At 44.2% G+C, this 71,117-nt stretch overlaps 2 protein-coding genes across 3 annotated transcripts; one reads left to right on the top strand and one right to left on the bottom strand.

Annotated features, from left to right (window-relative positions):
• Positions 1 to 2,168: 2,168 nt before the first annotated feature.
• On the top strand, positions 2,169 to 40,105 carry MCM9 (minichromosome maintenance 9 homologous recombination repair factor). Of its 2 annotated transcripts, none has more exons than XM_009906060.2 (12): positions 2,169 to 2,481; positions 3,681 to 3,997; positions 5,297 to 5,378; positions 6,302 to 6,502; positions 6,852 to 6,977; positions 8,217 to 8,336; positions 27,752 to 27,926; positions 30,240 to 30,442; positions 31,464 to 31,667; positions 32,688 to 32,770; positions 36,594 to 36,739; positions 38,450 to 40,105. In XM_009906060.2, exons 1-12 carry the CDS (start codon positions 2,172 to 2,174, stop codon positions 40,002 to 40,004), a joined length of 3,522 nt encoding a protein of 1,173 aa, XP_009904362.2. In that variant the 5' UTR covers positions 2,169 to 2,171; the 3' UTR covers positions 40,005 to 40,105. The 2 variants fall into 2 exon arrangements, with proteins under 2 accessions (XP_009904362.2, XP_054030041.1); XM_054174066.1 differs by having other exon boundaries at positions 38,457 to 38,711.
• ASF1A (anti-silencing function 1A histone chaperone) lies at positions 14,223 to 25,521 on the bottom strand. The gene is made up of 4 exons (XM_054174067.1): positions 25,130 to 25,521; positions 21,360 to 21,475; positions 16,789 to 16,965; positions 14,223 to 14,633 (listed from the first exon to the last, which is right to left on the bottom strand). The coding sequence occupies exons 1-4, from the start codon at positions 25,236 to 25,238 to the stop codon at positions 14,421 to 14,423; spliced, it is 615 nt and encodes a 204-aa protein (XP_054030042.1). The 5' UTR covers positions 25,239 to 25,521; the 3' UTR covers positions 14,223 to 14,420.
• Positions 40,106 to 71,117: the final 31,012 nt, after the last annotated feature.

Below are 71,117 nucleotides of genomic sequence, written 5' to 3' on the forward strand. Positions count from 1 at the left end.
GCTCTGCTGGCCGAATGTTTCTTTTATCAATCCATGGGTGCTGAGATACTCAACAGAGGTGCAGTAACTGCTCTACTTGTCTTATTCTTTAATATCACATATTTAAATGTGACTGGGAGGGGAAAAAAATAAAACATATTGAAATTCATGACCTTAGTTTAATTAAGGCAGTTACTTTTCATACTGAAGCAGTGTATCATAACTTGAAAGTAAGGGATTAAAAGGATGGGGGTTTTTATTAGAACAACATTGATACTTCCCTCCACCAACTCTAAAAATGTGTATTCAAATACAAGGTTTATACATTTCTTCTGATACCTGTATATTGTAGAACAATTGGCACAGTTCTGATAGGGCAGTGACAGCCCCAGTACCTTTTCCTTACACGGGCAGTGAGTTTTGAGATTGATTGCATTGCAGTACTTCATCTTTGATACAAGCCCACACTGCGAGGGAGGAGCTCATTAAGTTTGAAAATCCTTCAAACACTTCAAGGGAGCATTAAGTTACTCTCTGTGTTATCATGAGAGTTGAGTGGTTATATGATACTCAAATACTTTATATCAGAGGTACTGAGAAATCCCGTGTGGTAATGCAGAAGACAGTCCACCTGCCCTGAACTCGGCAGGGACAGAATTCACAGGATTTGGCAGAGGGGCTCACACATGCTGCAAGAATACCTGAAGAGGAAACAAAAGGGCATACTGCTGGAAACACGGATTCAGCGTCACTCCTGGAGCTCAATTTGGAAACATAAGTAACTAAAAGATAAACTGTTTCAAGGCCACAGGAAGCAGCAGCAAATACGAGCTTCAGCTGCCTCGGGGCTAACCCTGAGCGCAGCACCCCATCCCTTAACCCCTGAGCTGTACCCAGGTGCAGCGTCTCTTTGGAACGGGAGAACAGTGACAGAAGCATTGAGGCAAACAACGGCGTCCGGCACCCTTTAAAAAACAACCCGCGGACGAGAGGCAGAACAGCTGGGACACCCCTGTACCCACGGCGCATCCCCCTGTCCCCGCAGGGCCCCGGGAGCCCGCACTGCTCGGCGGGGAGCTGGGCCTGTCGCCCCGCAGGACGTCCCGGGAGCACCGGCTCTCCAGTAGCCGCGGCGCCTCTCTCCTGTGCCGCCCGGGCCAGGCCCCATCGGTTGGCGCTTCCGCAGCCGCCCTCCGCCCCACCGCCCTGCGCAGCTCGAGGGCCACCAGGCCCGGGCGTGCAGCAGCGCGGAGGGGGCGTGGACGGAGTCGCTTCTCCTGCCGGGTGAGGGAGCTGCGGCGGCCGCGGCGGGAACCCGGGCGGAAGGGAGGCGGCGTCAGCGGCCCGCGCTGCAGGTATCGAGCGACGGCGGAGCGGCCGCAGAGCGCTCTTGCGGCAGCCACCGGCTGGTGGGGACGGGAGAGGCTCTTCACACGAGCTCCGGCGGGGCCGCCGCTGTGGGCGCTGGGAGCACACCCGCGGCCCGCGCTGTCTGGAGGAGAGGCAGGACGAGCTGGGGCAGCCGAGGCAGGCGGGTAGCCGGAGCAACGCGCTCCGGATACGGTGATAGGCGCTTTATATATGTAAGCACATATATTTATGTACGGCGGCGGGAGCGGGAGGCCTGGCTCCATGCTGCCGGCACCCCCGCTTCTGCTGCCACCGCCGCTTGGGGCGAGGCAAGGCAGGGTGGTCTTGCCTTCCCTTACCCCTCTCCGAGAGAGTGGGCTGCGGGGAGGGGGTTCCACTTTCTGGTACTAACGGACAGCCACATCCCGCCCGAACGGGCGCGAAGAGCGCGGCGCCGCAGGTGACTGACGGGAAGCGAGACAGTGCTGATTGGCTGACTGACTGGAGGCAGGGCGGTGCTGATTAGCTTCCCGGTGGGAGGTGAGGCGAAGCTGATTGGCTGACTAAGGCGAAGCAGGGCGGTGCTAATTGGCCGGCCGGGGCGGGGCGGGGCGGTTGGTTGGCGGGAGCCGTCGGTGGGAGGTGGCGAGCGGCGCGTGGCCGGCAGCTGTCGCGAGCGCCGCGCGCGGTGAGGCGGTGCCGTCCCCGGGCTCTTTCCCGCCGCGCTCCTGCCCGGCTGCGCCGCGGGCTTTTCCGCGTCAAAAAACACCTTCCCGGCTGGATCCCGGGCTTACCGGGAATCCGCCATGTGAGCGCCTCATCCCCCTGCCCGCAGGCGCAACATGGTGCTGAGCGCGGAGCAGGTGACCCTCATCGGGCAGGTGTTCGAGTCCTACGTGCTGGAGCACCACAGGGACGACATCCTGGGCATCCTGAGGGAGGCCGATGACGAGGCGCACTATCCTGTCGTCGTCGATGCCATGACGCTCTTTGAGGCCAACATGGAGATCGGGGAGTATTTCAACGCCTTCCCTAGCGAGGTGCTGCCGATTTTCGACAGCGCGCTGCGCCGGGCTGCCCTGGCAGCGCTGCAGGCTGCCCCGGCCGCCCCGCAGCTCAGAGTGAAGCACAACCTCCACGCCAGGGTCTCGGGTGAGTGCTGGGGCAAAGCTAGCGGTGACGTGCCCCAGGGCCACCTCCAGCATTCCTTACTCTGTAGCAAGCTGTTGTGGCATCATGGTGTAATTAATTTAACTAAGACCACACCTGCAGTATTGTGTGCAGCTCCGGAGTCCTCAGCACAAGAAAGATGTGGACCTGTTGCAGTGGGTCCAGAGGAGATCATGAAAGGGCTTGTGACCGTTTGAGGCTGGGCCTTTAAGGAAGGGAGGGAGAGCTAGGCCCTCTCTCAACCCACCACAGGGCTGGAGCATCTCTCCTCTGAGGCCAGGCTGAGAAAGTTGGGGTTCATCCTGGAGAAGAGCAGGCTTCAGGGAGACCTTATTGCAGCTTTTCAATACTTAATAAGGGGCCACTAAGAAAGATGAGGACAATCTTTTGGCCTCTTGTGCTTGGACAAGGGGTAATGGTTTGAAACTAAAAGTGGTTAGATTTAGACCAGCTATACGGAAGATGATTTTTACAGTGAGGATGGTGAGATACTGGAGAAGGTTGCCCAGAGAGGTGGGTAGATGCTTCATCTCTGAAAACATCCAGGTCAGGTTGGATGAGGCTCTGAGCAGCCTGCTGTAGTTAAAGATGTCCCTGTGCACTGCAGTGGGTTGGATTAGATGGAATCCTTTCCAAGACAAAACATTCTATGATTCTTTGAATCTAAGTCTTGCAGTTTGAAGCACTAGGGAATGGCTGGTGTTTATTAAACAGAAACAAACACATGCAAACACATGGAAATTGTGTAGACCAACCTTAAAAAAATCAATGGCCATCCCTAATGGCATGTAGGACTGGCACCAGTGTAACGCTTTTCCCCCAGTGTTCTAGGATCCATTTGCATCAGTTACAGCTTCAGCATGAGAGCAGAGTTATTGTTCACTTCAAGTAATTTATAAGCTACCAGGAAGTATTGTAGCAGTAAAGTAAGGGGCAGATGTTTGCTGCATGAGTAGCTGTATCTGTAAGATGTCCTGGTTGTATTATCAGACTGTTGCTGGAGCTGACCATGACTGGAAACTGTTCATGACCATCCAGCCACGGGCAGAAGCAGAAGAGTAAAATAGCAACATTTTCTGTTAGTGCTCAGCACCTTGACGATTTTCACTGTCTGAGGCCAGTTAGTGAGTTTTATGGTACAACAGGAGAATTGAAGAATCACACTTTTGTGTGTTTAACAGGTTTGCCTGTTTGCCCAGAGCTGACTCGAGAGCACATCCCCAGAACCAGGGACGTGGGTCACTTTTTGTCTGTCACTGGGACTGTCGTACGGACCAGCTTGGTGAAGGTTTTGGAGTTTGAGAGGAGTTACATCTGCAACAAGTGCAAGAATGTGTTTACTGTCAAGGCTGACTTTGAACAGTACTACGCCTTCTGTCGTCCATCGGCCTGTCGGAATGAAGAAGGCTGCAACTCAACCAAGTTCACCTGTCTCTCTGGAACAGCCTCTTCTCCTACCTGCTGCAAAGACTATCAGGAAATCAAAATTCAGGAACAGGTAAATAAAAAGGAGGAAAGTATTAAGGTCTAGATTTCTCAAGTACAAAAATATTTAACTTACTAAAGAAAGCATTAAGGGACTTAATTTGCTGTTGGAATAAGGTAGCCTCTAATTTCAGTGATATTGTTCATGCTTATCTCAGAATTAACTTCATCCCATTTTTCACTGCTAAGTTTTATGTGCTAAGATAAGTGGCTGGATGTTAGGAAGAAGTTCTTCATAGAAAGATTGATTGGCCATTGGAATGTGCTGCCCAGGGAGGTGGTGGAGTCACCATCACTGGAGGTGTTTAGGAAGAGACTGGATGGGGTGCTTGGTGCCATGGCTTAGTTGATTAGATGGTGTTGGATGATAGGTTGGACACGATGATCTCTGGTTAATTCTATTCTATTCTAAGTCCAAAAGTTTTACAGATTCTGCTGCCATGGTCTAGTCATGAGGTCTGTGGTGACAGGTTGGACTCGATGATCTTTGATGTCTCTTCCAACCTTGGTGATACTGTGTTGTTTAAAACAAACTCCTAAGAAAACTGAAAGAGGCCAGGCAGCCTGTTGGTCAGAGACTGCCAGTCAAAGAGTTAAAAATTTAAGCACATCATAGAGTCATCATAGAATTGTTTCTGGATGGAAAAAGAGCTCTAAGATCAAGTCCAACCATTGACCCAACACCACCATGGCCATTAAACGCAGAGTGCCATGTCCACACACTTCTTGAACACCTTCAGAGACAGTGACTCCACCACCTCCCTGTGCAGCCTGTTCCAGTGCCTTTCAGGAAAGAAATTTCCTAATATCCAACTAAACAAGCTTGTTGGCTAGACATACATTATTAGGTAACCTGGTGTGGTCTGGTTCTTATTCTATTCTATTCTATTCTATTCTATTCTATTCTATTCTATTCTATTCTATTCTATTCTATTCTATTCTAATTGTTTTTCTTGTACAGTGGATAGTCTATAAACTATTACAAGCTTGAAGTGTAAATGGAAAGATTGCTGGTTGGGAACAGACTGTGACAAGATTGCACAGACTTTTCAACAAGATACTGAAATCATACTGCACCTCCCAGGACTCAGCACCTTCAGCTAATTTAGTACCCAAGCCCGTTCCCATTAATACTGAGCATTACACTTCCATTATGAAGTTCATGGCAGCAGAGGCATCTGTACTGTGTAAATTTTGTGACAAAAAGCAAGGACTGACCTCAGCTCCAGCAAAGGAATGTAGGTCCCTATGCCAGAGCAGCTAGAAATGGCTTTTGAAAGGTACTGAAGTGTTTTTCTTCCCTGTCTCCTAGGTTCAAAGACTGTCTGTTGGAAGCATCCCTCGTTGCATGATGGTTGTTCTAGAGGATGACTTGGTGGACAGTTGCAAGTCTGGTGAGGATACAGCACATATTGCATGTGTTTGTACTACAGACATTCTTTTATTTTTCCATTTGAGATGAATCTTTGCCAAGTAGGCTGCCAGTGCTGAGGGCTTGTGGAATGAGATATGTTCATCTGCCACGTGTTTCAGCTAGGACATTGGCACGGCAGTTGAAGACTATTCCAGAAAATGCCATAGATCCCCATGTTCTGTCATGTTTGACAGACCAGTTTCAATAAGTAATGTGTTATGATGTACAGAAGGTATTTTAACTCTGGTTAGTGTGGAAACACTAAACCTCTGGAGGAAACTGGGCCACACCATCACACACAGAGGTGCACCTCTGTAGGTTCAGAGAGCTCAGTAACCTGACTTATCTGAGGAGTGCTTCAGGTGGAAAAAAACTATCTGACATTCAAAAAGGAAGTTTACTGGCAGGAGGGTGTATGAAGAATGGACCAAAAAAAATCCTCAGATACACACATCCTTGCAAGGGATTAATTTATGTTTGCACTGTATCAGAAGAACCCTGTGTTAACGAATGATTCTGGAATTCATCACAAAAGTTGCCAGAAATCAAGTTTTGGCTAAGTTTTTTACATAGCAAATCAAGCTGATAGAAGAGCTTTCATAGTTTCCATGAATTTGCACTTCTGGGTTTCCATGAATCCCTCTTTCATAAAAGAAACCTTTAAGAATTAACCTACCTTACCCAGAATTAGAAAGACACAGCAACTTCCTGCCAGAGATACAAGCAATCTGCCTAATGTTTGCTTTTGACTGCCAGTAACTGCAGGAGGTTTGCTGTTTGTTGGTGATCTTTTTCATCCCTATTAACTGTAACACAGAGTCTGTCATTACACATTGCAGCTAATTACACATCTGCATATCTCAAGTCTGATGTTGTTCTCCTAATTTTTGTTGTTACCTCCAGGAGATGACATCACAGTTTACGGAGTGGTAATGCAGCGGTGGAAACCTTTCCGTGAGGATGCACGCTGTGACTTGGAGCTTGTTCTGAAAGCCAACTACATTAAAGTAAACAATGAGCAGCTAGCAGGGGTTGTCATTGATGAAGAAGTCCGCAAGGAGTTTGAAGACTTCTGGGAAAAGCATAGGGATGATCCCTTAGCAGGTGAGTAGCTGAAAGCTTCTAAAGAGGACACGTTTGGATATAGATGAAATCAGGACTGACAACGCAGTGACTCAACACATTTTTCCCCCCATTATCCTATCCCACTGTTCACTCCTCCCAAAACATTTTTTCCAGTGCAGGGATATGAAATGCCTCAATATTACTGGGGGGGAAAAAAAAAGTACCAAACCTACTGCATTAATCTTCCTTTTTGGATATGTTAGTGTGCATAGGATAACCATTTGTGGGTGAACACAGGACTTTAAGTGTGCATAAAAGTCCATGGGAAAGCAAGCTTTACTCTCAGGGCAGTGCTGAGTGCCATTTGTTTTGTGTGCTCCTGTCCTAGGGAGGAATGAAATTTTGGCAAGCTTATGCCCTCAAGTGTTTGGATTGTACCTGGTGAAGCTGGCTGTAGCCATGGTGCTTGCAGGTGGTGTACAGAGGACTGATGCTACTGGAACTCGAATCAGAGGTTGGTATAGTTTCTAACAGTACCACACCCTTCCTGACACTTGTTCCCATCCCTGTCTTCACCCACATCCTTCCCCACCCCAAAATCAACCCAGTAAGGTTTTGGAGCTACAAGCATCCCATTTTCTTGAGTGAGAGAAATTTCTGATTACTGCCAAGTATTAACTGCAGAATATTAGACAAATAATAGTGAGTATCTAGACTACCTCTTTTTAATAACTCCAAACCCCACCAAACCAGTAAAAGCAGGTGTTGAGGAGTCCATTAGGTAGAATATTAAAGGCAGCTGGTTTAGATGTAGCATAAACTCACTTTTCATTGTATAAGTGACATTTTGAAATGATTTCTAGTAGAATATTCCCAGCGGTATTTGCCATCAAAGGATGGAATATTAATGTCTCTTTAAAGCTGGAGTGTGGAAATTCACTGGCTGTTTTTCACAAGATCACTATAGAATGTTGAAAAGAAAAATGAAAGAATTCATTTTACTCCTAATGCCAGACTTTTCCATCTGTGATTGTCAGCACATCTCACTTAGTTCAGTTACTGTAAGTTATCTGCCTGCTGATCCTCCTTCTGTTGTTATTAGATGGCAAATATGCCATGTGCCAGGTGGTATGCAGGTCATAATCTATGTAGGTCATAATAACTCTAAAATAGTATGTCTCTATGTACAGATACTTAATGCTTCAGCAGCTAAATAAAGCTACAGACTTTATATTTGAAGTTGCATTAATGTTTTGTAGAAGACAAGAGAGCAATTACTGTTCTGAAATTACTGAGTTGCAGAACTGGTGGCAGTGTAACAGAATTAGTTAAGAACAACAACCTGCTGATTTTATCAGTCCTTTTTGCAAGCATTTTAAGCCAGTGAACAGTGGAGTGATAGTTAATCTGGGGATCCTTTTGTTTCATGTTCAAGAGTTGTCTGGGAAATGAGTGTTCTACAGTGTAAGAACTCCCATTATGAGAGCTACTTCAAATATCTGCTAATGCTTTTAAAACATTTCCTTTGGTTCATTTCATTCAGCAATGTGACTCGATGTTTTCATTAAACAATATATTCATCACACCCCATAAGCAGTGCAGTTTTCAACAGAAGTGCATCTTGCACTGTGTATGTAGTGCTAAATGTTAGGTGAATAATGAGAGGTGCAATTTAAACTTAAACCTGAGCATTTTGTATCTTACCTTTCTCTGTATGTGAACCATCTCCTCCTACACCAATGTTTTTCCCAAGGTGAATCCCATCTTCTGTTGGTTGGAGACCCAGGTACAGGGAAATCTCAGTTCCTGAAGTATGCAGTAAAGATTATGCCACGCTCTGTGCTCACTGCAGGAATTGGATCTACAAGTGCAGGTATGTGCTTCTGCAGCTGGACACTTGACTGTTTTCACTCCAGGATGTGTATGTAAAGGCCTTCCACATACATGAACAGATGTGCTCAGGTTGTATGAGCCCAATGAAGCAAAGAACTGCTGGGGAGGCATAGGAGGTTTGGCATGACTGTGGAAGGGCAGTCCTGCTCCTTTTTCTCTGTCAGTGGAGCAGTTTGATGAGCTTCTAACAGGGAATCTTACAAGCCTCGCCTCGAGGCACCTCTCACAGTTTTGCTGTAATTTTAGTGTTCTTCTCAGCTATGACAAATATGAAATCTTTCCAAAGCTCACACTGTGTAATGGACTAGCATAGTTGGGTTTCTCCTGAACAGGTACTCCCCTATTTTCTTTTTTATGTTTGGTTTCTGCTTTCTTTCTGGAAATTCATGCCTGTTCTAAGGACATATTTCTGACTCTTTAAGATGGTTTCAGAAAGGAAGGGTTTTGTTGTTGTGCTGGTTAAATTTAGATACGTCTCAGCTGGCTCTGAGTGCCAGGTATCTTTACAAACTCTTCTGGGAGCACTGTGCAGTGTCAGATTACCTCTGCAAATTACTTCAGTTGAGCAAATGACTGTATTGCTAGTACATTCAAAATCACAAGATAGTTAGGGACAAACCCCAGTGCCTCAGCTGGCACGTGTAGCTTGAGTGTTCCTCACATCATGCTGCTTTCCATTTTATGTCTGGGAAAAGGCATTATTTATACATAGGAAAACCAGAGAATAAAATCTTTTCCAGTTGAATGGCTATGTGTACTCATGTATACTGGGTTTCCTGTTCTGTGGAAGTGGAACATGATGCTGAACTTGTTATGAGACGCATGTCTCTGGTTTTCCATTCAAACTGTTGACAAATAGGTCTGGAGAGAAGCCAGAGAGAACATTCTGGCTCAGCATAACCTTTTCTCCACCTTTTGCCCTGTGTTAAGGAGTGAGAACAGGCTGGATAATTGTAAATTTGTGCTAGAGGACTGACAGTGACCTGGAGTGAAATTTTGCCATCCATTTCAATGTGACTTTGCCTGCTTCTGTCAGTAGTAATCTCCCAGTGTCAGCTGCTCTTGGCCTCTGAAATTGCTGTTGCCATCTTCACCACATCTCCCTCTTGTGCTTCATTTTCCATATGATATGGTCTCCAGTTCAGACATGATAGCAAGGTTCAAAGATATTTCCCTGGAAACCAACGTTGCAGTCTACAAGCTTACTGTATACCAACTTCATCAAAGGTATGCCACATCTGTAACAATGTCTCATCTCTTGATTCCCTTAACTTCCTCTCATTAATGCCTTTGTCCTCTGACAGTTTACCTTGGCTGTCTGCATGCAATGATTATTTAGCCAAGTAGATACCTGCCTTCAGAAATTCTGGTCTGTTCATACATCTGTATCTGAAGACCTGTAGTTAGGATGAACAGGAAATACTGCAGGAGAGGCATCTTTGTCATGTTGGCTGGAGGTTTCAGGTCCTACACACTTCTGGCATATAGCTCCAGGCAGATCTTCATCAGGCTTCTGGCATCCTGCTGTTGAAATGGCATTTCAAGCAGTTGATTTTTTTGATAGAATTCACATGTCTTCAGGATTTCCTTTGCCTTACCATAAAGCCCCTGCTTCTTCCCAGTTTGTATCAGTGCAGGTCTGCCACACCTTGCTCATGAGATGGGACAAACTGTAGGATCCCCATATGTTGAAAGGCAGGCCTCCTTACTCATGCAAGTTTTTCAAGGAGACCTGAGAACCCCTTGAAAGCTCCTGATGTTTCAGTCAGTTCTTAACACTGCTGTTAAGGTGTAGCTATTGTCTTAAAACTGGTGCAGCCCTTTTGCAGCACACACCCCTCTTCCCTCCAGTTTCCTTTGGGCAGGGAGGCCAGTCACATCCTCATGCCATGGACAATGAGTACACCCAGCCATGCCTCCAAACCAGCATTACCAAAATGCTGAAGTGTATTCTTCTTCCATGCCCTCCTGAAAGGGTTTTTACTTTGCAAGTTCCAGACAGAAACCTGGGGTTTGCCTTTAACATTAGAATAGAATAGCATAGAATAGAATAGCATAGAATAGAATAGCATAGAATAGAATAGCATAGAATAGAATAGAATAGAATAGAATAGAATAGAATAGAATAGAATAGAATAGAATAGAGTAGAATAGAATTAACCAGGTTGGAAGAGACCTTCGAGATCATCAAGTCCAACCTATCACCCAACACCATCTAATCAACTAAACCATGGCACCAAGCGCCCCATCCAGTCTCCTCCTAAACACCCCCAGTGATGCCTCCCTAGTGACTCCATCTGGCTCTTCTTTCTTAGAAATTCTTCATCTAAACCAAAAATCAAGCAAAATCCCTCCACTGCTCTTCTACAACCCAGCTCTCATATTGCACTTTACAAGACCAGCTCTTAAGAATCAGAACCTTAAGTGGAAACATAAACACAAATGAGAAGGCTTAGCATGAACAGTCCCATGCACACTGCTAGCCCCTAGAGGTAGTGGTCAGTTTTGTTCCATCTTCCACAAGGCACAGAGCAGAACCCTCCAGCTAGGAACAGCAGGAACAATTAACCCATCATCTCCAGACCAAAGTTTTGTGGCTCTCAAAAAAACAAGAGAGTCTCAAGACTGCAAACTACTGTGCCATGGGTAAGGGGTAGGGTAGTTAAGTATGTGAAGGTGCCCAGGCAGAAAAGCCACAAGACAATGCTAGCTTTGCCCTTTGCCTATCTCTGGGACACGAGGATTTACTAGGAGTGTACATGCTTGGTTTGGGCTTTTTCCCTTTTTTCTTCCCTGACACCCTTTTCACATGGCAGTGGACAGTCTTTGTCCAGCTGCAGGTGGCTTGCCTCCAGTCTGAGCTGACATCCAGAAAATCAGCATTTGAGTGCCTATGACAAAAATAACGGACTGAGACCATCAGATTGTCTTTGGGGCTTTTGTCACTCACATCTCACCAACAGAGATCGTCTAGTGAGCTACAAACTGAGTTACTGTGGTTACTGCAGCAGAGTTCTGAGTTCCTGCAGTCTTTGAAACCTCCATTAAGGTGAAGCTGGTGCATTTTTGCCCCCTTCAAACAGTGTCAGTCATTCAGGCTGAAGGCAGTGCACAATGCAGCACAAGTGTAAGGTGAAGGGTCAAGTATTTTCAAGCTAGACATAAGAAACTCAACCCATGTTTTTCACTTGCCACAGTCTCTGGTCTGATGCATTTACTTCTTTGTACAGTATTCTCTTGATAAGCATTATCACAATTGTCTAATGCCATTGAGTCTATCCTGCAGTGAGATTGCAGGACCAGCCCTGTCAAGACTATCTGCAACATTCCCTCACATCTTGGTGGACTCAGCAAGGGGATGCTTGTGGGAAGGTGAACTCCTCTCGAGCCATGAAATTGTGATGCTGTGCTGTCTGCACTGAATGCCATTTGCACAGCCTGTTTCAACACTTGCAGAGATCAGGGACAGGTCTTTACAGGGGTGTCTTCTATGCTGTATGCAAGCACTAATTTGTGCTGTGATGTTGCCTGATTAGCCTCTGGAGTACTGCAATTTGTTTTCTCAAATTCTGTGTCTCTGGAATGTGATTATGACAGGAAATGTAACAGTCATTAGACAGTCTGTATGGACTGCCAAGATCTGGACAAAGTTATGTAAGAGCTGAGAGTCATCCTATCTCTCACAAAACACAGAAAGACCCTTCCTCTTGCAAACATCATATGGTAGGGTTGTTCTCCATTTTTTTTCAAGCACAGCAGGGGCATTCCTGTTCCTGTAGTTAGTGGATCAGCTAGATCTAGCATCTGTGAGTGTATCAGGCAGGTGGTACTAAATTCTACTGCAGCATCACCTCACCCATTCTAACTTGAGGCTTATTGTGCCCCAGTTCACATATGCAGTTGACTTTTTTCCTCCTAAATGGATCTTCACTTTCTGATTTCTCTAACTTCCCAGGTTTGCTGGGTCACATAGCTTTGCTGACTGTATTTTGTAGTTGTTTCTACAGTAGTTTGTTGCTTCAATCACTTGGAAGCCTTCCTGCTACTGGTGGATGGATTCAGGTCACACCTTGTGTACTTGATGACATTTCCATTCCAATCTTCAATAGGTGCAAGGGTTTCAAATACCACTACACTGGCCTTAGCTCAAGGCAGGCTTCATTAGTCTGCCACCCTTCCAGCAGATGACTTATTTACATGATTACATTGAAGAGATACATTAATTAGATTTGTAAACACAACAAAATGCATTAAAAAAAATCTCAGTGTCAGTGTGGACCTTAACTTTGCAGTGCAATTGAAAAACCAAAAAATCCTTCTTGAAAGCTCACAGAATTTCAGCCCTCAAATGAAGCAGCTGCTGGTTTTGGGGGGGGACGACCAGTTCTGTGTGTGAAATCCCAGCAGTATTAGAATGTTAGTATTTTTAAATTGCTAAGCATTACTTCAAACAATTACAGAGTTGTTGGGTTTTTTGGGCACACATTAGAATTAGGGTTCCAAATGCTAATAATTCCATTAATCCAGCTACCATAGGCACTGCTGAGTTTCCATACAAGAAAAAATGTGTGTGTACATTCAGATCAAGTTATTCCTTTCTGATTTAAAAAATATACATGTTAGAAATGAAGGGAATCTCACTAATGATGTGGAAAGACACAAGTGCTAACTGCTTGGGACATCTTCATCCCTATTAGAGAATGCAGAAAGAGAAGAGAAAATATTCTATTTTTATTCAGAGCTATACTGTCAGTCATCATGAATATGTCTTTTCCTTTTAAGGGCCTGGAACCTACAAGGACTCAGTTTGGGCAGTTACTAGTAACTATCAGAACTATATTCCTGTAATCTGACATGACAGATTACAGCTTTAAATGCACATACAGTCACAGTAAACATATAAGGCTAATGAGGACTGGAAGGCATAACTAAATTGTTAGTGTCCTAATAATGTCTTCAGTCTTCACCATTCACTGCTTAGTTCTTTCTATCTTTAAGGATGCCTCAGGTAATAGATGTCTCAGGGCAAGCAATATATTCCTGAGTGTCATGCCTACCACAACAGGGCCTGAATCTTGATTTATACTAGTGCACAGGATTGCTTAGAAAGGTACAGAGAAAAGTTTTAAATTCCAGATGTCTCAAAGCTGAAAAAGAGCATCTAAACTCCTTACTACTGGTGCAGAAGACTCCAAGAATATAAAGCACACCTGAAAACAAAGGTACCAGTAAGCAGTTGTACATCATCTTGCACAAGAACATTTGTTGGATACTCATACTATTCCTTGTGATGTTTACAGTTCCTAAACATTGCTTGAATGTTTCCAACCATATGTGCTATTAGAGTGGCTGAAAAAGTTCTCTTCCTGAGGAACACACCTAAATCCATAAGAAACATTGTTCCTAACAAACCACAGTTTGACTAAACAGCAGCAGCAGATTAAAAAAAAGAAGTCCTGAAATCCAAGGTAGCAGATGGTACAGCTCAAACTGCGTGTTTTAAGTAACAAGTATGTGCCTTGAAAGGAAAAAGCTTGCACCTAAAATTACACTGAGCTGTCTGCTTTCACAGCAAGAGGACGTTTTTGGACATTTTTAAAGAGTTACTCCTTTCTTTGCACTTCATCTAATGACAGTTTTCTTAGGCTGCTATTAAAGGGCACTTTATATTTGGCAATCTGGGTATCAGCGATGAGGACATGGCATTATTTCTTCCTTCTGCCTGAACATTTTGACTTTTTGAGTTTTTAATAGTGCTTACAAAGTGAAGGGGGAGGGGGAGAACACGTACGCTTTAATCAGGTTTGGTTTAGACCACATAGAATAACATTAGAGAGAAAAATAAAGGCAATTACTTAAAAATAGCTGTATTTATATTCCACAATTTGCTCAAATACTGTTTGTTTGGTTTTGGTTTTTTTATAAACTTTCTACAGGATGTTTCAAAACAAGTTCTTCACATTGCTTGTCAACTATGTACTTATGGAATTTGAGGGAGATAGTTCTGTAGTTCTGGTTGGTTTACAGTTTAACACATGTACAGTACCAAAATGAGGGTGGTTAGTCACATGCAGTCCATATGAGATTCTAACATGACATTTAATGAATTTTCTGATGTTGACCACCCCTTTGATGCTGAAGGTAATGCATCTGTAGAAAGCAGTGACTGTAGATTGGGGTTACTGCTCTCTACATCTTCCAGTTTTTCAGTGTTGTCCTCCCAATTAATGTGAAATCTCGTGACTCTGGGATTAGATGCCAAAATATTCCTTTGAAGCTGGCAGAGAAAAACAAACAAAACAGAACATGCATCATGTAGTAAATGCATCTGAAACTGGAGTCCACATGCAGATAGGTATTTTTTCCTTTTACTCCCCATAGCCTTGTACATATAAATGTGAATCTATAGCTACTATCTGCAGGTCAGAAACTTGCTTACAGAAACAAACCACTTGTTCATTCATCCAATAGCCTACCCCACAAAATAGCTGCTTTCTTGAGAGGGTATTTTTAACTGTTAGGTGAGTTCAAGGCTGTATGAATACTCTGCAAGTGAAGGGCAGTAAAAGCCAGCTTTTACTCAAACAAATGACTACCCACACAAAGATCTTTGCAAACCACAGTACTTCATAAAATTTTCCGTCAACTTTATGGTGTTTGTAATAATTGTATCCATTCCATCCATTGTCTCTCTTCATCTGAGAGTACAACCCATCCTTAAACACCACGCATAGATTGATTTCATTCACTGAATTTCCCATTTGTCTACTGCTGTTTTCAAGTAAAAACATAGAACTTAGATTTGGAAGATAGTAATATTGAGGAAGAGAACATGCCTAGTCATTATGCTTTATTCTCACAGCTGGCCTTCATTTTCCTTTGAAAACATGGTGCATTTGTTTATGTATGCAGCAAAGGGAAACAGTTACTTTATCTTGACCCTTCACCACTTAAGATAGCATGAAGTTAACTGGAGAATGGCAACTTACAGCCATTGGTCACTCAGTATAAAAGTTAAGGACAGGAAGTTTTGCTTTGGTAGTGATGCTTTTATTCTCCAAGGAAGTGCATTCTTAAGTATTTCCTGACCCCTTCTGCAAACTGAGACTTGTTTTCCCTTTTAACTTAGTAGAATCTATTACTCATCAACTAATTAACTTAATAAACTTCTATTGGTATGTTTAAATCCTGTCTCCAAGTTGAACTAAGGACTTTTTATACAAATGCATGCTATTCTTCACAGAAGCAGAGCTAGCTTTTTATATAAGCAAAGAGTTAAGAAGTTCTAGACATGTCCAAATTCAAGTGCTTAAAGGAAGTCAACATTCTGGCATTCACACCCAAAACAACAACCAATTAAATGATTTAAGTGAAACAAAGGAACAAGTAAGTGTAAAAAAAAACCTTCAAAATTAAACAGAATTTTGAGAACATATTGAGCATCTGATCCCTGAAAATGAAGGAAATAATTAGCAACTCTTTTAAACCATTTTACATACCAGTTCAGTTTAGTTACAGTTTCAGGGACTTAGAGAGTAACTGGTGCACTTGCCATTCCAGTACAAGCTTTATCTCATTATCTCTTAGATAATTATGTAATTCACACACACTTGAGAAATACAATTTTCACCATCATATGACTTTGGAATGTAATGTGTGTCTGTACACACATCAGCCTTAAGAAAGGGAAAACCCAACTCCACAACATTTTCCCTGAAAACAAGCCTGGATGTTGTGTAGAACCTTGCTTGTCTGTACGGTCTACCTGGGTAGAGTATTTCACAGGATTTCTTACTAGTTTATGTTTAATTGATCCTTCTCCTCAAGGTATTAGCTTCCAAATAATTCTATTTCACATCTTTTAATTCTAGTCTGGACTTAATTTTTACCATGAAAGATATATATACTTCCAACTTTGTCTGTATACTTGCTTAGTCAAATTGTTTATTCAAGTCATTCAACCTGCTCTTAACACGTTGCCCATCTCTCATTTTACACCTCAATTGTGCAGAGCAGTAACAAACAAACTCAAGAACAAACTGCAGCTTTAACACTAGAAAGCTGCACAAGTGTGTTAAATTAACACTTCAAATTTAGTTCCAGCTTTACTGTTCAAGAAGAAACCCATTATTCTATTTTCCTGGGGAACAGAGCCACTTTGTCAACAGTGGCACAGGAGAAGGAACCCAATCGTTTACTTCACTCAATGTAAAATACTAAGTCCAGCCAAGGCTTCAAGCTGTTGAAAACTGTTGCAGGTTTCTCAAATTTTTGGCAACTGCTTGGTACTTGTAGTTTATCCCCCCAGGTCTTTTTCATTGATATCTTGTTCCATGCACTTCACAGAATCACTTGGAGTGTGGTTTTGTTCCTTCAACATGTCTTTCTATAAGCATACCTTTGATAAGAGAGTAGAATAAAACATGCCTTACCTTAGAAAAGTCTGGCTTTACTGGTGGATTCTCTCTCAGTTCTGTCTCAGTGTATTCATTGTTTACATAGTAACCAACTCTAATAAATTCTTGACCTCGATAGGTGCATGTAATTAGCACAACTGTTACACCTACTGCATCTGCATCTGGAATAAGCCCTGGGTTAGGTGCATCAGCCTACATGTGAAAGAGAAAGAGTAGAATAAAATAGTTACCACATGCCTATCTAACAAGGGCATCTTGAGGAGTACATCTCAACAGTTGAGTAGTGACTGCATTTAAGGTTGTTCAAGTCAACCAGAAAAATCTACTTGCTTTTCCCACATCAACCCTGAATTTAGGGTACTATCCTCTAGAGGCAGAATGACCTAGGACACAGTACCTTCTAAGTATCTGTTATGGATTATTAGACAGCTTTGATCCAAAATTGTTATTAATTACAAAATCAGCTGAACTGCTCTGTGAACAAGTGTACTAACATCCCTCCAGTTCCACAGTGTCATTGTCCTCCAGTCCATCTTGGTAATTTAGCAGAGTAAGAATATTTTTCTCTCTTCTGTCCTTCTGAGGTTGAATTGCCCTGCCATGTGTGCTTTTAATGAGACTAAGAAATAGACTGCAGTTTATACTTCATCAGGAAGAGCTGGGACAGGCTACAGTGAGGTTCAAGCTGTCCTACAGATTTCTAGGAAATAAATTACTTGCCTCCTCCCACATAGCTTTGTTTTTTTTTAATGTATGCAGCTGAATGCATCAGCACTCTAAGACATCTGACATTTTCAGCCAGGATGCAATCTCAATTAACAGGCAACTCTTGTATCTTCCTCAATGTCCCTACTCACTGGGGCTCTGCAGTTAATAAGCAGTAACATTTGCCTCAAAAATGTGGCTTACAACAACCCCTTAAAATGCTTCCTAACTACACATTTAGTGTTAAAAGTGTGGTGCCTCATTCAGCTGTGGATTTAAACTAACAGTAATCTAAGCATAAAGAGAACGGTTTCATGCATATCTGCAGTCAGCAAATAACAACTGTGTTGCAGCTACAAATTGGTCTTGGCAATGTATGGAATAGAATGGTATGGGTATAATGAATCTTGCCTAAGGACAGAGGACAAATGGGATTAATTCCTGCTGCCCCTCTCATCCCTGATTTCCTGTAGTATTTATATGCTCCAGCTCTGTGAAATTTGGGAGCTAGTGGGTCATGCAGCATTGGCTTCTGCTCTTTGCTACTTCAATTATTAAGCCTTCAAACCAGTCTAACTTTTTATAAGCTGCAGGCACTTTGCAGAAGAATTAGATGTCAGACCTCTCAAGTACAAGTACACCAGGGGGAGGAAAAGCAACCAGGGTAATCAGTAAAACACAACTTCCTGCAGTCCTGCAGGGAATAGAAAAATGGCCAAATAGCTTTACTGTGGAAAAGATGAACAAGGAATAGGACAAGTTTAGAAGCTTCACAAGAACTGCCAATACAGATGAAATAACTACTTTAATTTAGGAGTCTTGTTCTAACAGTGCTCAGGACCATTTGATTACTTTAAATTCCACAGTGAGCAGTTATAGAGTAATATGCTGCAAAAGAAAACCGAGCCATTTAACCCCCATGAAACTCAACTCCTGCTCTAAAGTGGGATTTTAGTTCTTCCAGGCTACTATTGTCATTTTGTATCCTGTGATGCAGTTCTGAATCCAAAAATATACTGAGTTAAAAAGACACTGAATGCTGTTTAAAACTGTTCTCAAACTTTTAACTTCCTGCCTTGGATGTCAAACCTCTTAATTGCCTGGGTAGAAGACAATCCTACACAGGTGGAAGAAAACAAAAGAGCTTGCTATGATAAGCATTAAGCAAGCATTCACGAACAGAGGCAGCAGACTAACTTTTTGCACAAAAGTCACTGTCTTAATATGCCAAAATTACTTAAGAATTGTATGACATCACTCTGTGTATATGTTCTCTTGAATTGTCTTGCTCTCCCTGGAGGCATTCTACAGGGGATTGGACGTGGCACTTGGTGCCATGGTTTAGTAGTCGTGAGGTCTTGGGTGACAGGTTGGACTTGACGATCTTTGAGGTCTCTTCCAACCTTATTGATTCTATGATTCCTTGATACATTTACACACAGCTATTAGTGCAGAGCAGGTAGCTAAGGTCATCTCCCCACTTAAAGACAGTAAATTATTTATGTGCTTATATTCTCCAAAAGAAGTTTCTGTGAATTTATTACAAATTCAAGCGCATAGAGAGAAGGAATCAAGTTGCACTACTTAAATCTTGGACTCTAGAACCAAATAGGCCAAGCTGCAGTCCTTTAATATTGAAAGCTTTTTTTAGCAAAAAATCTTTTAAAAAAAGAAAGGCAAGCTTTCTGTGCAAGTCCAAGCAGCACAATAGTTCTCCACCTTTCTTTATGTAAGGCTGACTTCCAAACCCGATGCGCAGCTCCCTTTCAAAGGTAGTTTTATCGTGCTCAGTGTTTTATCTGGCTGGTACTCCATTTTGCTTCCTGTTTCAGCCATTTTCCTATTTAGAAAAATCTACAGCATAGTATTAGCTGAAAATTGTACACACCTCTGCAAAGGCCCTTTCCTTGTGCTGTGCCTAGCAGGTACAATCTTTTTCTTTATACTGTATGCCTCCTGCAGTTCTGTGCTTTGCCCCATTCTGGCCTTCCCTTACTAGTGCTCTCCATTTTCCAGGCTGCTTCAGTTTGGTGAATAAAATAGCTCCACTCATCAGCAAAGGCCTGTTGCAGCACTTTGGGTTTTGGTGGTCTCCTGGGTACACATTAGCTGAGTCCTACACTCACCTGAAATCCAGTGCTTTTGAAGTCTAATGACTTAGACCAACAGTTCTTCCGTGAGAAATAAAGGGATGATTTATTATACCCACACAGGAGTACTGACTCTTAAAGGATCTATTCCAACTAAGCAAAATGTCTACATACCAACTCCTAATGCAGCTATAGTGTCAGTTACAACCAGCATGCAATCAGCAAGTCCATCATATAGAAACTGCAAGGCCAATAAATTTAATTTTCAGGGCCTTCCTATCCATAGAGCCAAAATAATCCTTTTCAGGCACTTGCCTCCTCCTCCTTCCTGTCACCAGTGAATCTTCATAGCTTAATTGAGGACAGTGCATCTTTTACATTAGAAATGTAAACACCAGCTGATTTCTCTGGATACAGTGCTACAAGGTAGGCCCTTTGAGGGCAATGGAGGATTACCTATTTCTCACTGATTAATGTCATAAGCTCTAATAGCTTGATAATGGAAGAACTGTTAATAAATGATGCATTTGTTACACATCTGCTTTATTTGTAGTGTGGCAAAATTAGGCCCAGCTCCAAAACCAAAGAGAAATGTTTCAAGACTGGTTTGCACATATGTGGTTGATAAATGTAACCTCCAGCCTAATCCTATTTCTTAAGCCTGTCCTGTAAGAAAAAAGCAGCTTCCTGGAATGTGCAGGATTACTCAAAATGCCTCAGAAATGCTGACATTGTTTTTAGTGTTAACACTTTTTCATTTAATGCTGATATTCCAGCATGCATTTGCTCTTTAGCAATTAAGTAAACTTGTAGCATTTGGAAAATAGCATAGATCTTACACAATAAGCCTCTCTTACAGAATCTGACTTTTCTGCTGAGAGAGATTTTGCTCTCCGTTTACAAGACAAAATACTAGTATTTGACAGAGTGAACTGAATCACAGTTTTGATTTAAAAAAAAACACACAAAAAACCCCACCCCCAAAACACTTCTGTAACAATTCAGGCAAGTCTGGTTTAGTTTTCCCTCTCATTGACTTAAAATGGAAACCAGACTAGGCTAGTAAGCCATCTAAGTATTGTTCTCTCCGTGTTTTCCTTCCCTTCATTATTCCCACTTACCAGTAAAGCCAAAAGTTACTACTATTCTATAGGACTATCACATGCTCCAGAGTTTCTTGGACAGTCTTAATGTAGACACTTGTGTCCCAAATGCCTGCTATCTACCACTGGAATTCCATCTTTCTTTATAAATCACTATATCTTCTTGTGATTTAGCAGGTTTAGTCCAACATTCACAGCTGAACATTTATCTTGCCAAACAGAAACGAACTCTTGACTCTTCTGGTAGAGTTTTACAGTGAATTTGTTGGCCTGATCTTCTGCAGGTGTTGCCTTTATTAACCTGTGCTCCTGACTGTCTGAAGCTGACACCAACTGCAGTAGAGTGCAGCCTGATGGTGCTAGTGTAAACCAGTTAACTGGCACTCTTGATTAGTAAGTGTTCTACAATGTAGTTATAAACCAGATTGATCAAAGTTATCAGTAGCTACAGGAACAGCGATTCTATCACCCCAATTATTGATACCACAAGTGGAAATATTACCATCAAAATATCAGGGACAAGAAATACCAGCTCATGAGCAGACTTTAAAGGCAGGTACATCGTACCTGAAGAGATGACTGAAATACTTTTCTAGCTTACCATTATTTCTCAAGTGCCTCTTATTTTGATACAACCATCTTTAAACCAACTAACACAACCCTTTTAGAACAGTTAAATCAAACTTACCTGAAATACAAACATGTGTCTGCCCGCAGGAACAGGTCCTACTAAAACAGAGTCTAACACCTGGTCATACTCTTCACTTTCTGCTGAACCCACATAAATTATTTTCCATTCCAAATCTAAAGCAAAACAAAAATAACAATTAAAAAGGTGTTTATTATTACAGCTAAGGGTCTTCCACTCTTGCCCACCTACTATACTGCATAGCATAACATTGCCTTTTTTTGGGTAATAGGCCTAAAATAACAGAGACATGTATTCCCTGGGAAAACTTATTGATGCTACTCCAGTCCTCTTGGACCACAGACCATCCCATCATCTCTCCTTTGCCAGCTGGGACTGCAGGAATCTATTTTCAGTCACGCTAATTTTCAAATTTTATACAGAGGACAGGGCCCATTTACTTGTTGGGAGCCATGTGCAACATTTTCTGCACGTCTGTCAGAATGGCTGCAGCACAGGGGTGATGCCTCTAGACAGGAATTCAACACACTGCATGCCTGGAACACTGACTTACTCCCCAGAGAGAAATTCTCACCTTCTACATACACACCTAACATCTTCAATTACATACATCATGGAAGGGAGCATGAATAAGAAAACCCACTGTGTAAGCACCAGGCATACCAGCTGTAGGCCCCATTCCTTCATGTGTAACTTGTGTACCCTGAGTAGTAATTGCAATAGCATGACTGGATCATATCTGCACTGAAGATACAGGTGCTTGGATTTTATCCACATCTTGAATTACAGGCAAAAAGACTGAAATTTAGCATTCTGCTTCTTAAAATTATGGAACCCCCCTTTTTTTTTTTCCTCTAATGCACCCTCTTCACCACAGGTGTTTGGAAACTACAAATTAGCACACATCAGTTCTGTCTGGGTCAGCTTTTCACTTTCACTCTTTGGTTCAAAGCCATATGCATAAATACCCATATGGAACTAATCTTGACAGATTTGGGGGCAGGGGTGCGGTGTCCAGGGTGTATTTTCTTAAGCAAGAGGAAAAGATCACCATTATGGAAAACTATGCCTAGTACTTCCCTCCCCCCACCCCTTCTTTAAAGTAATGAAACTGCTGCTTCAGAACTGTACCTTAAAAACTTACAATTTCTTTTGTGTCTGTTTTTCCTTATGAACAATGCCGTAGCTGTCTACACAAAACCACAAAGCTCTGCTCTGCCCCATTACATTTACTTGCACTATGCTCTGCAAAATCCCAAAGTCTACATTATGCTTTCCTGATAGAGGAATGAAAATGAAGCAGAGAAAAAAGCTCATCAGTTTAACACTACTTGGCTGTTTTAGAACTGCAACCCTCTTTCCTCATTAATGAATTCATTTTAATGTAAACATAGGTTTTGGGGGTGAAGTCCCATAACAAACAGGGTCTGGGGTGGGATTTTACTCCCTGGGCAGCAAAACTGGCCACATACTCTTATCAGAGGTTTTATTTACCTTTTTATGCATGTAATACTAGCTACTGCCAGTACTGCAGGCTACTCATCCAGGACAATTAAGGACCTCTTGTCAGCACCTGAGTGCAAGTTACTACTTAGATGAAGTGAGGACATCTAGGCTAAACTTAAGATTATTATACCATCCTGTGGCACTGTTCCAGGAGAACAGTATAAAGTTCATTCTAAGCCAATACTTATAACCAGATTTTAAAAAAATACATTTAAAATTATATACTTAATAGGTTGATCCAAATGCTGTTTAGGTATCTTGATATGGAATAACAACTTTTTTTTTTTTTTAAGGGCTGGAGTTCATGAAATTAATTTTAAGGTCAGTGGTGCACAGGGCTGGCTGAAGAGAAAAAAAAAGCACAGTAAATATACATATTAGCATGTGGAAGCTAAGGCAGTGACAGCAAATTTTTCATCAAGTATAGAAAAGCTATATTTAATCCTGGGTTTACATGTGAAAGATGGCAGTGCTCATCCTAAATTTATCCTGTACTCTAACTTGCATTTAAGTGGGGGAAGGGAACTAATAATTTTGCATTAGACCCTCTATAATTCTACTCATCCTGTCTGGGATTTACTTTAACATAAATCCCGAGTGAGGAGCACATCACATACAGCTGTGCACCACTGGAAGGAGAGGCAGAACGCCTTGTGACAAGCGCCTGTGATGGGCACTGCCACCTGCCACAGCAGTAGCCACCGAGGGGTCTGGTGCTGTATCTTGGATGAGGCCAGAGTGACTAGAGATGCAGGCAGCAACTGGTGATGGGCATGGAGCACAGCCTGCCCCAGGCAGCTCCGACTAACGCGCCGATCAGTTACGAGAGGGCAGGGGACTAGAAGCAGAGGCCTAGAGGAAATCCCAGGCTCAGGCGAGACTTCCTCACAAGTTCCCGCCAGTGGGACCGTCCCTCCCACGGCGGTAGCGCAGGGCGGGCTGTCACCAGGCCACCGGCATACACAAGGAACTACTGCTCCAGAAGCAGGCGGGGTGAGGCAAGTTTAACTGCAACGGCAGGGAGCCTGCAAGCAGTTATCGCCCGCCAGCTCTGGTTTTCTCTCTGCCTTCATTGGCCCTTCAGGCCCCTGGGGCTCCCTGTCGAGTAGGCGATGCCGGGCTCCGCCGGGGCCAGAATCCCGCCGACAGCTGCCCTCTTCTGTTAGCAGGCAGTCCCAGCTGAGCGGCCTCCTCCCGGAGCAGCAGCCGGTCGCTCGCACCGCCAGCGGGCAGGGACGCCCCGCTTTCCCACCAGCCCGCCGGCGCTTTCCTTGCCCTGAGCCGCTGCGTTCAAAACTCCCGCCCGAGGGGCGACGCGCGGCCTCTCGGGGCGACTCCCGCAGAGAGCCGCGCCGCGGCCTGCCGGCGGCCCGGCGGGCGGCGCTGCCGAGCGCCGCCGAGGCGAAGGCGGTTCGCGGCCCGCCCGGCTGACGGGAAGGCGGGAGCCCGCCGGCGGTACGGCGAGCCCCTCAGCGGGGAGTACAGCCGGCACCCCGAACTCAGGCGGGGGGTCCCCGCGGAACAGCTGTAGGGCGGCGGCGCCGGGGCCGCCCCCTACTCCCCGGCGGCTGCTGATAACTTTCGAGTGACTTCCAAAAATAGTGGCTGGCGGCCGGCCCCCTCCCCCACCAGCAGGGCTCCCGCAGCCACCGTACCGTGCCGTGCCACCAGCCCCGCGTACCGCGCCGCACCCCACCGCCGCAGCTATCTCTGCCGGCACCCGGGGGCGAGCCTGGCCGGCTCTACCTCCCACTGATGTATATTTTTTAAATTATTTTTTAAGTATTAAAATGGAGCGTGAGGCCAAAGAATTGCTAGCCGCGGAGCGTTTTCCGCGCCCCGAGTAGCGCCGGGGTGCTCGGGATGCCGGCCGCGCAACAGCCCGTGTCCCCGCGGGCGCGGGGATGCGCGGCAGCCGAGCCCGGTTAACCCTCTCCCTCTCGCGCTCCCCCCCACGCACACACAAAGCTGGCAACATGGCTACCACCACTCAAACAAGTTCCTCGCAACTTGAAGCTGGCCTCGCCGATGGCGCGGCACGGCGGGGAGAGGCGGCCCCGGTTCGGCGGCCAGGGCAGGCAGGCGAACGCCGCCAACTTTCCCCGCCGGGCTCAGCGAGAGCGGTTTTCCTCCGGCGGCAGCTCGGGCGCCGGCGAGCACATCCCTTCGCCTCGGTACGGCGATGCGGTGAAGGAGAAAACTGTTAAATTGTAGGAGCAGGCCTGTGCAAAGTTTAAGCCTTAAAACCCCTGAAACTAAGAGCCCGGGGTTACAAAATCCGTATCGGGAGAAAATCTACTCACCTTCCGACAGGTCCTCTATGCACTCAAATGTGATTTCGAATTGAAAAGGATTGTAGAAAGGAGACGGATTATCCAACACCACTACATTGTTCACCTGAACCTTTGCCATATTTTGAAAAAAACACAAACAATAGGAAGAGCGCGTTAACGCGGCTCGGTAAAGTCCAGTGTGCTCGTTTTCTCCAACGCACAAACCCCCGCGCCAGTGCCTCGGCGAGCCCGCGGAGCTGCGACTTGCAGAAACTTTTTTTCCCCCTTTTATTTACACCAGGAACACTCCACACTGTTCGCAGCTTTCCTATTTCACTAAACTACAGCCCATTCTGCCCTGCTCGCCGCCAGCGCCCGCCCGGATTGGCCGCACGCCGGCCTAGGGCCCTCCTCCCGCAGCACGGCTGCCGAGCGGCACCAAGATGGGCTCCGCCGCTCCCGCTCGCCTCGCCGCAGCGCCCCCGCCCGGCGAGGCGCGGCGGAAACGGACTGCCAACGGCCGCCGCTCGCCGGGCGGGGCTGAGCCGAGCCCAGCCGGGCGGAGCCGGGGCGGGAGCTCTGCTGAGGCACCCTCGGTCGGCTTCGCCCCTTCTCGCTCGCGGGGCTCCGCCATGTGCCCTGGAGGGCCTTTTTGGCCTTTTTTTCTTTTTCTTCCCACCCCACCCCCTCCCCTTTTTTTCATTTTTATTTTCTATGGCCAGACGTGGTGGCGGTGATGCACTGAGCTGGCCCTTCAGGGGCTAGGTGCTGCTGGGGTCCTGGGTGCCAGGGGGTCTGCATGGGGAGATTTGGCTGACAAGAGGCCAACCCTGCCAGAGAGCCATGCCATCCTGTCAGCCCCATGACACTGACCTCTTGGCTGAAAGCAGAGTGCCAAGAGGCAGTGAAACAGGGAGCCCAGCTGGTGCTTGTCACAGGGGAGCTCTCCAAAGAAAGGGTGGTTTGTGGTACCCCATGTGTAGACAGGCTGGCTGCATGGGCCTGAATTCTGCCACAAATCTGCCTCACTGCTGCTAGGGAGGCCACCACAGGGTCACAGAGGGGCATGTGGAGCGATCGGAGCCTCTTTTACATAGCCATGCTGTCACAAAGCAGTCCCATTCCTGTATTAGTAGAGGAGGCCTTAGGTAACATAATAGGCTGTGAAAGAACAACACGTATCCCTGTGCAGCAGCAGGAAGCCCAGGGAGGAGGCCATCTTGTGCAGCTGCAAGAGAGCCATAGAGGAGGCCATCTTGTGGCTGCCACACACAAGGGATGGGGAGGAGTGACAGAGCATCATCGTAGCACCACTTTAGATGCTCAGAGCATGGGAAGCATGAGTTGTGCACCCTCAGAAGAGGAGTTTCGGCATGGAAGTAAGTACATAGCCAGGCTGTATTGATGTCTGCAGGTTGGCCATGAAAGCAGTGATACGATGCACAGCAGGAAGACATGTAGAAGCCATCATCCCACCTACATGGAAAAGCAAAAGCTTTTTCCACTCTGCCAGTGGAAGCAGAGTGCTTCCAGATCTGCAGTGGGCAGGAGCACAACACTGAGGCACAGGGGCCCTTGGCCTACAGCAAATCTCCAAGCCCATTACAAGATTTGGAAAGCAGATGACACTTCTATTTTGTATTTACAGAGGAATGTCGTCATCTGACACTTGCTTGATGTGTTGCTCACTCCATTTTTTAATGGCATTATTCATGTCTGACACAAGGCTAGAGATTTTTTTTTGCTGTTTTCTAATCCTGCTTTATAATTGACTGCCCAAGTTGTTCAGTGCAGAGTGCAGGACAGCAGGGAAGACTCGATGCAGTGGGGAAGTTTCCTCACAACAAGGGGATTCTTGGGCAAGTTTTGCTGTAGTGTTCCAGGAGATTTTAGGGTTGGTTGGAGTTTGTCAGCTACTAGGGTATTCTAAGGTAAACAGTGGAGTGAAAAAGGAGGGGTAAAGATAGAGAAGCTGGGAAATAGGGAGTAGCAGGTTTGAAAGGAGCTGCACATATTTGATAATGAGTGGTCCTTTTCACAGTTATGCCATTTTTGACCTGCCATGCCAGCAGAGTTTTATCATGTGAAGGACTACTTAGAAACATTTTGTAGGATTTTTTCCCCATTTCATCCTTGGCATCTTTGGATTTTCACTTTTCCTTAATGCTTGGTGGAACCCAAATCTCATAAATTTAATAGCCTTAATTTAAAATGAGAATTTGCCTCCAGTTCCTGGGGTCAGGAATTAAAAGACAGCTGAAATAATTTTTCTTTCAAAACTTTGGTTTTTTCCCCCCAGGTCCAAAATGATTGTTTGTTTTAGCAGTTGATCAGAAGAGGTCAGTTCCATAATGTTGCCCTCATTTTCAATTTGATGGGGCAGATTTAGTCTTCCTACCCTAATCTTTTGTTCAATTAACAAGTCTGAAACAAGTCACTGTCGAACATGGGAAGCTTAGCAGAATCTCCTCCACAGGTCCAGGCTAACCTGCTGAACTCTGGTGGGATTTCTTATCACTAACAGTAAAATGTGTGCTGGAGCTAACCTGCTGTTTTACCTTCTGTCCATGGCACAATCCAGTGCACTGGGTCCTTTTCTTTCACACAAATGCATTTTAAGGAAAAGACTGACTAAAGTAATTGATGTTTCAGGTCTGACAGTGACTGCTGTGAAAGACTTTGGGGAGTGGAACTTGGAAGCTGGAGCACTGGTGCTTGCAGATGGAGGCCTTTGTTGCATTGATGAGTTCAACAGTATCAAAGAACATGACAGGACCAGTATCCATGAGGCAATGGAGCAACAAACCATTAGTGTTGCAAAGGCAGGGTAAGTGGTATGTTAACTTCTGTGATAAAACAATGTAAGATGTTTCTCTTCTACTTTAAAGATGCTTGTTAAATATCTGTTTTCTTTGTTTTACTTGTTTTGTTCTCACCAATATTCTTAAACTAGATGAGTCAACGATTCCAAGGACAGTGCAAGCTGTCAGATTACGTACATAACCTCTTCCCTGTTGGGTTTTCAGGCTGCCACTGTAGGCCAGTGCACTTTCCTGAGAAGGTTTGGTGTTCTTTCTCTTGTCCTTTGCTGTGAGCGGTCGTAACAATCCGATGTGAAATGAGGAAGGTTGTAAATTTTTAATTGGAACTCAGCAGGACCTCATTTTTCCAAAATCCAATCATACTGCATGGTAACAAAAGAAGACAATGAGATTTCCAGGCTGCCAAACTTTATATGTTGGGCGTGGCATAAATATAAACTCCTCCTTACTTTAACTCCCTTGCTTCCTTTTTCAAAGTAGTTGTGTGCTCAGATCTGCTATTTTCCATTCCCTGCCACTTCTATCTTTGAGCTCATATCTCATTCTGCCAGTCATATGCAGCTTTTATCCAGGCCCAAACCATTTCCTGAACTCTTCACTGCTCAAAAGTCATCATCCTTTTTAGTTCCTCTTGTCACCTTCAGCCCAGCTTGCTCCTGTGACTGATCATGTCCTTTCTCTAATCAGAGCATCCCCAATGAAGCAGACAGCAGACAAGTAATGTCGCTCTTGCCTGGCAGATTAGTAGCTTTTACCAGAAATGCAGCTGGAATAAACCTGGTCCTACCTACATAGTAAGATAGTGACATATTTTAACCAGGTTCCTTGTTGCAGTTGGCTGACTTTTGTAGATCCCAGAAGACAGTTTGCTAACTTGCACATATAACCTCAGTTACTTACTTTTAAGGACTACATATAATGAGGATTTTTTGAGTGGTGACTTAGCACAGATAGGTTAAGCACTTTGATAATTTATGGTCTTACTTTGATGCATGTCAGGTAAGGGGTTTTCCATTGGGTATAAGATAATAGAAGATCCGTGGTCCTTCCTGGATTGTAGTTTAGGCTGGATATTAGGAAGAACTTCTTCATAGAGAGAGTGATTGCCCATTGGAATGTGCTGCCCAGGGAGGTGGTGGAGTCGCCATCACTGGAGGTGTTTAGGAGGAGACTTGATGGGGTGCTTGGTGCCATGGTTTAGTTGATTAGATAGTGTTGGATGATAGGTTGGACTCAATGATTTTGAAGGTCTCTTCCAACCTGGTCTGGTCTATTCTAGTCTAGTCTAGTCTAGTCTCGTCTAGTCTATTTTATCCTCATATATCTAAGTTAAAATTACATTTCCAAAAGGCTTTGCTGCTAGAATTAAGTTGATAAGTCATGGATATGATCTCTAATTTTAAAAGATGAGCTCTGGAAAACATCTCACCTAGTTTATTAAGAGATTTCAAAGCTTTAATCATCATACAGCTGCTTGAAAAAAATAATAATTCAATTCAATTCTATTCTATTCCATTCTATTCTATTCTATTCTATTCTATTCTATTCTATTCTATTCTATTCTATTCTATTCTATTCTATTCTACACTATTCTATTCCTCTCAGTTGGGGAACTTTGGACATGAGGCAGCAGTTACTCTGCAGCTGACTAGAAATAGCTGAGTGACAAACCAAAGTTAGAGCATTGCTGCTGCTGCTGTCGTAACCAAAAAGACTCGATTTGGGTGCCATAATAATAATGATAACAAAAAACAAACCCTAAACCCCACATTTCTCCACATCTAAAATCCCATGCCAGGACAGCATGGTTAAGAGAGGAAAATGGCTGTTTCCCTGGAAAAACACTTGATATGGCTGCCATCGTTGGCTGGTTGGCTTCATGTTCCTAACGTGTTTACACATAGGAATAAAACATCTATTTACTTACATTATATTTTGCTTTCTTAAAATGTGAAGTTAGCTAAAATGTTACTTTTGATCATAAGGTCTTCCTATACTGTATAAATCAGCAAAGGAATATGTATTTCTGGCAAGTTATGTTGGTTTTCACCATTTAAGGAACCCAGCTATATACAGAGATGACTCATGGCAATATCATTTAGTTCCTCCTGGTATCCTGATCGCTGTCTCTCTGTCTAGTTGCTGTTCTCAGATGGAAAAATGTTATATGTATAAATACAATAATTAAATGTATTCTTTACCTCTCAAAGTAAGGTGTGCTCTTTATAACATAAAAAAATGGGTAGTTTTTAACACTTTGGAATCACTTCTTGTACCCAATTTAATTAAATCATAATTTTCATTATACTTCTCTCTAGATTGGTGTGCAAGCTTAATACAAGGACAACTATCCTGGCAGCAACAAACCCAAAAGGCCATTATGACCCTAATGAGTCTGTCTCTGTCAACATAGCCCTTGGCAGCCCGCTGTTGAGCAGATTTGACCTGGTCATAGTATTGCTAGATACAAAGAATGAGGAGTGGGACCGCATCATTTCATCCTTCATCTTGCAAAATAAAGGTAAGAGTAGTTGTTTTGTTTTTAATTATGAGGGGTTTCTTGCTTGGCTTTGTTTGGTTTGGGATTCATTTGGGGTTGTTTTGTTGTGTGGGAGGTGGTTTTGGTTTGTGGGGTGTTTTGGTCACCTTTCAGTTTAGTTTGTTGTTCTGGAGTCTCTCACATTAATCGGTGTTCACATTTTTGCTATGCTAGTTGCCTGTGGAATGGTTGTTTTTTCAAGCAGGAATAAGATAGAGATTACTAATTAATTGAGGTGAGCTGAGAACACTACACTTTTACCCTGTGATCATTTACAAGAGCTTTTGGCCCAGACTGCTCAGTGAATGGATAGTTTCAATCTTGTGCCTTTACATTGCTTAATATGCAGATCCTACACACCGTGCAATTGTACACGCTCTTAAGGGGAAACTTAATTCAGACAGAACAATTCTGAGCTGCATTGCTGCAGGACTCAAAAAATGAACAATAGTGTTCCCTACATGGAGCTCTGTGCTGTGAAATTAGGGATGGCAATGTGATTTTAACCATCCCCTTTCCATCCACTTCAGGAGCATGGCTTTGGTTCTCATTAGGGAGGGAAGTTCACCAGCTAGCTTCCTTTCCTTCCCAAAATGTTTCCCTGGGGAAAAAAATAACAACCAAGCTCAGAATACAGCAGGTATAAATTCAGGTATAAATTCAGCTGGAGGAGGACCATGTACTCATGTAGCACTTACATTTTGAGGACTGCTGGAGCACTTGGTACTGACTGTACCATCTGGTGGGCAGCAAGGCTGACAGCAGTTCTGTTAACATTACTGGAGGCTTTACAGTGGATTTTGATAGGGGTGGGACTGGGTGGTGTGTAAAATTCTACGCTGGAATTTGACCAAGTCCTCGAGGACTAGTGTACTGACAATCCAGTATGCCTGAAGAATGCAGTAATGTGCCTTTTGTAGTCAGCTGTAGTTCACAGGGACTGTTAGGAGAAAAGCTTGATGTCTGTTGCTAGAGAATTACTGACTAGGCAGCTGTAACGCAGGGTGCCCAAGGAGATCAGAAAAGCTGTGGAGCATGGACAAGATGAAAACCTACTTCTGCCTTATCAAACGTATCCAGCCAAAACTGTCTGATGAGAGCAACCTGGTCCTCGTTCGCTACTATCAGATGCAGCGTCAGAGCGACTGCAGAAACGCTGCCCGCACCACCATTCGCCTCTTGGAGAGCTTGATTCGCCTGGCAGAAGGTAAGGCTCTGCACGTTTATTTTTAGGCTAACAATTAACTTTTATAAAGTGAATAAATCAGTAAGTATAATTATAGCCAGTAAGCAGAGCAGCAGCTTTTCCTTCGAGACAGGTGATTCTTCTATTGCCTTTCTGAGCTTGGGGTTTTGAAATGTGGGAAAGGGCGTTATGTTTAGCTGATCAAAATCAATTCTAATGTTGCCATTTTCACACACATAATAAAAATGAAAACCACTGAAAGAAATCACATTCCAGAGAAAAATCTCAGTCTTGGGATTCCCCAGGAGTGTCCAATGTACAGAAGATTTCCAGAGGAGGTCTACAGGAAAGCTGAGGAGAGACTGTTTACAAGGGCTTGTAGCACTAGAACAAGGGGCAATGGTCTGAAACTAGAGCAGGGTAGCTTTGCACACTGGTAAGAAGTTCTTCACTCTGAGGGTGAGAGAACACTAGAGCAGCATGCCCAGGGAGGTGGTGGAGGCTCCATCTCTGGAGACATGCAAGGTCATACTTGATGGGGCTCTGAGCAACCTGATCTAGTTGGGGATGTCCCTGCTTACTGCAGAGGGAATGGACTAGAAGAGCTTTCAAGGGCCCTGCCAGCCCACTGCGTACTATGATTTACTTTACTTCACTTGATCCTGCTCAGCCTGAGGAAAGGTGTTCAGTGTTTGCTTCTATCCTGAAATTAATATAACATAAAAAAATAACACATTATTGTTTTCTTAACTATCAGTAATCAAGCCTATATTTTAACTCTAACATTTTGAACATGCTTATTAGAGCTGCTGCTGTAATTGTAATTGGGAAGTCACATTGCCTTCTATAATAGTCAAATTAAGCCTTCCAGCTCCTGTGGACACTAAACCCAAAAGGTTATATTCATGTTTAAGTTAGATACATACACAAGTGTTTGAAGAACTGAAGAATTTTGAAGACCTATTCTGCCCCTTTTAGTACAAAAAATAGCTTTTTTTGGCTTTAGTAACTTTGCTTTCCATGCCCATTTATTTCTGATAGCTCACGCCCGGTTGATGTTTAGGGATACTGTGACTCTGGAAGATGCTGTAACTGTGGTATCAGTGATGGAATCTTCTATGCAGGTGAGGTTTCTTGCAGACATTGCCATTGCTTCAATGTCACATTTAAGGAATTCAATTTAACATGCATATATATGCCAGCTCCATTTTTCCCTTTGGAGAGGGTTTTGTAGGCTCATGGTAAGTAGGTCTTCAGAGACTTCAACAAGTCATTTTTAGTTCATCTTGATTATTAAAATCCTTGAACAGAGATTATAATGAAAAGTCTGGATTAGTGATACAGGCCTGGTACCTTTTTTCATAGAATCATAGAATCAGTCAGGGTTGGAAAAGACCACAAGGATCATCTAGTTCCAACTCCCCTGCCATGGGCAGGGACACCCCACACTAGATCAGGCTGGCCAGAGCCTCATTCAGCCTGGTCTTAAACACCTCCAGGGATGGGGCCTCAACCACCTCCCTGGACAACCCATTCCAGGGCTTCACCACTCTCACGGTGAAGAATTTCTTCCTCATGTCCAGCCTGAATCTCCCCACCTCCAGCTTCATTCCATTCCCCCTAGTCCTATCACTACCTGATATTCTGAGAAGTCCCTCCCCAGCCTTCTTGTAGGCCCCCTTCAGATACTGGAAGGCCACAATCAGGTCACCTTGGAGCCTTCTTTTCTCCAGACTGAACAGCCCCAACTCTGTCCTCATAGGAGAGGTGCTGCAGCCCTCTGATCATCCTTGTGTAGACTTTGCAGTCCAAATAAAATTTAGGTGTACTATAGACTTTTGGCATTCTACATTTTAAAGATCTTTTGAGCTAGAAATTGTGCTTATGTCACTGTGTTTAATAGCCTCTGATGGATTTTTCTGCCATTATATTACCCTGTCACTTGTTAACTAGATAGGAGAAAACCAAACTTCCTTTTTTTGAGCAAGTTTCAAACGGTTGAAAAGACCTACACTTTATTTTGCCATTAGATCATTTTAAAGTAGGTTGGCAGTGCTACTGAAGCTCAGAACTTTTAGAAGACTAAATTTACTCTGAGAAACCTTACAAGTCCAAAACTGTTGCACTGAAAATTGTACATTGCACTTATCCTGTGGATATGTAAGAAGGCATTGAAAAAATGTGTAAGACTAGATTCCACATAGATATGTGGAAAATAATACATGCAGTACTACTTCAGCAAGAATATTTTTAAGAGAAATAAGTCTTCATGCTTTGGGAGTAGAAAAAAAATTACCATAAGCAGATTATCCAAAGTTTTATGCATGGGGGATTTTTAGCACATCTGAAATATTTGGATTTGGCTCTGTCAGAAATGGTGTACTCCACTGCACAGATGACTGGTCTGATCCAAAAGGGCATTTCCTTTTTTCCTGTATAGGTTGATATGACTATATGCAGATTAAAACAATTTTCCATAGCACCCATTAGTTCAATGGACCTTAAAGGCCTTTGCAGGAGTAGATATGCTCATTTTTCAGAGATAAAGCCCTTCAGGATAGATGCACAGTCACAAATGGCAGGTAGGCTCTTGTGGTCTCCCTTGATCTTTTCAGTGAGGGTTGAGAGACTAATTGCAATTTGTGCCATGGATAATCTACTGCACAATGTTGCAAATGGAATTTGTGTCAAAAATGCTACAGGGCCTGACCTTATGGAGTAGCAAAAGATGATTTCACTGCTGCAATTCATCTTGCACTGCTTTGAAGAGCTCAGCTTCTCAATGACAGCACTGCACGCGAGTTAAAGCAGGAAGCTGCACTATTACATGCAGTTGAAACAGCAGAAGATACCTCATAAGTGTTCATTAACTGTCGTTAAACCTGTAATTAACTAGATGGGAATTTGATGGGACAGAGGTTTCAAAGCAACATGGGTTCAGATACAAGAAATCTGAACTCCTTTTGCCTGTTTTTTTCATCCCAGATCAAAATGTGGAATGTGTATATATAATAAGAATGAATGTGTATTGTCATCTGTGCATCTTTCTACCCTCTCAGCACAAATAAATGTCAAAGAATTGGTTTAACTGTGAATCACTTCTTCATAATTATACAGCCCAGCCCTCCAGGGCTGTGGTTTGTGTAACAAGCATTTATCTAATAAAAGTCAGTGAGAAAGGTGCCTAAATTATAACTGCAGGAGACTACCCAGGAGTAGTTGGTGTGCTCATTGTATTTGCTCCGCTCCTCACTTCTCATGAGCAAGTAGGAAAGTGTGTGCATTTTTGTTTGGAATCTGCAAATGTGAGGGCTGTTACTTGAAGCCAAATTTTACTTTCCTCCTGGAAAATAAAAAGTGATCACTAACCCAAGTTTCTTGCTGGAGGAAGTGATTTGTTTGTTTTGATCAGAAAAAAAAAAATAGAAATAACATGCAAAAGTTTATGTTCAGAAGTTGATTCCTTCCTTAGGAAAAGCCCAACCTTTCTGTAGAGATAGGCAGTGTTTCCTGCCTAATTAGCAGCCTGTGGAATGAGGCTGTAGGTGGGACATTACCAGTGTCACTCTTGAAGGACTCGCTGCCACCTTTCAGCTCAGCAAACTCTGTCTTCAGCACGCTTTGCAACTCCAACAGTCGTATTCTTGCCACTCCAAAATCAAAATTCAATGCTCAGATGTTTCTTTTTAGCAGGCTTGGGAAGGAGGACTATCAGAATTTCAGCATCAACCTATTCATTGGGGACTTTTGTTTGCTCATCCCTTAACTGACCTGTAGTTTTATCTTTCCTTCGTGAGTGCGTTATGATTCCCCTGGCTTCATCTTTTCTTTGCCTCCTTCCCTCTTTGTTAAAACTGTCTCCCTCTTTGTCTTGGTAAGGTTTTTGTCCTTGTTTTATGTCCTTGTTTTATTCCCTTTCCAATCCCTCTTTTTTTACTCCAGTAAATTTTGTCTTCTCATCCTTAGGCTCTTTTACACTGTTCCTTCCTGCTAGCTATCCCTGTAATATTTTGTATTTTCTCTCTGTTTTAGAACCTCAGCCATCAGGTCCACAGCATGTGGATTTGTCATATGGCTATTTTCCTCTACTCCAAATGGTATCTCAGAGTCTCAGAGGGGCAGATATTTCCCAGATGTAAGCACCAGCACAGGGATGACACTTCACAAATACTTTAAATTCAGTCCCATCCCACTTATTTTTTCCAAGAAGAAATTAACTACAGAGCTTTTCTAGATTATTTGTGGTGGAACAAAATCACTTTGTGCAGATGTTCTGTTCCAAATTAAAACTACTTCATTTTCACAAGGCACAGCAAAATTGTCCCAGATTAAAACCATTTACTCACTGCAATTATTATTAAGGAGCTATTCATAAATATTTTTCCCTCTGTTGAGAAGCCATAATATCCAGGGCTTTCTATTTAAATAGTTAGCCAAAAGTTAGGAAAACTTTTAGGAGCCAGAACTTCTTCAGTTATAAAAGTTGCTCTCATGGGCAGAATTGTTACAAGGTATTTGGAACATTTTATTGATTCATAGAATGGTTTTGTATTGGAAGTGACCCTAAAGATCATCTCGTTCCAGCCCCCATGCCATGGGCAGGGGCTAGACCAAGTTGCTCAAGGCCTTCTTTAGTCCTGATTTAAGTTTTCAGTCATGATATTTTCAAGCCTTAGGTGGACTTGCCTTTTCTTTTGCATAAATAAAACCAAACCAGCATGAGTAAAGTGCAGGCTTGATCATGGAATTGCTGTATGTGTAGGAGAGACATCGCCTGTGTGAGCAGAGCTGATGGGGTGCTTCGTGGGAATCAGTAAATACTTGCTACCTCAAGCTTTGAAGTGTCTCAGGGTGAATTTTTTGTCTGAAATGGTCTCTGCTGTTTAGATGTGGTGCTGAATAACAAAGACAGCTCCCTGCTTTGTTTTTATCTCCTTGGTGCCATAGGGGGGTGCGCTGCTCGGAGGCATCAACGCCTTACACACCTCATTTCCAGATAACCCCATGGCGCAGTACCGAACGCAGTGTGAACTCATACTGGAGCGACTGGAGCTACAAGATCTTCTGCACAAGGAGCTACAAAGGCTGGACAGGTTATAACATGCACAGTACCAAAATAATTCAGCAGTGAAGAAGGCTTGTTTTGGTTGAATATCTGAAGAGAGTCTAAAAATAGAGTGTGACGTTGGGAAGGGACTTGTTCTTTAGAGGAGAGGGATGAGCAGGGAGGTTGTTTTAAAGTAGGACTCTGAGATCATCACAAGAACATTTCTCCCCGTGGGTTATGGAACTTACAAAGAATTGAGGAACATTTTAATCAATTCCCAACTCATAAGTCTATGCTCAGATAAGTTTCAGCAGAGCTTCTTAGGGTCCAAACACCAGATTCTGTAGCTGAGTAAATTGTTTTATACAACCTTTTGTGATTTGCTTGGTGAAATACAGCAGATCCACTTCATATTTTTTTAAGCTTTCTTTTGTGTTGGGCTTGTCAGGATCCTTCCCTTTCTCTTACTGGAAAACATGAGCCTGTGTCAAAGTTCTGTTCTTTTGGGTGATTTTTTTAACATGCTGGAATTTAAACCAGCAGTGTGTTTATAATGTAGGATGGGATGGGATATCAAATACAGAGACAGGATCTGGTCTGTGTTTGACCTTCCTGGTAAGAGCTTGTGTTATCTGCTCCAAAGGGCTCCTAATGAGGAGGATTTTCCATTGCCATTGGGTTGTCCATTCCATTATTCCTCCATCCTAATGCTCACAAAGGGTTTCCCAAATTAATCTGATTTCTTCTTTCCCCCCTTAAGCAGTTTAGAGAATACTAAATGAGTGTCCTCTTTAAAATAACCTACTTGCCCCATGCATTCCCACTAAACTACAAAGCATCTAAGTCTTTCAGTACTTCTTGACAAGTCTGATAACTTTTTCTACCTTCCATCAGAATTTTAGGAATAAGCATATTAGCAAAGAATTATGACAACTATTCTTAAACATGTGTGTCAATATAGTGTTTTCTTTCTCATATAGCAGAGGAGCTGTTTCTAATGCATAGGAATCATTTCACCTGCACTAATGCAGTTATGTTTGGGATGGAATGTGGCTGCCCTTCACTCATGGTTAGCAGAATGTAAAATGTTATCTGCTGTGGAAATCATGTGCTCAGGTACAGCAGGCAGAATTATCAGCTGTCCTGAGCTTGAAGGAAACCCTCATTTAGGCACCTATGATGTTTAGGAGGGCCCTGAGGATATTACTAGCCACAGACAGTGATAATTAAGTTTTATAGTGATCTGAGTTGCTTTCACTTTAATCATGTGGAGTTTTTGACATGTTGAATCCACAGTGATTGTGAAAGAAAATTATCAGCAGCCACTGTTCCAAGTAATGACTAGATTTTCCGTTCTGATAACTGCTTTGAGGCTTTGCCCTGCTTAGGATAAAATCTGAAGAGGTTCCTGTTCTAGAAGATGTATACAGCACATGTAATCCCTGAGGGACTCTAGCTGGAAGTAGTGCAGAGCTGTTTGGGTTTTGTTTGGTTTCCCAAGGAAATGAATTTTAGGTGGTTGCTTTCTCTGTCCATCTTCTACTGGGGACACTAAATTCTGCCACTTACTGTAGAAAGGGCTGAAAAATCACAGGCTACACCACCAGCTTTTGGAGTTGTACATGAAACTGAATAATGCACTTTTGTGACCTACATTAGTTGTAGCTTTTCACCATTCATACATATTAAGCATCACTAATGCAAGAAAGAAAGGAAAAAAAATGGCTATTGCCTAATTATTTTTCTCATTCCCTAGATTACAGAAGGGAAATTCATGCCAAATGCAGCCTGGAGAGACAAGTGTCAGTACTACCACAAGATGCTTGTATGAGGATACATTTGGGCAGTCAAAGCAAACATCTCTGCTGGAACTGTCAAATCAACAACAGAATAATTCCAGGGCACAGCCTTCTTTGCCTGAAGGCAGCTGTGGAGGGAACACACAACCAGAACCCTTGAGCAACCCAACATGTGGTAATGACAAACATACAAAGCACTTGATTAAAGAGACCAAGAGAGGTGATGATGGTGGCCTGGCATGGTTTGACAGCCTGGAGGAGAGCAACACTGACGCTGAGGAAACTTTTCAGAACAGCTCCCCAGTGCCCAAGATACCTCCAAAAAACATGGCTCCAAAAGCTCTGAGTAAAGCATCCTGTGCTGCAGAAAGAAATGTTTCAGTACCAAGGAAAGGAAATGAAGTGGCAGAGTCACCAGCAACCAAGAATCTCTGTGCTCCTTTGGAGCAGGACAAAGCTTCCAAGATATGCAGGAAAAGGACTAAAGAGCACAACTCTTCTTCAGAAGCAAACACTCAGGATCCAGCATCACCAAGTGCTAGTCTGCAGGGTTTGGTCGTTACACAGCGGGTTTCTAGGAGCTGTCAGAGGCTGCACACAGAGAAATCACGGGGATTCTTCACAAGTACACAGGACCCTGAGGCTGCTGTATCGCCTGCATCTGACCTGCCAGATCTTTCAAGTGATGCAGATTCTCTGCTAGGGGTGGAAGAGAGCAGTGTGTCTGTAGCAGCAAAACCTGCAGCAGTTTCCATGAGAAAAAGAAGTAAAGACCAAGTAGTAAAGGAAACAAAGGTAGTTAGTTCCCACGATCCAGAAGTCCTTGACAGTGAAAGTCCTCCGGCAGCTAAACTAGCTAAATTTTCTTTCAGACCAAGGGAAAAACTTGATGTTTCTTCAGAGAAGAAAAATGAGGAATTTTCTCTTTTTCAGACTGAAACCACTTCTAAGCCTGGAGAGCAGCTCCAGGGAGAGCAGCTGCCAGAAGAATGCTGTCCCCCTGAGAAATGCAAGGTGACATTGACTCGCTTAGGAAAAAATAGTTTGGAAAAACAACCAATGGATAAGAAAGGGAGAGAAAAGCAACAGAGTGAGGCCTTGGGCAAGGAGATGAGAGCAAGTACAACAGTACACTCTGTTGACAGTTCTGGTGCTGTGTCATCTCTGCCCACTGAACAGAAAAATGAGGGAGAGGAGAAGCTTGGTGGTCCAAGGCCAGGGAAGGTGTGCTCCAGCACATTAGCCACACTGTCAACATTCTCCTTTGCACCACGTCCTGAGACAAAACCGGCAACCTCACCTGCCGTCAGGATAGACACTAACAAGGGAAGCCGTAGCCCAGTGCTGAGGGTGCATGTGAGCAATCCTAGCAGAAGGAAGAGTTTTGCCTTGGGAAATGCTAGTAAAGCCAGTGTGGTCACACAGAAATCTCTCTTCTCCATAGCAGAGCTGGATGATGCTGCATTAGATTTTGACTGGGATGAAGAGGTTAGGAAAAATCCAAGCACGTAACATGGATTTCCTCCAAATATGCTTGACATGCTGTTTCTGAATCTCCACCCTTCTCTCTGTTGCATTTAAAACCAATCAGCCAAGACCTCTGCTGGAACTTACTTTCTATGAGGACCATATACTTTACATAAGCTAAGGCCTACACAGACTGCAGGCCAGATGTGGCTTTTATGTTTTCTAAACTCTTCCCAAGAGTTTACTAGTGTCAGCTGACTGTTTTGATTGACCAGATGTGCCCTGCAGACTTGTATAGTTCTGTTCATATATCCAGAGTAGAGTGAATCTTGCAGAAGAACAGGCTTCATGGTCCTCCTTTATTTCATGTCATGGTTAGCACCGTGTGTGGTTCAGGTTGTCCTTCCAAGTGCCTCTGCTGCTTTAGAAAGATGATGATGCTAAAGCTGTGTCATCCTATTTTGTTCACTTCCTTGTGCTCAGCCTAGTTAGGAGAGAGGTGTTTATCATCATGCTGTGGGAAGTGTATCTGTATTATCAGTATCATGTCAATTTTGCTACATCTCTGATTACCATGCTCCTTGTCACGCTGCTGATGTTGAAGACATGAATCAAGAGCTTTTTGTTTCTGTTTTTTATTTCAGTTTTAAATACACTGGTTCAGGTGTCTGTGTGTGTATTCTGGGTCATTTACCAACACCAAACTCTAATACACACAGTTCTCCACTGCAGAGAGAACAAGTGTCAGGTGAGTGAAGGGGAGCTCTCAGTAGCCAGGGTAACTTTAATGGTTACCCAGGGGAGGTGGTGGAATCAGTGTCCCTGCAGGTGTTCAAGAAACATGTGGATATGGCACTTTGGGACATAGTTTAATGACCATGGTGGTGTTGGGTCGATGCTTGGACTTAATGATCTTAGAGCTCTTTTCAAACCAAAATAATTCTATGATTCTAATGCAGGCATTAAGCCCTAGCATATAAACTACACATCAAACCTATTAGTGTGGTGGGGAGTTACCCTGATGGAGCTTGGTTCTGACTCAAATCATATTTTCTTGTTGAGTATTTTAATTGTGATTAGAGTTCTGCTGCATCTGATATGCAGTTGTAGCATGCTGCATCCTATGTCATTCATTTGTCTAATGGGAAAGTAATCTACTAATGCATTGCATGTTTACAGAGACAGGTAAGCCTTGAGTTTCTGTCAGTGACTTGCCTGCTGTGTTTCATCTGTATTTGAATTCTCCACAGATTATTCTTGTTATTACCTGCGAGGTAAACAGAGAACAGAGTTGCTGCTTACAGCACAGTAAATCCTCTGAGAGGCTTGCTAGCACAAAGATCTGATTCTTGATTTGCTTGATTTCAGAAGTAGCTCTCTTGAAACCAGAAGAGCTAAAATACTGCAAAATTTCAGAGAATGAGGGCATGTGAGGCCCAGATACTTTGGTGTGATACAGTGAGATCTTGAGAACAGTAATTATGGCAGTTGGCTCACTGTACACAGTTTGGGCAAGTGACAGAAACATTATTGCCCAGACAGTGTGGTGGTTCCTCCACTGGAAACATGACATCAGTCAGAAGTAGAATTTATCACCCTCCCTCCCAGAGCACAGAGACACCCCTTCCTCTTCCTTCTCACAAAGACCTATGATCTGCACTCATGATCCTACTGCCTGTGAAGAGCACAAGTTTCCTACAGCAGGCTGTGTCTACACTAAAACCAGAGAAGGGTCAAGAATCCTGGAACTGTTAGCTTTTATGATGCTCCTCCTCCTTGAATTTTCACAGGCCAGCTAAAGACATAATTTTTAATCAGCACAGGAGTTGCATCATCCCTTTGCATTCTGGTCTCATTTTCAACCAAAAATCCTCCCTGCTAGGTGTTTGGTTTGGTGGCTTTGCTAGGTGGCCAGTGCCAAGCCAGAACACACTGGATCCCATAGTCAACCCAAGTGGAAGTAAGGAAGGCACGGGAACGTTCAATTCAGCTTGCAGCAAGGCCCGTCTTTTCTATATTAGCAGGGCAAAAAAGCACTGCTGTCCTTTCAGACTGGCTGTAAAGAGGTCCTGGTGACCCAAGTCTGTTGAGTAAGGAACCAAAGAATAAATCTGGAAGAACAGATACTGCTGAGGCCATAGAACAGAGTCAGAGAAATGTTTTGGTTGGAAAAAACCTTTAAGATCATTGAGTCCAACCATCACACTACATTAGATCTTTTCTTCTCTTTTGCCAGACCGGATGAAACACTCCTGTTGTGGTATTGCTTCTTACTCATAGCAGGAATTCAGAGCATCCAAGATAAATGAGAAGCACCCAGTGAGAAGAAAATTATACCTGCTGCTGATTTACTCTCTCCTTCCCCATTGCCATTGCTATGGAACCCATTTATCTGTGTCTTGGCAGGGAACATTGCTGACATCTTTCCCTTTTCAAATCATCTTCCCCCACTAACAGCCGCATGTCTTCATGTGTTCTGAGCACTGCAATAGCCCAGTGATGGGAGTGTCTAATCCATTGTGGCAGTGACAATCTGCTGGGTTAACCTACAGATGAATTTCCTCTGTGAGTACTTTGTGTAGTCGATGGGCAGATGAGTCACTTCCTGCACACCTGTCTTCCTGGCCAGGCAGGGACCCATTAGCTGCTTGGTGTTCTAGTGCTTGCTTCTCTGAGCTTATGGTCTGGGAATATGATAACTTGTCCAGTGTGTCTCCTCAGGCTGACGCTGTACAAGGAGATATCAAACCAATTGTTACTGTTGAGTACAGAGGTATTTCATTAAGCTGTGGTTTGAGTCTAGTCCATTAAATAATGTATACGTGGCTGAACCAAAGCTTGGGAGTCACTGATTCTAGCAGCATGTTGGTCTGTGAGCAGCAGTGAAATGCTGGTGTTAGACATTCACTGGCCAGACTCCATTGCCTTGGCTGAAAGCAGATCACATCATGCCAATAATCGGTTCCAGTCCTTCAGGATCACCTGGAATGCTTTGCAGAGACAGCAGGATATGTGGGTGTTTGTTACCTGTCAGGATCTTACAGCACTTAGGAATACCAAGCTGTGGTTCATGACCTTCTTACAGTCCAGGCTTGCTGGAGACCATTGGCAATGCTTTATCAGGCAGGGACTGCAACTGCTGCCCCCGGTTCCTTACTCTCCCCCTCCTCACCTCCTTCCCTTCCTCCCAGACACTTGTTGCTGTCTATCTCTGGACTCAGGACTGTTGTCACTGCCTGGTCCTGCAATGCCACTGCAGCTCTCCTCAATGCTCCCCTGGGAAGTATTGGCCATCTTATTTAAGGCACTCCTGGGGCAGATACCTAGTTCTTCAGCTTGTAAACCAACCTATGCTATAGGGATCACTTGCTGTGTAAACATCTTGCAAAACCAGCCTTCAGTTCTTCCCAGCTTTATAGAGATTGTAGACAGGAGGTGGAAAAAAAAAAGTGGCAGAAGACAAACTGAAAAAGGGTCTATGAGCTGCTCTGCTAACATCTTCTTGTACTCTCACTCCAGTTAGATGCTTCTTTTCCTTCTCAACAGCTAGTAAAATAGCAGGAAAAAAAACCCTCCATGGCTGAGTTTGCTTGTTGCTGGTGGTATTCTCAGGACATGTTATTCCTGAGTGCCATGATTCCTGGCAGGCAGATTAGCATGTTCAGTATCATAAAGTGATGCACCCCCAGACTGCAAACCCAAGTGAACTAAAGCCAAAGGCAAGGCAAAGTCAACACAGACTGAACTGAAAGGTCTAATTAGGGGATTCAATGAATAGGATAGGATAGGATGGGATAGGATAGGATAGAATAGAATAGAATAGAATAGAATAGACCAGGTTGGAAGAGACCTTTGACATAACTGAGTCCAACCTATCATCCAACACCATCTAGTCAACTAAACCATGGCACCAAGCACCCCATCCAGTCTCTTCCTAAACACCTCCAGGGATGGTGACTCCACCACCTCCCTGGGCAGCACATTACAATGGTCAATCACTCTCTCTATGAAGAATTTCTTCCTAACATCCAGCCTAAACCTCCCCTGGTGCAGCTTGAGACTGTGTCCTCTTGTTCTGGTGCTGGTTGCCTGGGAGAAGAGACCAGCCCCCCTGTGAGCAGAGCTCCCAAGTGAGGACATATCACATCACATTCTAGAGGGAATGTGTTTATTGACGGGAAGATGAGATAAACAGAGTATCAAGTGCTCTGTATTTCATATGATGAGGCAATAGCTTCATTAATAATGAATGCTAATTATGTCATCTCCCTTAGGTATCTGGTGTACCTTTACTTATCAATACTTTCTTTCCTGGCAGGCAGAAGAATGTTAATAGTTCCAAGGAATAAGGTTGTCCTTTACTGAGTAAAGAGCACAGCTGTTTTGGAAAACACTGGAAATGTGTTTCATATCAAGTTTGATTACTCTCAACAAATCTATGTTAATTGCAATTGCACACATAGTAATTACATGCACAAGTGTCTAGCTGTGTATATGCAATAGTACGTGCATAACACATTCATATTGTGTAACAATGCAACAATTATTGTACAAATAAGCTCTATTATTGCAGTGCAGCTTAGCAAGAGATCTGCTTTGGATCAGTGGCTTTTCAATCAGTACCATTTCCTAACCTGAACTCAGTCACTGGGAGGTAGTTACAGGAAGATTATGTAAATAGGCAAGGAAAGAAGTGCATGTGTCATCCAGGTCCCCAGCAGAAAAGTTCACACAAGCAAAACCTACATGACTATGATCACTCACGAGGTGTTTGGCATCTGAGTAGGAGATAATGCTGTCCCAAATCACCCTGCTGCTACTGCCAACATTGCTCTAACTCCATACTCCCCAGCATCTGAAAGCAGGGGTGAAGAACGGTAGGAGCTGCAGCTTCTCAGGTGTAGTCATCTTCCACATTCAGCAGCACCCTTATGTTCTTCATCTTCGCTCTCAAATGCTGGGTGAGTGCACCACATATATCCAGAAATGTTGACTTGCTTTTGTCCAGATATGTTTTCCTTCTCCCTTCAAGGCACCAACTTGTCACAGAAGAGGAGTATCACATCTGTACCTTCAGCAGAGAGACTGGTCAGTGGTTTGAGCAGCTGCACCTGCAGTTCTGCTTCTAGCCCATCCCCAAGGTCAGGAAGTGATGATATAGTTCAAGGAAGCATGCAGCTTCGCTCCCACTCCACAAAGACTCAGGCCAAAGTAAATTGTAAATCTACCATAAGCTGTCAGGAAGACTGAAAACTTTAAAGTTACTAATGAGTCATTCGAGTTCCTGCAAGAATCAAAAGGAATATTTCTGGTAAATTCGTAGATTCATAGAAGAGTTTAGGTTAAAAGGGACTTTAAAGATCATCCAGTTCCAATTTCCCTGCCATGGGCAGGGATAGCTTCCACTAGATCTGCCCTTGAACACCTCCAGAGAGGGGGCATCCATGACCTCCCTGGGCAACTTGTTCCAGTGTCTCACTACTCTCACTATAAAGAATTTCTTCCTAATATCCAGCCTAAATCTGCATTTCCTCAAGCTTAAATCCATTCCAATTCAGTGAGAGATTTTCTAGTGACCTTCAGATGACTGAGCTCACTAGCACCTATTTATGGGTCCATTATCCAGTTATCAACATGCAGAATTAATAAGCCTTCTCATCTTTTGAAACAAACCTTTTGTTCAAGCAAACTGGGACGAAAAACATACTGCTCTCTTGGTGAACACAGAGAAAATATAAGTGCTGTGGTTTAGGATTTTTCCCCCTGTATTAGTAATTGAAAATGTAAATTAAATTGTTCAGAAGTTGAAAGTTAAAGTTCCACCTCTGAGCACCTCTAAGTGGTGTCACTGAAACGATACAATCTAATGTCATCATTAGATTTGGAATGTTCTTGTTCTGTTAAGTGCTATCTTGATTTAATCAGCTATTCCTGTAATTACATTGTGGCTTTCCCATTAGTATTTTATCAGCCTCGTTGAGGGCTGCAAACCTCCAGTATTAACATTTTTTATAGGCTGCAATTTGATGTGCAGACTTCAGGTAGGTTGGAATTTATTGCAGCTTAACTGCAAAGAGCAGTGAGTTAGCTACAAGAACACAGGCAGAAAAGTTCTACAATCTATTTTCAGACCCCCTTAATCTACTCAGAAGATGAGAATTTACCTTTTAAAGTTAAAGCTATCAGATATTAATTACAACCCCCAAAAAAGAGGTTGAAGTAGAAAATTGATTTTCGCAGGGGAGGTTGTTGCATGCAGAGCAAAAGCATGCCCTAGAAAGGGGTACTGAACACAGTACTCAAGCTGTGGCCTCACCAGGGCTGAGGACAGGGGCAAGATCACTTCCCTGTTCACAGGCTCACAGAATTGTCAGGGTTAGAAGGGACCTTGAAGATCATTCAGTTCCAACCCCTCTGCCATGCTCCTGCTAGACACAGTTTTTGATACAGAACAGGATGCTGTTGGCCTTCCTGGTGAAGTAGCCACCTCACATGAGTGCACACCAACGAGGAATTAATGGAGGGACAGAGCAGATGCTTGCATTAAACACTTATGTACAGACGCTACTCATTTGCAAGTCCTGAAGCTAGAGTTAGAAGAAGAAAACTTTTGTTTCCATGTGAGAGGAATGTCAGGGTCTTCTCCAATGCAATATCAACTGGCACAACACATACCCCGATAAGATATGTAGTCACTTCTTCCTTTTCTTAATACAAAACAGGGAATTGTTTAACCGCTAATGAGCAGCAGGCGAGAAGGCAAAGCAGCCGTGGGTGCAAGTTGCTGTGGAGCCAGCAGAGGGCGCTCCGAAATCTGAATTCTCTTCAGCAGCCCCAAAGGGCCCTGGGAGCGACCGGCGGAAAATGCCCAGCGCTCGCTGAACGGCGGCTGCCCGCGCTGCCTCTTCGCTGCTCCCGGGAATCCTAACAGCAAGCTGCTGTCTCCGTTCTCTCGGCAGCAGTGCCTGACATGCTTAAAATGTCATTTAAAAGATCGTTGTAGTCCCACTGTTTGTTGGTCTTCCACTTTCCCCACGGTGTGCCGAACGCGTAACAACCCAACGCAAGCACTGCTGTGTCTCTCGCCTGAATCCACTGCGCTCACCGGAGAGCCAGGATGAAGAGCCAGTCTGCGACACTAAATGTTTTTTCCCAAGCTAAGACTTATGATGTCTCAACAGAGTGCCCTGGCTCAAGTCACAACCTGTTTTCTTATCTTTAGAATTGCTTCCAACGTGGTGGGTGCCAGAACACTGAAGGGATGCGGTGCACAGCTGTGGTGGAGTGCTTGCTTCATGGTCAGGCCAGCAAACCTGGGATGCCTCAGCAGTCTACCCTGGCATGGACTCATACATGGTGTTCAGGAGGAGACTTGACAGGGTGCTTGGTTGCATGGTTGAGTTGATTAGATGGTGTTGGATGATAAGTTGGACAAGATGATCTTGAAGGTCTCTTCCAACCTGGTCTATCCTATCCTATCCTATCCTATCCTATCCTATCCTATCCTATCCTATCCTATCCTATCCTATCCTATCCTATCCTATCCTATCCTATCCTATCCTATCCTATCCTATCCTATCCTATCCTATCCTATCCTCCTAGACCCTTTTGGCATTCTACCTTCCTCAGCTCTGGGTAAGAAACTGTCCTGGCCAGTGAGAAATGGAAGTGGTCTCACTGTCAAAACCTCAGACTGAAAATCAGCTGTGGAATGAGCTGCTCAGGTGTTCTCCAAAGCTATCTGCTTGATGTCATCACACAGTGCTTCTGCCTTGGATTATTTCTTTTAACAAAAGGGACTGGAAAGAAATTAAATACCCTCTCAGCACAATGTCTTAACACTGAGAGCTGCACAATCTAAAGTTCCTTGTCAGCAATGTCCAAAGCAGGGATGGCTTTGGCGCCTCATCCTTTATAACATGTTTATGCATTAGCAGGAGCATTAAGCTGATTAGCTTTAGCTTAATTGGTAGCAAACCAGGCTTGAGCTGAAAACTCTTTCTTCTTGAGTGACCTTTTCTGTCTCTGTTGAAATGAAAAAAAAATACAATGTTTTATTCTCACTCTCTTTCACTGCTAGCAACACACAAATCTGTAAACAAACAGCTCTGACCAGGACAGTAGCACCAGCAACTACCAATATCTGCTAAAAAGGCCTTTTCATGGATTCATACATTCATTGAATGGTTGAGGTTGGAAAAGACCTTGAAGATCCTCTAGGCTTGGAGATGGTTCTTTTGTTTCTCTGATCTTTAGAGTGATGTTGCCAGCTTCCCTGTACCAAATGCATTTACTAACCCCCCTTCTTCCAAATTAAGACAACAGTAATGTGCTTTTTGTAACCTGCAACTTTTGCATTTCTTTACTCCTGGTTTCTGATGAAGTTCTGACATTCCCCAGCTTTTTCCAGAGGCCCTTGAATGTTTTGGCTAAGGAGGCTGCTATTTAACTCTAGTGCCTCCATGCTTTTCAAATCATTGCTTGGTGGGTGATTCAAACTGCAGAGAATTCGGCCACTTTGCTCCCTCCCTTATCTGCTACAACTGGCAGTCATGACAGTCAGCTCAGCAGTCTTGGACCTCTGGGATTTGAGGGCAGAATTATCAAAGCTATTGTCATGAGCTGATACTAGGTTTAAATTGAAAGGCCAGCATCTATCTGTGTGAAATCTTTGAGAACCTTTAAGATCAGTCAACTGTTTTTCAATCAGTAGGCCTTCCAAGCTTTGTTTGCAGTTTCTTCCAGCTGGAACCTCTGCCTGAGCCTGGGTCTCAGGTTGTGCCGGGTCCAAGCTGTGCCTGCTAGTTACAGGGCTCTGAGGAGCATGTGTTCAGGTGTGGCCAAAGCAGGGGCAGGGCCTGGAGAGCCTTCTTGTATCTGGCATTTCAGCATAGGCTCCAGACAGCTTGATGTTACATCCAGGAGATAGCTAAGCAAAGCTTGGTGCAGGTGCTTTGAGGCCAGAGTTGTTAAGGACAAATGAAACATTAGCCTCTCTTGGGACAGAACAGTGCACCACTGGAGTCACTCCTGAGACTCCCTTCCTCTGGCACTGTGATGAGGACTGAATGCACACAAGAAACAGGTGTCTGCAGATACAGAGCTAAGCCAGTGCACCTCTAACTAGAGGTCTTGTGTCTGTCTCATTGTGCTGTTTATTTGCCAGCTGTGTGCCTCATGCAAACTGAAGAGGTTGCAGATTTAAAGCAGACAATTTTCCATTCACTGCACAACTTCCAAAGAATTCTGTTTCTGCTCACTGTTTAGGACTCAAGCTAGCATGGAATCTTTTGAGAATGTGAGTAAAACAAAGTGCTTTATTTTAAATACTTAGCCTGGAGGCTCAGGGGAGACCTTATTGCTCTCTACAACTACCTGAAGGGAGGTTGTGGACAGGCAGGGTCTGGTCTCTTCTCTCAGGCAACCACCACCAGAACAAGAGGACACAGTCTCAAGCTGCACCAGGGGAGGTTTAGGCTGGATGCTGGGAAGAAGTTCTTCATAGAAAGAGAGACTGGCCATTGGAATGTGCTGCCCAGGGAGGTGGTGGAGTCACCACCACTGGAGGTGTTTAGGAAGAGACTGGATGCTTGGTGCCATGGTTTAGTTGACTAGATGGTGTTGGGTGGTAGATTGGACACATTGATTTCAAAGGTCTTTTCCAACCTGGTCTGGTCCATTCCATTCCATTCCATTCCATTCCATTCCATTCCATTCCATTCCATTCCATTCCATTCCAATTCTATTCTAATTCTATTCTATTCTCATATATCTAAGTTTAAATTCCATTTCCCAAAGGCTTTGCTACTAGAATTAAGTTGATAAGTGATGGATATGATCTCTAATTTTAAATGATGACCTCTAGAAAGCATCTCACCTAGTTTATTAAGAGATTTCAAAGCTTTAATCATCATACAGCTGCTTGAAAAAAAATAGTAATTCAGATATGATCTATTTTTCTTGCTATCATGCTAAATTTGTATCAGTTAATTCAAACTAAATAAAAACATTTGCTTCATGAGCTCAAGGTTCCCACACTGATATTGCTGACTCTGGGTGCAATTAAATTTCACTTCTTCAGAGTGCCACTGTTGGAGCCTCTTAACTGCTCTATTTGAGACATCTAAAGCAGGCACACAATATAAGAAATATCTGGTTCTTATTACTGCCATGGAACCACCACCCTCCCCTGAGAGTGTTTGTGATGCCAAAAATAGCTAATGAGGTCAGTGTGTCAGTTTACATTGCACAGGAGATGAGCATTAAATGTTTACTAAATGTAACTTGTCTGTTTCTGGGTCTGGAATGTCTCTTTGCTAGGACAGAGCAGGAACAGAGACACTGGGCTTTAAATTAATCCAAACTAGTGCACTGAAATGTGTGCAGGAAATGAAGTGGCAGTCAGAATTACAGTATTTATTGTATTGTCTAAATTATAAGGCCAAGCAAAAGCTGAGGAAAAGGATGGCTTTCAGAGTGGAGATCCTGCAAGCATTTAGATGGCTTGTTCTGGCTGCAGTCTGGAGCAACTGCCTAGATGTCATCAAAAAGGTCACGCAGGAAGGAACAGTTTTGCAGTGCACGCAACAAGAATTTGCATGTGTCAGGCTCCTTCAGCTGCATCTAAATGATGAGACATGGGAGCACTTTGTAGGTGGTGGGTCTAGCTGTGTGCCCTAAAGGATTCTCATCTTTGCCCTCTGTAGTCTTTAGCATGCTCCAGCTCTGTTCCCTGGGCCATATGCTTACTTCCACGAGAAAAATCCGAGTGCACACCCCAGAAGGCAGCACTGCAAGCTTCTGGCAGGAGCTCAGCTGTGAAATCAGGAGAGCAGAATATGCTGTAGTGCACACCTGGCCCAGAGCCTAGAGGCATCCACTTTGCAACTGGGATTCATAGCCTGAAATATTTTTTGGGTTTAAGGTTATCAGTAAGTGCAGAGGACAGCAGCTCACCTTTCTGCCAAAAGAAGTTATGCACTCCTCAGGCAACACAGGGCTGAGAGCACTCCCTCATAAAGTGAGACCTTGGTTAATAAAATGTCAATCCTGAAGATTATTCTTATCCTCATGCAATCACTGATGTGTCCACCACTATTTTGTGGTGATAAATACACACTTAACAGTGATTTGCTTTTCCTCCCCAGACTGGCTGAAGTCTGATGAGTGTAGTGAGGGGGAAAGTGGCTCCACTAGGAGCCTTCTGGTTCATGATACTGTAAGGAGGGTCATGGGAAACCTGTTTCCTTCACTGCAGCCCATAATAACTTGGGGTGTGAAAAGTTTATGCTTTCACTGTTGGCTCAGGTTGCAGAACATTCTGGTGACAGAGCTGGTTATCTCCTGGGAGGAGAGCAGAGGGGAACTTGTCAGAAAGAAACTGAAAAGTACCTCAAACATCCACCCCCATCCCCACCCAATTTCTTAAAAGCAAGCAAGCAACCAACCCACCAAAACAAAAAGGCAAAAACCCAAACCAAACCAAACCACTAATCAAACAAAACAAACCCAAACCCAAACAAACACAAAAAACCCCAAACAAAGGAAAAAAGGGTGGCAAAGCAGTAGTTTCTAGACCCATGCAGGGGTAGCTGGATGGGTTTAAAGGCCAGGCCATCAATTAAAGCTCCATATCAATTTCCCATGCTACCCACTCACAGGTCTGATTGAACAGGGCAAAATTAACTGCTGCCTGAGGTCGATGCAATGGAAATGGTCATGCAACAAATGTAGTGACAGCAGCAGCAAAAGATAGACTTCCCAAGCAGAAGTCTTTGAACCAAGCTTGTGTCTTGGAAATACAACTCGGGGAAAGACATTATGGGCAAAAACCCCAAACCCTGTCTGAGAACAACAGCCCTTTGTTCCTCAGGGCTCGCTCCTGGCCATGCTGCAGTGCTTGAGTTGTGGTCTGCCTGGGTAGCTGCTGGCAGCTGCAGCCACCAGCTGCATCTGAGGGGATCCTGAGAAAAAAACCAGCTCGACAGCCATGCCAACAGCACCCTGAAGACATAAAGCAATTGTTGGTCTGCATGCCTTCAAGCACCAGGCAGAATAAGCACTGAATAAAGGGAAGAACAATTTCTTCTGATTCATTCTATCTATCCCCCTGTCCCTGTTTGATTTCTGTCTTCTGTGATTATTTCTCAATGCAGTGTTTTCCATGGTTGTTTATTTCATTGGATATGCAGGGAGGAGGGATAAGAGGATGAAGCTCCTGGAACTAGTGCACATTGACCCCTAACCTTAAACACTGGTATTACCCTTCTGTAAGTCTATCCTCTGTCAAGTAACTGTACCCAGCAAAGAAATATTAGTCTCTTAACAGCTGTCCTGGAGACTCCATCCATTTTATTACACTTCCTGAACAGAGTAAAGTAAATAAAGTTATATGGAGTTATCAGACATGATCTCATGTTCAAAGAGCCACTAAAATAACATTCTAAATTCAACACTAATGTGATTATTAAAGGGGGCTGTGGTCTGTTTAGTATTGTATTGATTTAAGCCACTCTTTCTTAATCTGCAGCAGCAGTGTCACAGCTGTCACTGAGTTAGCCCTGCTAGTGCCATTACATCTTGGACAGTGTTTACAGTATGGCAGTGAATAATGTTAATGACCAACATTTATCACCTAGATGAAGTATTCAGCCCTAATGGTGAAAGGGAGGGCTTGTGCTTACAGGAATAGAAGATGAAAAGTAACAAGAAGCTAGAAAGCACAAGACACTTCTTTTGACTCTCTAAGAAATAGTGGGGGGAGAGGGGGAAAGTGACTTCTCATGTTCCTTTCTGTGTAGCTTGATGCTGGGGGCAGGGGGGAGAGGTCTCAAAAAAAGGATTGTGAGATGTGGTGGCACTTTTCTTTGGCCCCTACAATAGTGTCCTTCTTCTCCCCAGCCTGTGATGTTGAGCCTTCCTGCTGCCTCTGCTCTCCCACCTTTTATTCTTTCTCAGTGCCCCCATTCTTTCTCATTTTTCACTTTCTTCAGTGCTGACCTCACAACCTCCTTCTCATCTTTTTTAGACAGCTCTTTTCACCACCATATTTCAGCCTCCTGAAAGCACACACATTTCCCTGTGCAGGCATACGTGCATAGCCCCAAGAATGCTGCTTCTGAGTTTATATCCATTGTATCAGAACAGAATGCATACACACACACATATATGTCTGTCAATGGCTCTGTATGCAACTTGTGAACTCTGGAGCTGGGATGATGAACATCTCTTTTTAAAAACCCCTCTCTCTGCAGTTCTGTGTATCCAGGCTCACCAATGAGCTGTGCCAAATGTGTTCCATACCAGCCTGCTTGGGCAGTCACTGAGCAGAGTGATCACACTCAGCAAAGAGAGCAGCTGATAGCCTGGAGTAACTGAAGCCAGAGACCATAGAATCATAGAAACACAGCCCCATGGAATGTCTACAGCTACCTGGAGGGAGGTTGTGGCCAGGTGGGGGTTGGTCTCTTCTCCCAGGCAACCAGCATCAGAGCAGGAGGATGCAGTCTTGAGCTGCACTAGAAGTTTAGGCTTGAGGTGAGGAGAAAGTTCTTCACTGAGAGAGTCATTCTTCATTGGAATGTGCTGCCCAGAGAGGTGGTAGAGTCACCATCACTGGAGGTGTTTAAGAGATTGGATGGGGCACTTTGTGCCACGGTTTGGTTGATTAGATGGTGTTGGGTGATAGGTTGGACTCAAAGATCTCGAGGGTCTTTTCCAACCTGGTCTGGTCTATTCTATTCTATTCTATGCCATGCCATGCCATGCCATGCCATGCCATGCCATGCCATTCCATTCTATTCATCTTGCCTGTCTGCAGACAAAAGGATGGAAGAATAAAAGAACAGAGGTGGTAACAACTGACCAAAACCCCCAAACCTCTGAGGAGGGAGGTATTTGAATGTATTTTGTGGCTGGTAAAGAAAGAAATCTCCTTCCACAGCATGCTTCTCATCCCATGGCTGTTTCAGATGGCACCCTGCCTGTGCTGACACACTTCTGACATGCTCCAAGCTCTTGCTCCAAGATGTCAGTCTTGCAGGACACGAGGAACTAAACCAGACCTTTGGGGCATTGCCCAATTACAGGGACAGATACACTTTTAGGTGAGAATCGTGTCAGCTCTTCTGCATCTGTCAGGAGCAATAACAGTATTTGGCACCACCTCTAAGGCTTGTTCTGGCTGCAATGTTATTGAGAATGCCTCTTTTTATACTTTGACCAGTAATTTATTGATTCCTTGTTGTGTAGAGAGAAAAAAGAGAGTGAGAAAAAAACAAAGGGGAGGGGGAGCTTTGGAAGTGTGAATTCTCATGCTCAAAAGGGGGGGAAAAAAAAGAGAGGGAAAATAGCAAAAGAGATCCTACAGGTACTACTTTAACTCTCACTTGTGATTTTTCTTTCTTTCCAAGCAGGGCTGCATTAGATGCATTTGCTTTTCTTATGTAGGGGATAAAAAAGGGAGAAGCTCTTCATTATTTGTAGCTCACATGTTCGTATGAACTGTGCAGCTCGCTGCTGGAAATGCGGGGTATAGCAAATTCCTGCGGTGGATGCGCAGAAGGAAAGCAAAAGTGCCTGGGTCCAGCAGAGGGAGCTGCAAAATCTGCTTTTCATTTTCCGTCGGGGTGACAGATGGGGCTTTGCTCTGAACTCCCTGATCTCTGGCAGAATCTCCTTTGTTAGCATATAAAGCCTTTGATGATTTTCGTCCCCTTCTGTTAGGAATTCCCGTTCTTCTCTCTCACAAGCCTCACCACTCACAACGACATCAGAAGTTGTCTATGGATGAGGGAATTTCTGAGGCTGTCCTAACATCCTAAACCAATTTGTGTGTGTTTAAGTTAATTTAAACTGAAATTTTAATGCAGTAATTTCCTTTTTTTTTTTTCCCCCATAGCATTTGTCTAAATGCTTCAACTTTTCTAGGGAGGGGGGGAAAAAAAAGTCATAGCATAAGAATTATTGATTTACATTATCATAGAATCATAGAATGGTCTGGGTTGGAAGGGATCTCCAAAGGTCAGCTAGTCCAACCCCTTCTGCAGTAAGCAGGGCAATCCTCAACTAGGTCAGGTTGCACATGCAAATTCTTCCAGCTTAGCAAATGAAGAAGGCTTTTTCCAATATATAAAATATATCTCTATAAATGTCCACCTGTTCCACCTCCTGGTCAAGCCAGCCAGGCCCAAACGAAGCAGTTTGTGTGAGTTTTAAGTCCTCATCTCTACCATCAGCACCTGCTCTTCCTTCAGAGTTCAAATGGATCAAAGAATGGCTGCAGATCCTGCTGGCACTTTGTTGCCTCTGAGAATATTTAACTACTAATCTAAGAGGAATTCATCTGGCCTGAGGTGTGAAGGGTGAGATGCAGAATGGTATTGCCCTCACAAATGTGTGAAGTGAGGGCTTCATTAGAGTTAACATGGGAAAAAACAAACCCCAACATTAAATCACTGCCTGTCTCATGTTCAGACTACTTAAACCTTCCCTGTGGAGAAGCAGATCCCAGCCTTCACTGGCCCAGTGGCAGAAATGCTGAGCAAGTGAAGGGTGGAAAGCAAAACCAGGCTCAGCTCTCCCTCTTGGCTTCCTTCCATTTATTTATTTATTTACAGCTTTAATTCCTGAGGCTTAGAAGCCTCAGGAACTTGTAACAAGCTATGTCTGCTGCCCTCAACTTTTATTCTTACAGTGAAGACAGGAGACATATGGCATTTAGCTCCTGGTCATGTCATGACACTAAAATACCCAGTCTGCTGGGGCTGGTTCTATTTCTCTGGCTTGGAGGAGAAAGTCATAATGGGAGTGAGCTTCAGAGGAGTAGCTGTGCGGTCCTTCAGCAGCTGCTGTGGGTGCAGAAGGGGTCCAGAGGGCTGTGTGTGGGATGAATGCCCTTCTGAAACAGCATGGCATTGCCCTTGATGTGACTCCTTGTTCTGCCAAAGAATTAATGCCATGATGTACTCCTTCCCATCCCTGCTCACGCCGTGGCAGCCCCCAGATGCAGGAGAATGTGTGATTGGTCATTTTGCAGACAAGAAGGCAGTGAATGTTTGTTTGCTGCTGGCTGCTTGATTCCTGCACACACTGCTCTACAGACAAAAGGCAGCTGGAAGCCATTTGTGCAATTTGGAGCTTCCCAGCACCATTTCTTGGGTGTGTGGTGGCTGCGTTGGGCCCAAATAATCAGAGAGCAGGATCAGGCTCCACAATCTGTTTTGTTCCTCTCTTCCCCTCCTCTTTTTGATCTGCTTCCAAGAGCTTCCTCTGGAGCCAGTGATAATTCCTGGGCTCCTTGGATATCTGAAAAGCAAGAAAATTTAGGTGCAAAAACAGTGCTTTAGGCTCATTTTTCAAGAAGTGTGCTGATGCCTAGTCATGCAAATATTGAAACGTTACTTGTCACACTGCAAAGAACAGTGCCTAAACAGTTAGGTTCACATCCATTTGTGCAATTTAAATGTGTTGGAGTTGTGTCACAATCTATTGTTTATAAACATGGTGCTTTCCCCAGCCAGCCCATCTCACAGAGAATGGAGAAACCAAACTCCCACCTGGTGTCTTCAGTTCAAAGCCTGCTCACTTCCCAACTCCTCTCCCTCTGACATGGGGCCAAGCAGAGCTGGGAGATCAGATTAACTCCTGGAAGACCTTGTGCTCTCAAACCACAGCTGAATTTCCTCTTCAGGGACTTTTCAGCAAGGCTATTTCAGGGGCTGGTTCCTCAAATTCACAGTCTCATGCCTGCTGAAAGTAAGGTTCTCTTTCTTAAAAATCAAGGTGTTAAGATAAATTCTTTTTGGTGTAGCTTTCCCCCCTCTCCTGTTCCACCACCCAGGGCCTAAAGTCAGCCTCAGCTCAGTGTTCAAAAGGTAACTGTGATCACTGCACTAAGGATCTGGTTTCTCCTCTTGTTCTGAACTTTAGGAGCACGTTGGTAGCTTCGTGCCTGGTTCCTGGTATGCAGCTCTGCAACCTCCGGTGCTGCTGCTCTCCGGTGCATTCCATCTGAAACACGTACTGCAATGAGCTTGCCCTCTGAGCAGAAGATCTGAGAGAGAAACAAACAGAAGAAACCCTGCTTTTGATCTAGCTCTTCTCTTACATTCCCACGGCCTGTCCTCAGGGTGTGACAAATGTGGGCTTCACGCTCAGCCCACGCACGCGGAATGGGAGCCTTGTGTCTCCAAATGCCACCATGCCTCTGGGAGCAGCCCCAGCCTGCTGAGCAGCCCCCAGCCTGCTTGCTCTCCACCAGCTTCCACTGAGCTGCTGCCACCATCCCCATCTGGATAAAGCAGGCAGTAGCTAAAACTAGGGAAACACTCGGAGGTGTGAGTCCAGTCTCCACCACAAAGTGCAGTGTCCCTGTGCCTTTAAACCAATTGCCTGTCTTCACTTCTCTGTTTTCATAGGTGGCCCTGTGGGTGTTTGGTGATTGGAGGAGGATTAAAGGAGAAGCAGGCAGGTTACCCCGTTCCCCTGATGGCTAGCACCTGTGATGGTGGTACTCCTAAAGCAATCTTCTTCAGGGTATGGCCATGAGTCTCCTCCTCGTGGAGGTGGCTGCTTTCTCTGGCACTGGTGGAGTGAGGCTGTGTGCCTCCACGGCCTGACTGCTAGCTGCAGAGCTGCCTGGGCTGTGGAGCACAAGGAGTGGAAGAAACCTTACGCAAGGCAGGAGAAGGAGGTGGCCAAGTCTGCAGGGAGCAGATGAGAAGGGGTGAGTGCTGGGTTATGCCAATGTACAGTGATCTCTGTGGCCACCATCAGCGTTTGCAGGGTGCCAGGGCAGCAGCAAATGCATTTCTAAGTGAAGCTGATGTTTCATATACTTCAGAGGGAGTATTTTCTGATTTATTACTTTGCCTTTCCTGTTCCCTGGATTGTTGGAGTCTGATTTTTTTTGTGGTTTCTGGTTTTGTTTTTTCCCATGAATGGCCTCTTACCTCTGTAAACCTGTAATTCAGAAGCTTTCAGCAATCCACAAACCATGGCACTAATGTGCCCCAGAGCTTTCAGGGGAGAGGGGATTGCCCTTTCTGAGGGGATATGGGTTGTGCCTGTGGCATTGGTGCTGGTATCATCAAATACTAATTAAAGAGTACCTTTTTTTCCCTTCCCCTCCCCACCCCCCCACCAAGAGAAGTCAAAAGGCAAACTTAAAACTGAGCTGACCCTTCATAAATGCAATTAGCCACACAGTTTTTCTGCTCTTGTTCTCTCTATTTTAAAGCACAAAGAAGCCCAAAGCTTCATAGATGTTGATGCTTTCAGTGTGTGTCAATAGTTAAGATGCTGAGGCCATTTATTTTGTGCTGGAGGTACTTAGAACTCCAGTGAGTTTTGGATTCAATGTGAAGTGCATACACTAGCAATAGAACCAGGAGAATGGTGGAGGGGGGGGAAGTCTTTTATCCGTGCTCATTTCTGGTCTGGATAAACACAGAAAGCTGACCATTCAGGAATATTTCAGGGTTTTATTTGGTCTGTATGTAACTTTTTGCCACTTACATAGGAATATGCCATCCCAAATGGTGATTCTAAAACATGTGTGTAACAACCTTGGTGGGTTTTCATCTAATACTGCAGAGAGGGAATGTGCCCTGTGCTAAACCTGACTGGGTTTAACAAGGCCAGCTGGAGCAGCCCCTGTCGTATCCCTTGGAAGGAATGGGTGAAGGGAGGGGTGTCTCTGCTGGAGCTCATCATTATGAGGAGTCTTTGCTGTAACAAATGTTAACATCCCTGCCCCAGGATCCACTGGGGACTCCAAAATTCACCCTCTTCCAGTGCCTTCTCAGTTCCAAATTCTCTTACAAACTAGCCAGTTTGTTTATTGGTTTTGTTTTCTCATGGAGGCTCTCCTTGGTTTGGGTGGCATGGCTTCATGTGCTGCTGTTGGAAATGGCCATGCCTCAGTCTTTCCAAGCAAAAGAAGTCCTTTACCTATTTCTGAGATGCAGAGCACTGCTGCTTTTCTCAGGCAAGGCCTGGGGACCTACTGAGGAAAGCAGCTAAGTAGCTAATACTGAGAAAGTGTGGGGGGGGGTGTCCCCCACCCCCCCTTCTAAAAGGCTTTAGAAGGCCACTACCCATAGGCTATGTGCATACTAGAAAGTAGGACAGGACTAGGGTGCTGGTCTGAAACCATGTGCCTTGTTAAATTGCTAGAATGCTCCATGACACAGATTTGGTCCATGGCAGCTAGCAATAGTGCAGGAAAGAGAAAGGATTGTATGGCACAGATCTTTCCTAATGAGTGGTTCAGATGTGACCATCGTGCCTGGAGGCAAACAGGAGCAATTTAGCTCTGTGTACATGTGCCAGGTCATGTTGCATTGCTTCAGGCTACAGAAAAGTGTCTAGCCTGTCTTATTTACTAGTACAGACATAGCCTTACAGTTTCACCCTTAGTGCTGCCACTGATTGTACAGAATAGCATCAATGTGGAGCTCTGAACATCTAGGGTACTGACCCTGGGTGCTGGCAACTTTAATTCGAGGTTGGATGTGTCTGCAAGAAGATGCTATCACTGCAATGCTTTTGGTGTGGACTTAGCCTGTGGGTAATCTTGAAATAACAATGGAAAAAAAGACAGTTCTCTCTTTTTCTGCATCATCTTTCTTTGCTTTAAACCTCCCTGCAGCTGTAAATTCCTTGGTGACACCACACTGGAATTCAGTCAGGCTGGTGAGGAGGTTCTCCAGGTAGGAACATCAAGTCTGCAGGCAAAAATGCAGCCTCCCTGTTTTGTTCCACACAGGCCTGCCAAACAAATATATCAGTCTGTCTGTTCTTGTTTCTTCCTGTAGCTTTCCCAAAAGTCAGGGCAATCTGCTAGGTAGTTTATACCAGTAAAAAACCCTGTTCCTTACACTTGCCTTTTCACTAGGAGTGACTGAAAGATACCTTTCTTAGCTGAGCTGCTGCAAAGACAAGGGTAGTAACAACAGGGGCTCCTGGTTTATGAAGTGTAGGTAGGGTAAGAGCTTTGGTGTCCCTTCAGGGCCTTATAGAAAGGTTTTTAGAACCTGTTACCTCAGTGTTACTGTGAGTAAGATTCTGTTGTATGCCTCAGGAGAGACAAAGATGGTGACAGGACAAGGGGCAATGGCTTCAAACTTGGGAAGGGCAGGTTTAGATTGGATATCAGGAAGAAGCTCTTCATTATGAGGGTGGTGGAACACTGGAAGAGGTTGCCCAGGGAAGTGGTTGAAGCCCCTTCTCTGGAAATAGTCAAGCTAAGACTTGATGAGGCCCTGGGCAGCTTGATCTAGTTGGGGATGTCCCTGCTGACTGTGGGGAGGTCAGACTGGATAACCTTTGGAGGTCCCTTCCAGCCTGTGAGCTGGAACTATGTGAGCAGGGCATGAATCTCTTAGCCCCTGTTGACTGGTGCTTTGCTCCCTGGGAGGTGGACATCCCAGCAGCACTCTTTGGCAGGGCTTCCCTGCAGAGCCCTGGGCTCCACTTCTGCACTGCCACTGCCTTAGGGCTGCCGGTCACAGGGACATGGTCCTTGTTGGAGTCCTCAGCAATGATAAAAGAGGCTTAAGAGGGAGGCTTTCAGCCTTGTCCAGCCATGCTCCTTGGCACACATCCCTTCCTCCTGGGGAAAAGCAGCCAACTGGATCCCCAACAAAAGCTGCACTTCCAGAGCAGGCTGTTGGAGTGCCAAGGAGGTTAGCTCTTGGGGGATGCTCTGGGAGAGAGGGAAGAAAACCAGGGGCAAAGTTTCTGCACTTTCTGGTTTCAACTGTTTGCAGGTACACTGGTTTGGGGGGAGAGGGAAGGGGCATGGAAGGGTCAGGACAGATATACATTAGAAGGTCTGACCAAAGGCCTATCTAGCCCAGGTTTTGTGCATCACTGAGCTCAGTGAGGCCACTAGAGAGTGAGTGAATGCTGCAGGAGAATGGAAAACAGCAAGAAAGGAAAATGTTGCAAAGACATTGAGAGCAAGGTGGTCCTCAGGCAGTAGCAAAAGGTCTCAGTGCAAGTGCTTGTTTCAGCAGGCAGAGCTAGAGGCTAATGTGCTGTGAGGGGTCCAGGAAGGGCAGAACTCTGAAATTACCTGGAACTGAAGCCTGCTAGAGGCTGAAATATGTAAGGAGTCGGTGGTAGGTGTAAAATCCTGCTAATTATTTGTTTAGTGAAGATAGAGAGCTTGGAAAAAAAGGAAAGAAATCAATGGAAGACAGTGGCAGCAGGTCAAATGTATATGATACTTCTCCCTGATGTTCCCTGGCCTGCCCACATATTTGATAATCTGTGGATTTCCCACCTGCTGATGTGTCCCTGAACATGTGTAGACACAAAAAGAGGGTAGGGCACACAACTGTAATGTGGAGCTGGTAGCATAGGGCATTAAGGATGGATACAAGATGGGGGGAAGCAGGGTGTGAAGGTGATTAAGATAATGAGATTTGATTACCTGGGAGACTTGGTCACCAGCAGCTACAGGTAGAGTGCACTGTGTGCTGGCTGAGGGGGATCATCAGATCTCCGATTGAGGGCCCGTGTGTGCATGAGAAGAGAGGCACTGTGGCTGTACTGCAAGCACAGGCAGCTATGGGGAAGTTCTGACACTAGACGGCACACCAAGCACAGCAACTTACTTGCTTAGGCTTAAATGCCATCACTTGGTGCTTACCTCATTGCTTTGGAGGTGTGGGCATGACTTGGACCAGCAACAACCTGCTGAAAACTCAGACCTGAGTAGAAATTAAACTTTGCTTAGATGCTTTTTGCTGTCTGCCCCAAGCAGAGTCCTGTGAGAATGATTAGGAAATTGGTGGGGGGGAAGGCAGAAGTAAAAGTAGGAATCAGAGCTTCTAGCTCCCTACTCTTGTGGCATTGGTAGGAATCAATAATGAGATGGTGTTCATGTTAATTGCTGCCTTTTAGGCATGCCTTGCATTTGGAATGTCTGCAAGAAACACAGTTGCTGCTGTGATTAAAAGAAACTTTGGACCATGGGTGAGAAATGTGTGGGATAAGTCAAGTAATTCTACCTAATCTGTGTTTTTGTTGGCATTTATTTGTAATGGCATCCTGACCAGCTGCTTTCCACAACATGTGAAATGGATCATTTTTGTTATCAACCATTTATTTATTGCAATTGCAATGAACCTCAGTATGTTGCTGTCTTTCCTGATATCACGTTGTTGGGCTCTATTGTCTGTTAGTGCTGCAAACTGATTTGTTCCTAATAATAGAAAATAGGTTACAAATGATGTCCTAGATTGAGTTGGGTTTTTTTTTTTCCCCTTCTGAATTTGGGCCCCCAAAAAGTGGAGCAGTTTTAAAGATACTCAGGAGGTTTATATACTGCAGGGAAATATGGTGATTATTGCTTTTTAGACCAAAGCCTTCTCAAAGTGCTTATGAGCATGTGAAAGCTTTCTAAGCTACTAATAAATGGCATTAAAAATTATGTTTCCCTTGTTTGAAGTAAGGAAATGAAGCAGAAAGTGGTTCAGCTTTTAGACCAGTTCTATGGCTCTGGTCACCAGGCTGTCAGCAAGACTTGAGTCACCGTCCCTGGAGGTGTTCCAAGGGGATGTTGGACGTGGCACTTGGTGCCATGGTCTAGTCGTGAGGTCTGTGGTGACAGGTTGGACTCGATGATCCTTGAGGTCTATTCCAACCTTTGTGATACTGTGATCTTAGACATCAGGACCTAACAGACGCACAGCAAAGGAGCAGCCTCTGAAGCCTAGTTTAACTGAATTTTCATACCTGAAGAAGCAATGGAGTGTTAAGACTTTGCTGTCTCTTGCTACTGACTCTGGATGCATGTGAAAGAGCAGCCCACAGTTCACCAAGGGTTCTGTCGAACATGATCTCGGTTTTCAGCCAAGTGGAAATCTGCTCTTCAGAAAAATCAAGAATGGCAATTCTCCAGTGGCTGCCTCAGTGTTTCAGGTTGTTCTTCTGCACAGGTTCAGAGGCAAGGAAAGTAATAGACAGTGTGCAGCAGCTGAAGCCCAGTCACAGCGAGTGTTTGTACGTGGAGAAGTATCACTGCCCAGTAAAACAAATGTTTGTTTCTGCCTTCATGTCCAATCGCAGAGCAGGGACAACATTTCTGTTGCCCTCAGAGCCTGCAGGCACAGAGTATGGTGGAGATGTCTGTGAAGAGGCAGGAGGCTGCTGGGGTGCAGCTCTGTGGTGAAGTTCATCTTGAGGGTTTGGTGTGGTCCCTCTGCGGAGGGATCTGGGATGAATGGCTTCCTTTTTGCAAGCCTCTTTCCCTGCCCATATTTCACAGGCAAGTTTTCAAGTCATCTGTGTTACTCTGAAGCTGTTTTCTTGCTCCTTGGTTTCCTTCCAAGAGTGAGTCTCTGAAAGCTCTTCACTAGTTCACATCTGTAGGCTGTGACATGCATGGCAGGTAGCAGGGAAAACAGGAAATTTCCATGTGATTCCCAGGGGTTATGTGTGGGATTGAAACCAAAACCTGTTTTATGTTTGTTTTGGCCCATACAGCTGGAACTTAAAGCTGTGGAGTTATTAATGTTCAGCAAAACATTCCAGTGGGTATGTACCCATGAACCTGCTGACTTCTTGTTGCTGTGTTTAAAGGGATGCTGTGGAAAATAAAACTGAGTTTATCCAGTCAGGTTTAGCAGCACTGCATCTGTTCAGTCCTGTTACTTTTCTGATCATTCCTTGGGCCAGGACACAATCTTTCATGCAAATGCATTCTGTTTCTTACATTCCCTGAGACTCCTTCATCTGAGAAGAAAAAAAGGAAGAGAAACAGCTCTGTAAATTTGTCCCCTTCAGTACACTGTAGGTTTTTCCCCCCATGGAGTCCTTCATTTATTGGGACAAGATTGGGAAAATAAAAAGTACATTTGCCAACAACAAAAGCAAAACTCACTCCAGTCTGTAACAATCATCTCTAGAGGTCATCTCCATCCTCAGAACTAGAGGCTGGTCTGTCTTCTAAAGCATGAGGAGCCTGAGGTACTATCCTGAAATTGTTATGATCCTGTAATGATCCTGGGTCTGCCTGGAAGACTTTCAGCAGGTTCCTCCCATGGGAGGGCAGCAAAGTTGTGTGCCTGTCAGATGGAATTTCTGGTACAGAAGATGTCATACTGGATTTAATTGACACTCTCACTGGCTTACACCAGCTCCTCAAAGTGCTTCTCATGTGGGCCTTGTAATTATATCTCAGGGTAGCTGTAAACACCATGTGCTGGGGAATGCTGGCATTGTGTAGCTAATAGCTTGCCCTTTTCCCTCCAGTATGTCTTTCTCTCATAGTACAACAGAAGTTTAATGATAAAATAACTAAAAGATTTCAGGCCAGGGGTTTAGCTCCTGGGCTGGAATCAACCATCTACAAGAAAAACAACCACCCAGGTATCAAACCCAATCCTTGCCTGCTTTAGCAACTGAATACTGTTTAGTTGCTTAACCTCTAAATGTATTTTCTCACTTCTGAATGCACTTACACTGCTACAGGGGATGTAGCCTGAGGACTTCAGTTTGCTTACAAAACAGATGAGAATGGGTGTGCAGATGTTACTATTTTTGTTCCATGACTGGAAACAAAGTTTTTCTTTGTAGCCTGATTCCATTCGGTTGGCCTTGCTGCTGTCACCATCTTTTTGTAGGCTTGTCTGAATACTCTTAGCTCTTGCTTTTGTTAGATAGTTCCTTGTAGTTATTGTCACCTGTTAGAACTCTGGCTATAACCACGACAGAAATCCCAGTGGAGACAGAAGGCAGGCAACTGCTGACATGCTACATGCAGGCTCACCAAGGCTTGCTCCAAGCCCAGTATCCAATGCTTCTGCCACAGCTCCCACCAGCTGACCCCAACAGCAGCACTAATTTGCATCATTGGACATGAGGTTTCTGTGGTGGCTTGAGTCATGCTTCCCCTTTCTTTCTCTCTTGTCCATATTCTCTCCATTTGTCCATCCTTTTTCACTTGCTTCAGGCACACCAGTGCAATAAAAGAATTTCCAGGCTGTGAGCTCCCTGCCAAATGTGACACTCAGTGATGTGTCCTCTTAAAAATCCATTCTTAAAGCTGTTCTCCCTCGAAGAGGTTCAAACCAAACACTGAAAAGTTTTGCTGCAACACATGCATGTTCCACTGAGAGCCACCTGGGAGGTCTGTAACAATTGTGAGGGCTGTTAAAACAGCTCAGCATTTTACCTGCAGGTCTTGCACTATTACAACATCTCCTCCCCACCAGTTTTTCCTGGGTTTAGGTTGATAGCTGACAGCCAACTGTGCGTGACTGTTTAGGTGGAGGAGAGAATGAATGAGCAGAATGGGAGTCATTTTTGTGGGTTCTGATTACTTGCAGCACTTGGCTTGAATAATCTGGGCTCAGAGATGCTTCCAGTGTAACCCTTCTTGCTCTATTCCACTGCATTAAGCAGGAGGTAAAAATGCAACTTGATAATGTAATTACCAGTATGTGGTCGAGCCATTAAAGGATTAAAGCTGCAATACACTTTGCATTGCTCACATTTTTTTAATCTGTAGGACAAAGCCTATAAAGCCTCATTTATAGACCCTGCTCATCCCTAGACAGGGAAAAAATAACCTTTTCCCCCACTGCTGTGGATTGTAATAAATAGTGCTCATAAAGGACCCTTTAAACCCAAATTTAGCTCCCACATAAACATTCATGACTCCTTCCAAAGCACCAGAGAATGGACTTGCCTACAAGTAAACCCTGTCCCTATAAGGCTGAATTTGGGCAGAGATTTCTGCATCTCTCAGCTCATTAGCTCAGATTGCACAGAGATTGCTGCAGCGAAGTGCGAGCAGAAGCAACCAACTCTGTGCTCCAGTTTTACACAGCCACATAAAGCAGGAGGGGAAGCAAAGATGATGGATAACACTTGCTGTCACTTCAGTGATAAGATTAGTGTTACTGGATTAGGAATCCAATTTGCCACTCCTCCTCTTCTAGCTTTTGCTGGTGTGTCAAAGGTTGCTGTCTCTCAAGAGAGCACTGGGGCACAGATGGCTGAGAATCCTGACGTGCTTTGATGCAAACTCAAATTTTGGCCTCATCATTTGGTTTCTGACTTTGGAGCTCCTGAAGAAAGCAATCCTGTCACTGTCAGGCTGGGCTCCTCCACACAGCCACTTCCATCTGTAGCCATCTTTCCATTTTTTTTAGTTGAACAGATTTCTTCCCCAGATTGGTAGCTGTTTGCCAGACAGTGTTACAGGGCTGTCAACAAATGAACCGCACAGCACTTTTAGATTCGTTTAAATGTAGTTTCTTCTTTTGTCTTTCACTCCTCTTCTGTGAAGCTCAAGGTCAGCAGTTAGGGGCCTTTTAAAAAGAAAAGGAGAAAAGCTGCTTTTCCACTTCATGCCTGTTTGTAGGAGTATATTGTTTGGGGAGGTGTCTGTTGTTTTGTTTGGTTTTTTTCAGATGAAGTTTAATTCTGGACATGCTGGTGTCCCTTATGTAGCAGTGTTTCTTATTCATCTTTTCTAATCACTTCTTTAATAAGGCATTCAGAAGGTCTTGCATTTTGTTGAGTTGTTAGTGGCTGCACCAATGCTGACCAGAACATGTGAAGAATTCCTAGGTACCAGTCTGGGCTTTGCAGCGATTGCAGAGGGCTTTGTTGGAGCAGATCGGTGCTTCATCTGTCACACATTGCCTCTGGCACTTTGGTAGCCCTGAAGGCAATGGACATTTATTCCTCATTATAGACCAAGGCTCATTCCGCAAAATGTTCATTATAAATTTGTCTTCGGGTGTCCTAAGCTATTTGACTGGTTGTGGGAGGGAAGAAGCTTGCTTTTCCCCTTTCCTCTTTTGTTCATCTTGCACATCCTGTCCAGAGCCTGCAGAAGTCTTTGCAGAGTATCCACCTAGATTTGTCAGCTGGTGCCAAAGCACTTTGAATCGTGGCCTGTGTGGCATTACTGTTATATATTTGCTTGGTGCCATGGTTTAGTTGATTAGGTAGGCTTGGATGATAGGTTGGACATGATCTCGAAGGTCTCTTCCAACCTGGTTTATTCCATAGGGGTGTAGGAAGTAATCTAGAGATATCTAGATGAGTTAATCCCTCTAGTCCTCCTCTGTAGAGAAGGCAATGTGTGGAGGCATTCTCCAGGAGTTCAGGAGGGAATTGGTAGACATCTAGCAACAGCACTTCATAGGAAAGAACCATCCCAAAACTGCGGTGGAAGACTACCAGGTATTTGCTGTTGCTTTGGCCTCAGATCCCAGTATTGAATGAGGTGTCTAGCACTGTCCTCCTTGACAACTGCCAGCTGATAGCAGGCTCACCAGGGAGAGTGGCTTTCAGATCCTCTGAGTGATCTTTTTTACACCCAGCACTTTGCTTGCTGGAGAATTTAGGCTGATGTATAATTCAGTCCTCTTTTGAGGCTGGAGATGAACAGATATTTGCAGACTGACTAGGGAAGGGTAGGCTTGGCTAAATATTTCATTTTTCAAAAACATCTGGAGGGTAGAAACTTAGCTTAATTCACAGGCACACAAAAGACTTCTGAAAAGAATAGAGGGACTCAGCATGACTTCTGTGAAAGCAGAGGCAGGCTGCTGTAGGTGCCCCTTCAAAATGCAATAAATTTGATGCCATTTAAAAAGATACTGATGATGTTAATTCAAATAGGATCCATTTTCTAAATGCCAAGCACCCTTGTACTCCAGAAAGATCTGTGCCCATGGAGGTGCTATGGAGCAGAATGGATCCACACAAGCTGTGCTACCTGAAACGTCTAGGCCCCAGTCATCAGTACGTGGAGACCTTGCAATGTCTTTTTCCTGATGGTCAGGGTCCATCAGATGGCAAAGATTTATTTTCCTGCCAGTTTTACAATTTTGGGAAACATGTAAACAGCCCCTCCAAGGCAGCCAGAAAATGGAAAGTAATATAGAAAGCAATTTAGAGGGAAAGAAAATGTTTTACACTGTTTTCTAATGTTACTGTTTGGTTAAATAAGCTGCGCTGTGAATTGGACCAATTCTGTCCTGAGCAGCCAGCACTGACTTCTTGTAGTCCATAAAACTGATCTCATCCTTTTCTTGGGCTTGTAATCCAGTATCTGTTAGCTTGTTACCCTGTCTTTGGACAATAAATAATGCATATTTCAAGCCTGATTTAATTTTCAGTGATTAAAAAGTAATTAACAGCAGCGCAGGCAATCTGCAGAGCCACATCTCTTGCCATCACTTTAGGTTTCTTGGAACTGAGAAAACTAACAGCTTTTTAAATTAAACAAAACAAATGTTGTTTTTGGTCTTGACAAACTGTTCATGGTAAATCCCTCTATCCTGTTAAGTAGTTGCAGTAGTTTCCACTGAAGTGGAAATGAAACCTTGAGCTGCAAAGGGTGAATATGAAGGAGGCTGTTCAGGAATGGCTGCTGGGTCTGGCTCAGCTGTGCTGCTACACTGCTGCTGTCCCATGCTCTGCAGTGGGCCATGGGCTTCTCCTGCAGCTGCAAGGCCCAGGTACACAAGCTCAAAAGTGACATTTTGGCCTTGCTTACAAGCAGACTATTTGGCTTCTGGTTTATCTTTTTGGTTGCTTTCTTGTCTGGCTCCAGTGCTTCCTGCTTTCAAAGACCTGGGTTATGATGACCGGTTTTCTGTGATGTGTATCTCCTTCCTTCCTTCTTTTCTCTTTCTTCCTCTTTCTCCTCTTTTTTTTTTTTTTCTTTTCTGTTTAGTCTATGTGTGATTGCAACCAATTTGCTGCTTACAAAGCTCAAGGTGCTCCATTGCCCCACACATTGCTCTCATTTACTGCAAAAGCTATATTCTGCCTTACAGTATACTTTTGGTTCCAGCAGGCTTAATGTTTCTCATATGTATGTGAGGAGACATCTGTGGCTGCCCCAGCAGCCTCCTACCCTGAAATCCCCAGCATAAATCTAAAGCATGGCCCCATAGTGTTTCCAGCACAAATCCAAAACACAGCTCTATACCAGCTGCTACAAAGAAAATTAACTGTACCCCAGCTAAACCAAACACATTCCCCACCCCTTATTCCATACCATTTCCATCATGCTCAGGTCCCACACTATCCAAAACACCCTCACTAACCACCTCCCCATCCTTTTCTACAGTACACAGATATTCCTTTAGTCTAAGGACCATCTATGTAAAAGGCCTTTAAAAAAAGGTCCACAAACATCTGCAAAATGCCCACAAAGGTCATTTAGTCCATGAGTTTGGGCTCCATCTGTTGTGCTGGAGACTCAGGACAGGAGAGGTCATGTGTGGTGTGGAGTTCCTGGCCACAAAAGCCAGCTCTGGTTGGGTCACTGCTGCACTTGCATTGCTCTTTTTAAGGCTTGTCCTCCACTGGCTCAGGCAATTCCTGCTGTAGTACTTCTCATTAACACCCAACTCCAACCATGGGCTACAATAACTTGAGTTATTTCCATTACAATCTCCACCCTCAGGCCTTTTGGACCAGGGTGTAGGTTTTAACATTGCAAGGGACTCTGGCTACACAAAAAACCCCAAAGGTAACTGCCCATTTAATACCAGGTATGCAGAAAGTAGTTCTTGTCCATGACTTTTGTATCTCTAATTAGGCTTTGAGGACTTTACTGCCCTCAGGCAGAGTGCCTGTCTCCAGCAGTTGCATGTGCACATTTCTTACTGCTTCCATATCTTGCACTTTCTTTTCATGGCCCATTGCTTAGCAATTGATTTTACCTCACAGAGTGAATTCTCTATAAATAAAAGGCTGGGAATAAGACTTTAACTTAAACAGTCAGGTATTGGAGCTCTCCATTTATTCACTCAATACAGAGCTTACAGTTAGTAAAAAAAAACAATAATACATTGGCTCAGAACAAGAAGCTGAGGCACTTCCAGCCTGAATCCCTTCCCAGCAGATGCAAGAAGATCCTGCATCAAAGTGTTAGTGACTGGAGTTGCTGGTGGATGTCACAGCAGCCTCTGTTTCTTGCTTTCTGAATTACTCTCACCTTGAAACATCAACTGGCAGGTCCAGAATGCGTTGGGCTGGATAGATGCTTCTGTCTTCTAAGCTGCCTCCCTTGAGCTATATTGCCTAGGAGGCATTAAAGTTTTTCCTATCACTGTACCACAACATACAGTGGAAAAAACCCTTCTCCTGAATCAGCTCTTCTGGGTTTACTTGGAGGAAGAAACTCGAGGTTGTGCTGCCAAATATTAAAATCCATTTGGTGCCTGAATTTTCAATGAGTTTTTACAGTTTGCCCATAATCAACAAAAGATGACTTGGGAGTGAGCTTACACTCAGAAGAAACCTGGGGAATGCCTTGACTTGCAGTGAATTGTGTCTGAATAGGACCATATGAAGACTTACTTTTCATCATACACAATGTGGAGTAGGGTCAGTGGTTCCTGGAAAGATTTTGACTTGCTGAAACATATCCAGAGCAGGGCAACAAAGCTGGGGAGGGGTTTGGAGCACAGCCCTGTGAGGAGAGGCTGAGGGAGCTGGGGTTGCTTAGCCTGGAGAAGAGGAGGCTCAGAGAAGACCTTTTTGCTGTCTACAGCTACCTGAAGGGAGGTTGTAACCAGATGGGGGTTGGTCTCTTCACCCAGGCAAGCAGCACCAGAACAAGAGGATACAGTCTCAAGCTGCACCAGGGGAGATTTAGGCTGGATGTTAGGAAGAAGTTCTTCATTGAGAAAGAGATTGGTCTTTGGAATGTGCTGCCCAGGGAGATGGTGGAGTCACCATCACTGGAGGTGTTTAGGAAGAGACTGGATGGGGTGCTTGGTGCCATGGTTTAGTTGATTAGATAGTGTTGGAGGATAGGTTGGACTCAGAGGTTCCAACCTAGTCTGTTCTATTCCTTCCCATGTCATCTCCCTGGGTCCCAAGGAATTTAGAAAAACACAGAAACTTACTGTGAGTGAAAACAGTGAGCTTAAAGTCTGCAAGGAGCAAATGACAGAAGTGTGATCCTTCTGTCCACTTCCTGATCAAAGACATGTTTGAACATGGGTTTTGAACTTGCACATAGAATAGAGTTAACCAGGTTAGAAAAGATCTTCAAGATCATCAAGTCCAACCAGAAGAAATCAACCCCTTCCTGGCTACAACCACCTTTCAGGTAGTTGTAGACAGCAAGAAGGTCTGCCCTGAGCCTCCTCTTCTCCAGGCTAA

Source organism: Dryobates pubescens, chromosome 28 (assembly GCF_014839835.1).
Source record: "Dryobates pubescens isolate bDryPub1 chromosome 28, bDryPub1.pri, whole genome shotgun sequence".
Taxonomy (NCBI): domain Eukaryota; kingdom Metazoa; phylum Chordata; class Aves; order Piciformes; family Picidae; genus Dryobates; species Dryobates pubescens.

What these genes read in the sequence shown, in the direction of transcription:
- MCM9 (XM_009906060.2), top strand. Translation starts at nt 2,172, where the DNA reads ATGGTGCTGAGCGCGGAGCAGGTGACCCTCATCGGGCAGGTGTTCGAG. An exon ending in AATTGGATCTACAAGTGCAG is followed by an intron (nt 8,337 to 27,751) that starts GTATGTGCTTCT and finishes TTGATGTTTCAG; the next exon opens with GTCTGACAGTGACTGCTGTG. An exon ending in CTTGATTCGCCTGGCAGAAG is followed by an intron (nt 31,668 to 32,687) that starts GTAAGGCTCTGC and finishes TATTTCTGATAG; the next exon opens with CTCACGCCCGGTTGATGTTT.
- ASF1A (XM_054174067.1), bottom strand. Translation starts at nt 25,238, where the DNA reads ATGGCAAAGGTTCAGGTGAACAATGTAGTGGTGTTGGATAATCCGTCT. An exon ending in CATAGAGGACCTGTCGGAAG is followed by an intron (nt 21,476 to 25,129) that starts GTGAGTAGATTT and finishes GTTTTGCTTTAG; the next exon opens with ATTTGGAATGGAAAATAATT. An exon ending in TAAAGCCAGACTTTTCTAAG is followed by an intron (nt 14,634 to 16,788) that starts GTAAGGCATGTT and finishes TTTCTCTGCCAG; the next exon opens with CTTCAAAGGAATATTTTGGC.